Below are 72,089 nucleotides of genomic sequence, written 5' to 3'. Positions count from 1 at the left end.
ATGTTTCGTGTTGTATAGACATACATAGAGAGATATAGCAAAATATAGCAATCAAGTTTGATACAAATCAATTTAAATACAACGAATAATAAATATTTTTTCAGACATGCTTTTCCACCCCAAAACATTTAAAAACCGAAAATAGGGGAGTCGTGAATACTCACAATATGCATTGAGATGATGCAAATGGTGCCTTCAACTACGATGCACTTGTACCACTATCGATTCCTACATGATGTTACATACTAATGATTCTCTAACAGAAAGCTAACAGCCTAACACTAGTATACTACTTGCTACTACAATAGAATTATGTCAATATTGTGTCAAAATTTAATATTCATAAGTTACAAACATTTTTATGAAATAGTGAAGTTTTATAACTCATGTGATTAAGACAATTTTGGATATAAATTTTCTATATTTTTGTAATATCAAATGAAGGTATTTCAACACATTTAAATGTGTTTTAAGCACTGAAAAAGCCAAAATATTATCAAACAGTTTCCAAAAACTCTCAAACTTTGCATTTTGATTCTAAAAACAGTAGAGGTCTTCCATAAATTTTCCTTTGAATTTTTGATATGATTAACTATTTTTCCAAAATTTTAAGCCTTCATAACAATATAATTCAGGAAAAATAGCATCCAAATGATAAAAACTCCCTAACTTTTTATGTTACTACCATTAGACATACTTAAGTTGGGAAAAATATAAAAGTGGATTTATAAACTGTTTAACCCAATTTTATGATTTTCATGCATTTATTCTAATAAAAATTGAAATAAATAGAAAACAGTTTCCAAAATTGTCAAAAGTTTTTTTAATTACTGTTATTAAACATTATTCATCTGGGAAATTATAAAAATGGATTTCTAAAGTATTTAACCTAATTTTATGATATTTGTTCATTTATCCTAATAAAAATTGAAATAAATAGAAAAATGTTTCCAAAATTGCCCAAACGTTTTGTAGCAATGTTATTATACATTTAGACGCTGTGAAAAATAAATAAGATATTTTTCAATTAGTCTTTCTATTTTTCTTTGTTTTATCCTCTTAAATAATCATTAGTTGGAGAATAATTATTAAGCAGTTAAAGTAAATTACCAAAACTTTTTTAAACTTTATTTACAGTGTACACAATCCAGGAAAAATACCAATGGTGATTTTTATACAGTGTAATCCGATTTTGTGGATTTAAGTGTATTTAATCTTAGAAAATAGGGGAAAAATGTTATACTGAATAGAAAAATCATCAATTTTTTTTATAGTTCTAATACATTATCAGGTCTTCTGGTAAATGTTCATGAATTTTGGATGAGTAGAAATATTTTTCCTGTTTTTAGTTTATTATAAATACAAAAATTAGGGAAAAATAGGAATGCATTATGCAAAATTCTGAAAATATTTTTCTTAGTCTTACTGATAGGGTAAGAGCTGCGAAAATTGCTACATACCCTTTTCACATTTTCTAAAGTGGTTTTATGATTTATTGGGGTCATCCATGAATTTACCTAGGATTTATAGACCTCAGATATTATTTTATATGATTTATTGCCCTATTTTATTGCAACAATTATAATAATTCAAGAAAAATGAATTATTTTCTGAAATTTTGTAGAACATCTCAGTTTATTGGTAGAATACAGGGAAAAATCGGATTTGATCAGAAAAGTTAATATAGATATTTATTTGGTAACAAATCCTTTATAAACCTATTTGAAAGTTTTTTAACAACAAACTTTGATCATCAAGCACCTAAGCTTGAAGATCATCACATGCATGTTGGTTTGAAAACCATTCATGAGTTTGCAATGTTCAAAAATCAATTTTGATAGAAAACTTTGGATGCATTTGGTGTCTTTCACACAAAACTTGTAGAAAAAGTGCATTATGTTGATTTTGACTTAGGTTTTGATCCTTGGATTTCACCATTTACAACATGCATGTTGTTTTTGGGTGAAATCCTACCACCATCATCATCAAAACAGTGATTTTGTGCAAATGTTCATGATGTTTCCATAGAATGGAGTAGAAGAAGGAGAAAGTGTAAGAAAAACCTTTAAAACTAAAAAGAAAACTGAAGGAGATTGAAGGATTTTCGAGTTTACCTTTAAGAACAACCCTAGAGTATGAAGATTTGAATGTTGAGAGGTGTTCTTGGCTGGAGAATTTCGTGGGTTTGGAGAGAGAAAGAGAGAGTTTCAGTGTTGTAAGGAGTGGAGTGTGAGAGAGAATGTGAAGTATGGAGAAATGGAGTGTGGAGAGGAATTGATTGAGTGTGTTGGGAAGAGGAAAAAGGGGAGAGAGAGAGAGAGAGAGAGAGAGAGAGAGAGAGAGAAATCTGACTTTTGCATGGAGAGACGGTATCCCTCTCTTAAATTTTACTCCTATAAAACTATAGCTTCATTTTATAAAAATATCAAGTTTTTATAAAATATACACCTTATCCTAATTTTCATTCACAAAACCTTCATTTTTGGCTTAGAAAATAAGGTGAAATACTAATAAATTAAATTTTATTTCTCCTTGGTTATATTTTACTAATTTGAGTTATCTTAAATTGATATTATAATTTCCATACCAAATTTTATGGATTTTTAGGTGTTAAAGTTTATAAATTTGAGATTTTAGGGTTTTTAGGGTCTTGGAGTTTAATACATCTTTTGATATCAAAATAAATTGAATCTTTGAGACTTCAAATTATTTTTGTGTTTCCTAACTCTTATTCAAGTTAGAAATAATGTTTGTAATTTATTTTTATTGATTTATTGGCATTCTATGTAGTGATTCCGAGATTCAAGCGAAATTGAGGAATCAAGTATACTTGTCCTAGTCTTTCAACTTTGACTTAATTTTCTATAAGAATTTGACCTAATTTCTACTTATAGTTCAAGTGAATGATGTGTGTATATGATTCATGAAAAGGTGTTCGAGTCAAAGAGCGACCCGAATATGGATAGTCACGACAGTTAAGTAGTTGTAGAATTCACATATCAATGTGAAATCTAAGTACAGTATCCATTGTTTCTAATTGTTTCCAAGTTTCTATTAGGTTACAACTTAGCTTCTAGTTACTAACTCTAGTATGTGTCGTGTCTATACGTGCAACTAATTTTTTCAATTCTAGAACCGAATCGAATTTTGATGGTTGTCACAGATGGGAACCAAATCCAATGGATACTGCTCGCTAAACAATTGAAGAGTACAATCCCGATGAACCCTTGCGACCCTGAATGTCCTATCATTAGAATCTCCACATCAAGAGAACAATACAACTCCCCTGGAGCTCCAACAAATCTCTTGCTATGCACAAGAGATACAAATGATTGGCTAGCCCCCAAATCGAATAATACCAAGGCAGAGATACTGTTCACGAGGAACGATCCTAAAATAAAACATATAAACATAAGCAACAATATAAATAAAGAGATAAGGAGAACATACATACCATTCACAACGTCGGGAGTTGCATGCGCCTCCTCTGCCATTAGCTAGAATGCCCTGCTCTTTGCCGCTGGCGCATCTACCCAGCCCTGACGGCCGTTAGTAATCCTCAATGTCGTATGAGCGGGTGTTGACACCGGCTCTGCTACAGCCAAACTTGGAAATTGGGACCTCTTGTGGCACCTATGATTGCACTGAAAGCAAATCAGATCGGATACCAGGGTGACGGTGGTGGTAGCAGTACAATCCCTGCTGACATGACCAGTGCGGCCGCACTTGAAACAGCCAGAACCACCCTCCTTGCAAGCTCCCTCGTGCGATCTGCCTTATTTTCTACAGCAGCATCGGCCCTGATGACCCTTCCCCCTCGTATCAACCACCTTCGGCCTCTTACCCGAACTCTCAACACTAGTCACAGAATCAGGTTTCCTTTTCTTCTCCATCTCCAAGTCAATCTCCCTCTCCCTAACCCTCACTATCATGTATTCCAGCGTCTTGCAGCTGGATCGGCACACAGACTACCGGATATCGCTACTTACCATCTCATGGCACTGGGCTTTCTTCATCTCCTTGTCCACCACATACCGTGGAACCAAAAGTCCCCTCTCCCTGAACATAGCGGTGATCTCAGTCACCGTCTCGGTAGTTTGATAGAGATCCTAAAACTCTCGCACCAGCTGCTGCACCTCGATCACTGGTGCAAACTCGGCTCAGAACCTGGTCGAGAAATCACTCCATTTCATCGAATCAATAGCATCACCTCCCACAGCATGCCCTACCTCCTCCCACCAATCACGAGCCCTGTCTTTCAGGAGGTAGGATGCTAGTCTGACCTTTTCCCCCTCGGAACAACTAATGGTACGGAAGGTAATGGAAACATTTGCCAACTACCTGCTGCTCGCAATAGGGTCCCTAGCCCCATGATAGCGTGGCGCTCCACAAGCCTGAAACTCCATGAAGGTCAGAGAGCGCGCCCCACTCAAAGCCATAATCTCAGCATGAAAAGCATTCACTCTCTAATCAAGAAGCTCCAAAATACCCTCCTTGACCGAGCCAAAAATCACAGGAATCTGATCAAGGATACTGCACGAAATCTCAGACGAGATGAACTCCCTCGTCTGGTCATCAAGCTGCCCTTCTCTAGAACCCGAGCCTGATCCATGCCCGACACCGAAACTGCCCACTGGCCTGCCTCGCAATACCATCATACTGACAATAGACCACAAAACTATCAGAATAAGCATCAATGCATATCGCGGAAATTGTAACTACACAATCTCCCAAGCTTCATTAAAACCCTCTTGGAATTGAGTACGGATCCTTTGCTTCCAGTAGTACGGGTCCATACTGAAGGGTTTTGAGCACTCTAACAACCTTATGGTGCACATGCAACCCTAGATGTTTTGGATCTAAGTTTTCTCTAATTATACATGCAATTTGATTTTCCAAAGCATACATCCTAACTAGCATACAATTTGACAATTGAATAATATAACTAGTTAGATAACTTACCTCTTAGTAGGACTTGTAGTTCTTGGTCTTCAAAAGCTTTATCACCTCAAATGTGATGCATCTAATGTGTCACAAACACCGAGTGCAAAAGGAGGCTTGAGAGAATAAGTTACTTAGCACAAAATTGGTTCTCACTCTCCAAGAATGTATGTGCAACCGATTTTAGCTCTAGGGAGTCCCTTTTATAGTGTGACAATTGTTAGGGTTACATCCATGCAAACCCTAATGCACCATGGCCCTTCATATTATTTAGGCTCCATGGGTTAAACCTCCATGGATTATCCATGTTGGTTTAGCCCATCCTAATTTACGATGGATCATTCGCCCACGCTATAAGAATCATTGATTTACCAAATTAGTCCCCGTATATTTAATTAGCCTCTTTTGATCACTAAATTACTTTTTGATCAACACTAATTAAATAATATGATTTCATATTAATATATTATACTTGTAATATATTAATAAATCACAAATAACCTTATTCTCAAAGGTCCATCCTATCAAATTGCATTGGTGAAGGCAACCCAAAAGGACCATGCTACTCTCGGGTCAAGTACATACCAATTATAGTTATGGGCTTAGACACGTAATCCAACAGTCTCCCTCTAGGATAAGTCTAATAACTATAACTGCAAGTACGACTCAAAAACCGACTAGCAATCGTAGCTCTAAAAATCCGTTTTTGAACTCTGACCCAGGACAGTGACACATCTTTTAGATAAGGGATCATATAATCCTCTTTTCTTCAAGATATCAGCCGTACAAATACATGGAACAATGGCATACTTATTATCCAACAGATTGTTTCTCGATTTCCGACTTGTTTGACAGAGAACTTAATTGAACACATCAATTTAGTCCCGACCGGGCCCGACACATAAGTTAAAACAAAATCAACGAGGGGCCCAAGATATCGCTTTTAATCCTCCAAGAATTAAAAGGAACAAATAAACTTCGACATTATATGTTGGTACTAACTATTCGTTAAATCATACACAACAATGTGTTTTATAACATCAAGTTACTGATGCATTTTCACACTATCAATGTACAACCAACTCATAGCGAACAACTCATATATTTTGGTTTGAAGACTTATATGATATTATAGTCTCACGATCACTCATGATAAATTCCATGAAGTGATTCAAGTGAGCGTGGATTTAATCCAATACTCAGACCTGATGAGCACTCATGAATGTTGTAGCAATCTTTTTCTATGTCTAAAATACTCCAGACAATCTACAAGCCAAATTCATGACAGTCTTGCCTCAATACCTACTTCCAAAGTATGATTGAATGTGGATGATTTGAATAACCTAGTTATTCAGGAAGTCAATACAAAAGAATAATTGAATCCAATATGGTCTCATAACTTATGAATATAAATAAAACACCTTTTATTTAATCACCATATTGATTACACATTATTCATTGTATAATGTTTCGATTAATCAACTTAATACTTGAATTAAAACAATAGTTATACCATGCTCCAAGCACGCACACAATGTCTGCCTATGGTCCTTTCTTTGTGAAATAGATCAATTGAACACATCTTCAATGAAATTCATTGCACAGTTCCAAATCCTTACGGTAAATGTAAGAATACCAAATTGTTGTCATTTACTGTAATCTTTTAGATTTTAAACTTATATGCAATGATCCTCTTGTAATGACTTTGCACAAAAGTCACATAGACTTGGCAACAGACGTTACAGAGTATTCCAATGGAAAGTAATTCCATGGAAACGAAATCTCATATTCAAAGTACACTCCTTTAAACATCCTTCTTGCATTAAGTTTTCTAATCTTACACATATTTAAAGAGTAACTTCTACTTATGGAAACATTTCCATACTCCCATTTTGACTATCATTGATGAACAAGAGTTGCCTCTTTTCATGTTATGTTAATATGGTCCTTCCAAAATTTACACTATACTTCCAACTGTCCATGAGCAACCAGTCTTTGGTAAACCTCAGATTGTCCTCGACAATTGATTAACCATTATAGTCATATCCAGTTCTGGTCCTTTTTCCCTCTTAATGCTCTAGGCATTTGTAAAATTTAGAACACATAAATATTATATCATACGTAATCAAACCAATACCCGAAGCATATAGGATACGATACATAATGTCTCACATAAAGACACGATACTTTACCAATCTTTCACTATAATATTTCCACATATAGAATTTCCTTATGTTGAATCATTTCACCATAACATTGACATATGTCCATGAATAAATTCGATTAAAATCTCAATAAGCTTTTAGATTTGAAATGAAGTATGAATTCCTCTCCCTTAATTATAGCAAAACAACTTTTCAAACCCTGCAACTTTGCGAATTGAAACTTTTGTTTTCTATAATTAACATTACTAACTCGCAACACTTAATGTAATAATTGTGCTCCCACTAGCATAAGAATTACATTCTTATTAGCATAACACTTATGCTCCCATTAGCCTTGTCATACACCTTTTCTTGGATAGCTCACATGTGTGTCTAAACAATTTTAGAACTTACAACAATAAGTCTCAAATGTTTAGACCTTTTCCATTTCTCACAATTCGAACTATGAAGAGGGATGCCGTAATCATAATCGAATTTGATAATGCAAATATCACAATTGCTAACTCTTTAAAATCTACTTAGTGAAAACGTTTCCTCACAATCATTTTCATGAACTGGAGAGAAACCTTATGACCCTTAGATTTTTATGGTGTATGTGTTCCTATACATGTGAATTTGTCAAAACCATAATCATAAGACAACGTTAGTGACAAATCCAAACTCATATGGACTGAACTTGTTCAATCTTAATTCCTTGCCACCTGGCGGCACAAGGGCCTTCCATTGCTTCCACGTTGTTATGAAAACAATTAAGAACTCATAGAACTCACATACCAACTGGAATGGGCACAAATATAAGAATATGTCGACAACCTCAAGTCGTGTGCTAGTTATTAACAATAGTTTTACTCTTGATTAATTCTTGAACCTCTTCAAGATCTTTAAGACTCCCACTAACCTCTTGACATATAAGATTCACTTTGTCAAGGAACATTACTTGACAAACAAATATTCAAGAGTTAGTGCGATTTCTTATCAAGACAAATACTTCACACAATTGGTCTTAGTTGGTCTTTGTTTTATCCAAAACATCACAACTTACCAATTTCAAATGTACAAGAGTAAGAAACATTTTACTCTACATTTGATAAGTGTTATAAATGTTTCTTAAGATTATGTCACTCAAGGCTCAATCTTGGAGTGTGACTCTATGATTCGATTTTGGAACGAAGTATGATTCACCTTTTGATTTAACCATTTCAACAATCCACGATTCCTTTTCTTAGCCATATAAATGCACTAAGATGTCCTTAGAGGATCAATTTGTGATATGGTTTCGTAATCACTAAGATAATCATAAAACACGATACTCAAGTACTCTCCCTTCTTTTCAAATTTGGAGAAACTTTTATCTTTCTGCATAATTTGATTCTTCTTATTCGTTCTGCCATACATTGAAACTTTTTCAGAATTAAACTTAATCTTGTAAGTGTAACCATATCTACCAAACTACTAGTAAATCATGACGAATAGTCTTATCGTTCTTTGTGGTGGACCTGACCAGCGCACAACCAAGTGTAACCGATCCCTTAGTCCTTCACTTGACTCACATATACATGTGAACAAGGAATTAGTCTTATTTTGCCAAAGTCGAAGTACTCATTAATCACATAATACAAGTTGCATGATTCCAAGTTTCTATCCAACTGAAACTTAGGTGATGAAAATATTTCCTTATTTGGTAAATTTTGACTCTACGACAAATGAAAGAATCAAATCCATTTTCCAATATTGCTATCAATGGAAATATATAAACAACACTTCTCACAAATGCCATTATAAGGAAACTTAAAATAAAATAAAAGAAAACTTTTCTTTTTATTTATAAAATTACGGAAAAATTATCCTTACAATGCAAATACATATGAAAACTATGTTGTTATGTATTCCTAAGCAATCTATCATAACTCTTAAGCAGCAACTCAAAATTCTGATCATCTAACCATGCGATCGAAACTCATCTCTTCAAGATCAGAATCAGCTTACTCTTCCTTTACGCTTTTTTCTTTTATTTGATTCTACAAAACATCAAAATCTAATTACATTACATCATGTATTAAGAATCTCCAAATAGGAACTTAGTAGAGTTAGATACTAGACTTTACCAGAAATAGAGTCAAACATTTGACTTTACCACCCTTGCGATCCTTCAAGTAAATATGGCAGCTTCGCAACTAGTTCCCCTTCTCTTGGCAATAGAAACATATGGACTCTTTGGGAATGGTACACGGGACTATCTCAAACTTAGCCTTTTTCTTTACCATTCGGTCAAATGACATGACCATGGCCGATCCCTTTCCATTAGGAAGAGAAAGCTTTTCTAGACTTCCAATGTCGCCATTGGCAATGTCTATGGAATTTTGGGTAGTAGATCTTCCAATCAAATTTGCTTTATCAATGCGCCAAATCATTGTTGATTCAACAACAACAAGAAAATTGGTAAGATCGATAAGGGTCGTTTAAAGATCTGTCATATAGTAGTCCGTAAAGAATTCACTATACGACTCAGGGAGTGACTGAAGAACCCAATCAGCAGCCAGCTTCCTCGAGTCACCGACTCCTAACATCCCCAGCGTGTCAATGTGTGAGTTTGTCTCCAAGATATGTGCACACACAGACCTTCTATCTTGGTGTTCGCTAGCCAATAGGGCTTGATTGACCTTGAACTTTTGAAGTCTTTGAACTTGTGGGTTAGGGAGAATTATTGGAGGCGGAGGAAGTGAATTTCCACTACAGCACGAAGAAGGGATTAATCTTTCACCTTGATCATCTTGTGGAACATCATCTTCATAAAGAAAACTTTTTCTGAAAGGATAAGGTAGACCATAGTTGTCAGATCCATACATATATAGGGGAGAAATTCAAGTTTAGTTGATTTAAGTCCTTAATATAACACCCAAAATGAGATATTAAGGCTATGACCCAACACGATATTTTACAATTCAGAAGAGGGATGCCATAATCCAATTGCAAAATATTTGAAGGTAGGTAAATGACGATTTACCAATATTCACCATGAAAAACAAAATTGATTATTAAGTTGTAATTGGATTGAAATTCCTAGATTCTTTTGAGATTCATTGAACTTTTCAGTGGCATGTTTAATTCTCGATTATGCCCTTCAAGTTTGTGACTGCGATATCGAGGATCACAAACAAGGTGGGAATAACCATGAAAATGTGCTTGGTACACTCGATGTCATTTATCACCTAATCAATGTGTCGGTTAACCACACACGCTCCACTAACGACTTGGCAAGGTGCAAAGTGCAATTTAATGGATTAGCATCAATTTCAAATTTTTCCTAAAGTAACTAAGATTGAGAATTTAATAAAACATTTAGTTACTTTAGAATTATCATTATACTTTTAGCGAGAATTAATGTCCTATCGTACCCGTTCGGCTAACGACCCTCTACCAATCAAGGAAGTGGTGGGTGAGAGTGGACACCCATTAAACCACAATTTTATAGGCAGTAACCTTATCCCCCCTATAGATCGGCTTCGTGAATGAGGCCTACTATCACACCCCGAAAACCGAAGGCGGAAACATTTCCGGGGCGGACTCAACGTTGAGTATCAAATCCAATGTACATAGTAAGCAAAGTAAACAACCATTACATTACATATAAAAGTTTACATTTGTTTGAAAGTAAAGTTGTAGAAGTGTGATACATCGTATATATGAACAAAAGTAAGACGAGACTTCAACACACTCCGTCTTCGACAAAAGGGATCATCGGGTACCTGTCTAATGCGAACCTGAGAATACAAGCAGTTTAAAAATCAGCATAAAGCTGGTGAGTTCATAAGCGGTTTGTTTTCTGAAAATTTATAAGTTCCTTTCTGTTTCTAAAAAAGTTTCACCCAAGAAAATCCCATATTTTCTTAAAAGTAATGTTTATCAAATCCAAAATGTAATGTAAAAGATGTATACTAAAAAACATGTTTACCCTTGCGAATTGTAATGTTTAGTTATCTGAATTATTACACGTTTCTGGTTATGTACAAATGTTATCCCAGGAAAATCCCATATTTTCCTAAATGTGCGTGAATTGTTACCAAATATGAAAGTAATGTACAAGTATCTACTATACTTAAAGTGTGTGTGTGGAGTCTCCTGAAAATCTAATTACCCTTAAATGTACATTAGTTTTAACACATATATAAAACTAATAATTATGTGTAAAGTGTTCATAATCTTGATTACGAGTTCCATAACCATACTACAGACTAGATATGACTCGGGCCAGGGCCAGTATCTTTTTATGACTTTCGTCACCCTTGAACCTTTCGGTTCGGCTGTAGCTAGCAGCCAGGTGCGGGATAGTCAGTCCCGTATAGATCTATACACTCAAGTCACGCTCCCTATCTAAGAGACTCTGGTTACGGGTCCGGTCCTCCACTCGCGTATCTCTGTGGAGTGTTCACCGAGGACGTGTCTCCAATCTTAAGATTAATGAAATTAAAACTGAAAGTTATTAATACGGAAAAATCTATTTTTATTAGTCCATTACTCTCGAATGTAGGAGGAGTACTATCAAGGACCTAACTAAAGTTCTAATGTTACCTGTTCTTCACACTCACATCTAGGGGTGTTTGATTAAGAACAATGTAAAAGATCTATGATTTCAACTGTAAAAGTGTGAACAATCAATTGTGAAGTATAAAGTACAAACCTATATAATAAGAATTGAAATCGGTTTGAACAACAACTCTGCAAGTCAAAACAATTTTTTAATATATATGTTTTCAATTCTTAAAAGTGTTCGAATTATGAAATCATTCAAATGAAATAATGAATTTAAGTACAAGATACTCTTGTACTTTTGCTTGTATTCCCCCCTGAAAACTTTGAAAAACCATTGAAAAAGGGTAGGGGTATAAACTCACCAGACGAGAAAACGTGTTGGTTCGGATGCTAAGTGTCGGTTCGGGGCTTGATAACGCACGAGGTTCCTATGTAATATGAAATGATATACAAATATATCTAATTGGATTTTAAATCACTAATTAGATATGATATTACACTCCAATGAGTGAAAACACTTCAAATCAAGTGTTTGGAGTGACCCGGGTGACATTTAAGGACGTGTGGGACTTGGGAAATGAGTTTACTCTTCAAGAGTAAACTCCTTATGGAGTTTTCGGCCCTAAACACTTTAACCGCTTGATTTCACCACCGTGAACTCATGGTTGAGGGTGTTTTCTGGTGCTAAATGGTCCAATAACACTTGGGAAGAATTGGTATAATTTTATCTAAGGCATGGGAAGGAATTAAATCACCAATAACACCACAAAAGGGATTTTATGGCCTTAAACAAGGAGTTTACAGCCATAAGATCCTATACTCCCCTTAAATTGATGATTTCTTGGCCTTAGATCAATAACATGTGATTCAAACAATTTTTACAAGCCTTAGGATGAATTTTGGGCACCATTTGACCTATGATTATGAGTTTACGGCCCTGGAACCTATTCTTGAGGGGTTATGGCCGTAAACTCTCAAATGGAGGGTTTTTATTATGTTTAAGGTCTCCAAACTGATTGTGGTTGGTTCTAGGATTTATTCCAAAGCTAATGGTGTGTTTAAATGGCTTTTAAACACTTGGTTTTGAGTTTACTCTCCATGGATGATGAGTTTACGGCCCAAGCATGTTCTTGGGCAGTAAACTCATTTTTACTCCTCAAAAACCATGTTTAAGGCATTCTAAGTCCAGAATGGTAAGCCATATAGTCGTATCTAAGTCCCAAAGTTAGTTTGGAGGGGTTTAAAGGCATAAAAACCCTCTTATTATGTGTTTACGGCCCAAGCATGCTCTTGGGTTGTAAAATCGTGTTTGAGGTGCAAAATCAAAGTTCAAATTCGGATTTGAAGGCTAAAGAGGTTGAGCAACAAGTTAGGGAAGTTACCTTGAAGATTTGAAGCCTTAAATTGGTGTTTTGGACCTAGTTTTTTGGTTTGAGGAGAGAGGTTAGAGAGAGAGTAATGAGAGAGAGCAAAAGCTTCAAATGGAAGCTTAAACCTCTTTAAATAGTGTTCGAGATTTGGACACGGTGGAATTCTATCCGATACCGACGTTAAACAGGGCTTTTGGTCGCACCGGATTAAGTTGTCGTAATCCGGCGGGAACGACTCTAAAAATTTTCAAATCAATAATTTGGGCCAATTTCATGAGTTCCTAAGGGGTTTAGGCACTCATTAGATTATAATAATCATATAAGTTTGAATAACTTAGCCCAAAAACGAAATCGGAACGAATTGCTAAAAACGGGTCTTACGGACGAAATGGATTTCGGCGATGGATAACTTCGGGTTGTTACATTATCCCCCCGTTAGAGGGAATTTCGTCCTGAAATTCAATGATTTGGATACAGATCATGATGTGAAAAGAGAGATGAGGATGAATTTACTGCTTCGGGTCTTCACGCTCCTAAGTGGAATCGGGTCTCCACTTAACATTCCAGTGAACCCTCACTACTGGGATGCGGTTTTGTTTCGTACGTTCAACCTCTCAATCCATGACCTCAGTTGATTCTTCCATGGAGGTTCGGACTTCCGTTGATTTCGATCTTATTAAAGGGATTACTAGGGTTTCGTCGGGTCGGAACTTCTTATGAACGAAGATGTGGAATACCAGATGGTTGCTGTTGAGTTCTGAAGATAGCTCGGAGAGGGCTACGAAATAGATTCCTAATGAGGATCTAGAAGGGTCTAATGTACCACGAGTTAAGTTTTTCCGCACTTGCCAAGGCGTACTATGTCTTTCAAGAGTAAGACTTCCAACAAGAGGGTACATCTTCATGTGGCAGAGTAGCTAAGGGTCTGATGGTTCTAAAGGAAATTTCTAGGTGGGTCTGCGATTATAGCCGGCGGACCCAAGAATTGACGGGTTTCTATGGGTATCTCCGGTGCCGACTAATTCTTTATCACCTTAGTTTTTGGAAAGGTCTACGAGTACGACTGCTTTGCTTATCAACATGACCAGGAAAAATGGTTTGACCGAAGGGTATCACTACTATCTCGTAGTGATCATATCAAACCCTAGTTGCTGTCTTGGGCACATTATCCTCACTGAGGTTTTGGCTACGAGGTAATTCCAAGGATTAGGTCGATGCGAGACTTGACTACACGTTCCGAAAGAATTCTCAGGAAATCTTCGGAAAAGGCATTGGGGAAAGAGTTGCAGACTTCCCATTTCACAATGATCACACGGACGAGGAATACATGGGAAAACTTTTTAAGCTTTGATGCACGAACATCATGAGAGTTGGGTCGAAGGAAGTTAAGACGGATGGCTTTCTCGAAACCAAAAATAACAGCATGAATGAGGCTCGTTCATTACATGTCAAAGATGGCATCAAAGCATTTCATGAAAAGTTTGCCATTAGATCGAATGGAAAAGAATAATTGTCCGGATTGAGGATACAATCTATGGATATGACGTTAGCGTTCTCCTTCTCACTTGTTAACCATCTCGAAGGTACACGTTTTCGATTACTAACGAAGGACAGAGTTTAGAAAGATGTTTGAATGGATGGTTAGCAATTTTCTTTCGGCACTAGAATCGAAAAGAATCACATGCATAAGATTCATTGAGGGGAAATATACATGTGGCAACGGTGGGATCGGTGGCTGTCTCCTCTCGTCCTATCGCTAGAACTCTTCCGATGTTTCCAGATGTTACTGCCTTGGGGATTTTTGCTTGTAATGCCTGACTTTTCCACATCCATAGCAGGCCTGACCAATGCCCAGTCCGAAAGTTTGACTGGTTGATTGAGTTGATGTCTTACAGTTTTTCGCCGTGTGACCCTTTTTGCCACAACTGTTGCAAAACACCTCTATACATGAGCTGGAAGTGAGGTGATGATAGTTGCACTTGTCACAACTAGGAAGGGTTCCAGCATACCTACTGGCAGGTTTTCGAGCTGAGGATCCAACAATAGAAACAGTTGCAGGGGAAGTGGCAGCGTGAACTACCACCGTTTGCTGCTTCTTCGAAGACTCTTGCGATATCTGACTTTCCTTCTTCTTCCTAATTTTCCTTTTCTCGCCACTCCTCTCTGTCGGCTCAGGAGTGGTAGCTGCTTCCTCAAGGTCATCACTATGATCGATTAAGGTTTGTGCTAAGCGTCTGGCGTTGTCGTATGTATCCGGCCTCGCAGCTAGGACGTTTCCTTTTGTTGGCTGGGTCAGCCCCCAGATGAATATCTCTATCTTCTTACTCTTCGGGGTAACCATTCCCGGACAGAGTATTGCCAAGTCGTAAAACCTAGAAGCGTAAGCGGCAATATCGGAAGCCTTCATCTTCAGGTTCCAAAGTTCGTGTTCTAACTTCTTCATTTCGCCCCGAGGGCAGTACTCAACCAGTAGAAGTTCCTTCATGACTTACCAACCCATGGAGTTGGCTACAGGTAAGGTTAGGGATTTGACTCGGCCGTTCCACCAAGTCAGGGCCTTGTCGATGAAAGTGGAGGCGGCGAACTTCACCTTGTCAAATTCTGAGCATGCGCAAATTTCAAAGATGGATTCGATCTTCTGGAACCATCAGGTGAGAGAAATGACACCTCCAGTGCCATCAAAGGACGTGGGTTTCACGTTCATGAAATCTTTATAGGAACCCTCTTTTCGGTGTCCCTGACTGCTTTCTTGGTTTTGGGTTTGGGTCCCACCTCCCGAACCACCGGAACCACCGGAGTTCCTTTGCGACATGGCAGCTGCCACTGCAGCATTAACAGCTGCCTGGAATACTACAGGGTCAATTTGGGGAGGAGGTGGTGGCGGAGGGTTGTTGGTCTTGGAGCTGGGTCTCCTTCTTAGAGGCATCTTGATCTAAAAAGATCAGGAAAGAGAGGATCATAAGTCCTCTGAATTGAATCAAGAGATATGGAACAGGGGATATCTCATTAAGACAGATATACCGTATTCTATTAAGCGATAAAGCAGGAAAGAGTTATCAAAGCAGATAAACTATCACTAAAGGAGTGATTGAGGAACAACACTGAAATGAGAGTTTCTATAACGGATTTGGCTTGAGAAATACTCCCATAGTATTTCATGATTCGCTGCAGCGACGGCTTGATGTTTGTGGTATTAGGGTAAGTTTTAGGCATGCCGCATACCACAGTCACTCCCAAACACAAGTTGGCTGTGTCTCGAATGAATATAGTTGGCCAGGCTATATTGATCCTAGACACGACTACATAACTGCCCAGGTTTAACTGCAGTACACAACACACATTTACTTATGTTTTGTTCTACTTGTAGTTACGGATCTCGACGGTTCAGTATACTTATATACTTTTGAAAATACTTATATTTTTGAAGAATACTTTTAGTTCAGAGCACTTAGGCCCTTTAATGTTTATAGTCTTATACCATGTAAGGTTTGGTATACTCCGTTCACTATAAAAAAGGGCTCTGATACCAATCTGTCACACCCCGAAAACCCAAGGCGGAAACATTTCCGGGGTGGACTCCACGTTGAGTATCAAATCCAATGTACATAGTAAGCAAAGTAAACAACCATTACATTACATATAAAAGTTTACATTTGTTTGAAAGTAAATTTGTACAAGTGTGATACATCGTATATATGAACAAAAGTAAGACGCGACTTCAACGGACTCCGTCTATGACAAAAGGGATCATCGGGTACCTATCTAATGCGGACCTGAGAGTACAAGCAGTTTAAAAATCAGCATAAAGCTGGTGAGTTCATAAGCGGTTTGTTTTCTGAAAATGTATAAGTTCCTTTCTGTTTCTGAAAAAGTTACACCCAAGAAAATCCCATGTTTTCTTAAAAGTAATGTTTATCGAATCCAAATTCTAATGTAAAAGATGTATACTAAAAAACATGTTTACCCTTGTGAATTGTAATGTTTAGTTATCTGAATTATTACACGTTTCTGGTTATGTACAAATGTTATCCCAGGAAAATCCCATATTTTCCTAAATGTGCGTGAATTATTACCAAATCTGAAAGTATTGTACACGTATCTACTATACTTAAAGTGTGTGTGTGGAGTCTCCTGAAAATCTGATTACCCTTAAATGTACATTACTTTTAACACATATATAAAACTAATAATTATGTGTAAAGTGTTCATAATCTTGATTGCGAGTTCCATAACCATACTACAGACTAGATATGACTCAGGCCAGGGCCAGTATCTTTTTATGACTTTCGTCACCCTTGAACATTTCGTTTCGGCTGTAGCTAGCAGCCAGGTGCGGGATAGTCAGTCCCGTATAGATCTATACACTCATGTCACGCTCCCTAACTAAGAGACTCTGGTTACGGGTGCGGTCCTCCACTCGCGTATCTCTGTGGAGTGTTCACCGAGGACGTGTCTCCAATCTTAAGATTAATGAAATTAAAACTGAAAGTTATTAATACGGAAAAATCTATTTTTATTAGTCCTTTACTCTCGAATCTAGGAGGAGTACTATCAAGGACCTAACTAAAGTTCTAATGTTACCTGTTCTTCACACTCGCATCTAGGGGTGTTTTATTAAGAACAACGTAAAAGATCTATGATTTCAACTGTAAAATTGTGAACAATCAATTGTGAAGTATAAATTATAATACTATATAATAAAAATTGAAATCGGTTTGAAAAACAACTATGCAAGTCAAAACAATTTGTTCATATATATATTATCAATTCTTAAAAGTGTTCGAATTATGAAATCATTCAAATGAAATAATGAATTTAAGTACAAGATACTCTTGTACTTTTGCTTGTATTCCCCCCTGAAAACATTGAAAAACCATTGAAAAAGGGTAGGGGTATAAACTCACCAGACGAGAAAACGTGTTGGTTCGGATGCTAAGTCTCGGTTCGGGGCTTCATAACGCGCGAGGTTCCTATGTAATATGAAATGATATACAAATATATATAATTCGATTTTAAATCACTAATTAGATATGATATTACACTCCAATGAGCGAAAACACTTCAAATCAAGTGTTTGGAGTGACCCGGGTGACATTTAAGGACGTGTGGGACTTGGGAAATGAGTTTACTCTTTAAGAGTAAACTCCTTATGGAGTTTTCGGCCCTAAATACTTTAACCGCATGAGTTCACGGCCGTGAACTCATGGTTGAGGGTTTTATGGTGCTAAATGGTCTAATAACACTTGGGAAGAGTTGGTATAATTTTATCTAAGGCATGGGAAGGAATTAAATCACCAATAACACCACAAAAGGGAGTTTACGGCCTTATAAAAGGAGTTTACGGCCGTAAGCTCCTATACTCCCCTTAAATTGATGATTTAATGGCCTAAGATTAATCACATGTGATTCAAACGATTTTTACAAGCCTTAGGATGAATTTTGGGCACCATTTGACCTATGATTATGAGTTTACGGCCCTGGAACCTATTCTTGAGGGGTTATGGCCGTAAAATCTCAAATGGAGGGTTTTTATTATGTTTAAGGTCTCCAAACTGATTGTGGTTGGTTCTAGGATTTATTCCAAAGCTAATGGTGTGTTTAAATGGCTTTAAAACACTTGGTTTTGAGTTTACTCTCCATGAATGATGAGTTTACGGCCCAAGCATGTTCTTGGGCAGTAAACTCATGTTTACTCCTCAAAAACCATGTTTAAGGCATTCTAAGTCCAGAATGGTAAGCCATATAGTCGTATCTAAGTCCCAAGATTAGTTTGGAGGGGTTTAAAGGCATAAAAACCCGCTTATTATGTGTTTACGGCCCAAACATGCTCCTGGGCCGTAAACTCATGTTTGAGGTGCCAAATCAAAGTTCAAATTCGGATTTGAAGGCTAAAGAGGTTGAACAACAAGTTAGGGAAGTTACCTTGAAGATTTGAAGCCTTAAATTGGTGTTTTGGACCTAGTTCTTTTGTTTGAGGAGAGAGGTTAGAGAGAGTGTAATGAGAGAGAGCAAAAGCTTCAAATGGAAGCTTAAACCTCTTTAAATAGTGTTCGAGATTTGGACACGGTGGAATTCTACCCGATACCGACGTTAAACGGGGCTTTTGGCCGTACCCGATTAAGTTGTCGTAATCCGGCGGGAACGATTCTAAAAATTTTCACATCAATAATTTGGGACAATTTCATGAGTTCCTAAGGGGTTTAGACACTCATTAGATTATAATAATCATATAAGTTTGAATAACTTCGCCTAAAAACGAAATGGGAACGAATTGCTAAAAACGGGTCTTACGGACGAAATGGATTTCGGCGATGGATAACTTCGGGTTGTTACACCTATTAATGATAAGACTGACTTGTCTTATACATATATATAATTATCAAACTTTTAATATTATAATATTATAGGGGTTGAATTTTAAACTTTAAAATTCTAGGGTTTGGAATTAAAGTATTCATAAGTGTGACTTTACAAATTCCAAAACTTGATGGCAAGTTTTCAAACTCTTCAAAAATATTCATTTCGACAACTTATGAGTTTAACGACTTTTAAAAGTGAGGCTTTTCATTTCCATAACTTAAGGACAAGTTATGGGATTCACTAAAGGCATTTAGATCATCATTTTAACTAACAAAAAGAAATTATCCAATAATTTATCTATGATCTAGTTAAACTTATATGTCAAGATAATTCATATCAACAATTTGCAAGAAATTAGCCTAATCATATGAACTAATACAAATCTTGAAAATTTTTACAATTATCCTTTAATTGGATGAGCATGATCACTACTATATCAAGAAAACAGATTTTATGTTTCAAAAAATAGTTTGTGGTAATGATCCTAATCCAATTCTGGCCAAAAACTCGAAATTCTGCAACCAGAGCCATCAACTTGACAAGTGCATGATCCTGACTCGTCGAGTTGCCCTTTTACTTAGTGGATTCATCGAGTCAGCCAGTGGACGCGGCGAGTTTATCAGTCAGAGGCCAGAAAATTGATTTTTTCAACTTTGAAAATTAACAAACAACAAGTATAACAGAAAACATTCCTAGGCTCTGATGCCACTGAAGGGTTTTGAGAGCTATAACAACCTTATGGTGGACATGCAACCATACATGCTTTCAATCTAAGTTTTCTCTAATTATACATGCAATTTGATTTTCCAAAGCATACATCCTAATTAGCATACAATTTGACAATTGAACAATATAACTAGTTAGATAACTTACCTCTTAATAGGAATTGTAATTCTTGGCCTTCAAAAGCTTTAGCACCTCAAATGTGATGCCTCTAACGTGTCACAAACACCAAGTGCAAAAGGAGTCTTGAGAGAATAAGTTACTTAGAACAAAATCGGTTCTCACTCTCCAAGAATGTATGTGCAAACGATTTTAGCTCTAGGGAGTTCCATTTGTAGTGTTACAAGTGATAGGGTTACATCCATACAAACCCTAATGCACCATGACCCTTCGTATTACTTAGGCTCCATGGGTTAAACCTCCATGGACTATCCATGTTGGTTTAGCCCAACCTAATTTACCATGGATCATTGGCCCACACTATAAGAATCATTGATTTACCAAATCAGTCCTCATATATTTAATTAGTCTCTTTTGATCACTAAATTAATTACAAATTAATTCTTGATCAATACTAATTAAATAATATGATTTCATATTAATATATTATACTTGTAATATATTAATAAATCACAAATAACCTTATTCTCGAAAGTCCATCCAATCAAATTGCATTGGTGAAGGCAAACCAAAAGGACCATGCTACTCTCGGGTCAAGTATATACCAATTATAGTTGCGGGCTTAGACACCTAATCCAACACATACTACCTTCCACATCTATCTGTACTTTCCTCAAGAAGTGCCTCCACTCAGCCAAGTTACTTTATAACCAATAGATCTCTCAAAGCTAGCGCTCTTAGCACTAAATCTCAATCTTAGGTTCTCCTAGGGCAGACTCCACACCACTCTCTGCCATCAGTTGCAGATGGAACTCATGCTAACCACCTCTAACTAGCTCATGAATACAATTACATATTACAAGAACTAGATAATTCTTCAAATGAGAGGTCTCTCCATACAACGGTTGGACTCAGACAAGAGCTACGCCATAGAGCTAAACCTAACCTTCTGAAATTATTTAGATTCCATAATATGTAACTTAGCATATCGCTTTTAATCCTCCAATAATTAAAAGGAACAGATAAACTTTGACATTATATATTGGTACTAACTCTTCGTTAAATCATACACAACAATGTGTTTTATAACATCAAGTTACTGATGTGTTTTCACACTATCAATGTACAACCAACTCATAGCGAACAACTCATATATTTTGGTTTGAAGACTTATAAGATATTATAGTCTCACGATCACTCATGATAAATTCCATGAAGTGATTCAAGTGAGCGTGGGTTTAATCCAATACTCAGACCTTATGAGCACTCATGAATGTTGTAGCAATCTTTTTCTATGTCTAAAACACTTCAGACAATCTACAAGCCAAATTCATGACAATCTTGCCTCAATACCTACTTCCAAAGTATGGTTGATTGTGGATGGTTTGAATAACCTAGTTATTTAGGAAGTCAAAACATGGAAAGTGAAACAAAAGAATAATTGAATCCAATATGGTCTCATAACTTATGAATATAAATAAAACACCTTTTATTTAATCACCATATTGATTATACATTATTCATTGTATAATGTTTTGATTAATCAACTTAATACTTGAATTAAAACAATAGTTATACCATGCTCCAAGCATGCACACTATGTCTGTCTATGGTCCTTTCTTTGTGAAATAGATCAATTGAACACATCTTCAATGAAATTCATTGTACAGTTCCAAATCCTTACCGTGAATGTAAGTATACCAAATTCTTGTCATTTACTGTAATCTTCTAGATTTTAAACTTACATGCAATGATCCTCTTGTAATGACTTTGCACAAAATTCACATATACTTGGCAACAGACGTTACAAAGTATTCCAATGGAAAGCAATTCTATGGAAACGAAATCTCATATTCAAAGCACACTCCTTTAAACATCCTTCTTGCATTAAGTTTTCTAGTGTTACACATATTTAAAGAGTAACTTCCATTTATGGAAACATTTCCATATTCCCATTTTGACTATCATTTATGAACAAGAGTTTCCACGTTTCATATTATGTTAATATTGTAACGCCCGTAGATCAGGGCTAGTCAATTTAGAGACGATTAGCATCAAAAATTACTTTTAATAGAAGATTAGTTAGGATGAATAATTTTAACTAAGTTGTAGTATATGTTACAAGGATTTCCATACATATAAAGAACGCCGAAATCCGAGTTATAACGAAGAAGTTATGACATGTCGAAGTTTCGCGACAGAACCGGCACGACACAGCGCGACGTAAAAAGTGAATTTACGTTAGAGTGATATTTAGCCTTAGCAATCTAAATGAAAGTTGTAGAATACGTTAAACCGTGAGCGTGCATAAAAAGAATGCCCAAATCTGACTTCGTATGGGGAAGTTATGATTTTTCGAAGTTTCGACTTAGCGGTATGCAGCCTGAATACTCGATTTGAGACCGAGCGGTTTTTAGCCGAAACAATCTAAATGAGAATCGAAGATCTCTTTAATTGTAGTAAAACGATGAAAAGTTAGGCAAGAACGGACGTCAAACGAAGAAGTTATGAATTTATAACGAAGTTTTACTGTCCCAGACTACTAAAAATAATTAATAAAAATAAAGTCAAAATTTGCCGACGGAGTGTAAATGAAAGTTGTAGAGCGTAGTCTCACCTACGCGTGGATATAAAGAACGTCGAAAACGGAGTTCGTATGAAGAAGATATGAATTTCCGAAGGTTATTAAATAATTAATATTTAAAATTAATTATAAAATCCGGTATTATCCGAAGGGGAGTCATCGGACTCATCCGAAGTACGCCCAGCGTACAACGAAGCGTGACGTCCCTCACACTCGAGTTCTTCAGATGACGCATGCCATGACGATTCGGACGCGTACACCCCGCGTACTCCGAGGCTCCAGCCTCCTATAAATAGGATGCGAGGGCAGCCGGTTCATTTGCTCTTTTTCTCTCTTCTCTCTCCCGTTTTGCATCGTTTTGCATGCTAGAAGTACCCCGAAGCCCCGGTATCATTCCCGAGCCCCGAAGCTCTGCCCGCGAGGAGCTCGGTTTTTGTGAAGATCTTCCAGATCTACCGAAGAATACTACTTCTACAAGCCGTAGTGCTATCCGATCATATTCTAATCAAGTGAGTGTGTAGTTACTTTCTTCTAACACATAAATATGAAGTATTTGCTATGAAATACGTTCTATGTGTTTATATATTATTTGTCTATTTGAGATGGGCGTGGAATTGATGTTTTATACAAGTGTTAAATGATTTAAAATATTTAAGTACTTATATCTACGAAAATGTTGGGTAGAACTTGGGTAGATGGGATAGTAGGTGACTATGGAGTTAGTGCCTATTGTACAAACCTTGGCGACGATGTAACTTCGTGCCTATTTGATGAACCTTGGCGACTATGGAGTTAGCACACGTTGAGTAAACCTTGGCGACTATGGAGTTAGTGCTTGTTAAGTGAACGTTGGCGACTATGGAGTTAGCGCTTGCTAAGTGAACCTTAGTGACTATGGAGTTAGCGCCTGATAACTATGGATTTAGTACTTGATAAATAAACTTTGGCAGCAATGGATTTCGTGCCAATTCCTTAGGAATAAATGAATGAAGGATAGTTGGTTCTTAGGGTAAAACCTTAAGAAAATAACGGGAATTGGTAATTGGGTTGATCGTTTGCTGATTAAACGTAGTAATTATATTATTGTGGGTTGAAAAACCCTATATGCTCACCAGGCTCCCAAGCCTGACCCACTCAGTTTTCTTTTCATTACAGGTAATCGCACAAGGGTATAAGTTGGTGGACTTGACGAGAGATTTTGGATTATAGATCAGTAGTTAAATAACTATTGTAAGGTCTATTTTATATTGTTTATGCTTTTGGTATGTATCGAACATGACATCCCAAGGTTTTATTATTTAATGAAAATACATTCCCTTTGAGAAATGTTTGGATAAATGGTTATCATATTTTTGTTTTTGGGAACAAATTCCGCAACAGTTTTCTTTAAACGATTACTCTGATTTTAAAAACAAAGCATAAACAAATCGGTCTTTTCTGGCCGTGAAATTGGGGATGTCACCTAAATGCACTAAGATGTCCTTAGAGGATCATTGTGATATGGTTTCGTAATCACTAAGATAATCATAAAACACGATACTCAAGTACTCTCCCTTCTTTCCAATTTTGGAGAAACTTTTATCTTTCTGCATAATTTGATTCTTCTTATTCGTTCTGCCATACATTGAAACATTTTCAGAATTACACTTTATCTTGTAAGTGTAACTATATCTACCAAACTATTAGTAAATCATGACGATAGTCTTATCGTTCTTTGTGGTGGACCTGACCAGCGCACAACCAAGTGTAACCGATCCCTTAGTCCTTCACTTGACTCACATATACATGTGAACAAGGAATTAGTCTTATTTTGCCAAAGTCGAAGTACTCATTAATCACATAATACAAGTTGCATGATTCCAAGTTTCTATCCAACTGAAACTTAGGTGATGAAAATATTTCCTTATTTGGTAAATTTTGACTCTACGACAAATGAAAGAATCAAATCCATTTTCCAATATTGCTATCAATGGAAATATATAAACAACACTTCTCACAAATGCCATTATAAGGAAACTTAAAATAAAATAAAAGAAAACTTTTCTTTTTATTTATAAAATTACGGAAAAATTATCCTTACAATGCAAATACATATGAAAACTATGTTGTTATGTATTCCTAAGCAATCTATCATAACTCTTAAGCAGCAACTCAAAATTCTGATCATCTAACCATGCGATCGAAACTCATCTCTTCAAGATCAGAATCAGCTTACTCTTCCTTTACGCTTTTTTCTTTTATTTGATTCTACAAAACATCAAAATCTAATTACATTACATCATGTATTAAGAATCTCCAAATAGGAACTTAGTAGAGTTAGATACTAGACTTTACCAGAAATAGAGTCAAACATTTGACTTTACCACCTTTGCGATCTTTCAAGTAAATATGGCAGCTTCGCAACTAGTTCCCCTTCTCTTGGCAATAGAAACATATGGACTCTTTGGGAATGGTACACGGGACTATCTCAAACTTAGCCTTTTTATTTACCATTCGGTCAAATGACATGACCATGGCCGATCTCTTTCCATTAGGAAGAGAAAGCTTTTCTAGACTTCCAATGTTGCCATTGGCAATGTCCATGGAATTTTGAGTAGTAGATCTTCCAATCAAATTTGCTTTATCAATGCGCCAAATCATTGTTGATTCAACAACAACAAGAAAATTGGTAAGATCGATAAGGGTCGTTTAAAGATCTGTCATATAGTAGTCCGTAAAGAATTCACTATACGACTCAGGGAGTGACTGAAGAACCCAATCAACAGCCAGCTTCCTCGAGTCATCGACTCCTAACATCCCCAGCGTGTCAATGTGTGAGTTTGTCTCCAAGATATGTGCACACACAGACCTTCTATCTTAGTGTTCGCTAGCCAATAGGGCTTGATTGACCTTGAACTTTTCAAGCCTTTGAACTTGTGGGTTAGGGAGAATTATTGGAGGTGGAGGAAGTGAATTTCCACTACAGTACGAAGAAGGGATTAATCTTTCACCTTGATCATCTTGTGGAACATCATATTTATAAAGAAAAATTTTTCTAAAAGGATAAGGTAGACCATAGTTGTCAGATCCAGACATATATAGGGGAGAAATTCAAGTTTAGTTGATTTAAGTCCTTAATATAACACCCAAAATGAAATATTAAGGCCATGACCCAACACGATATTTTACAATTCAGAAGAGGGATGCCGTAATCCAATTGCAAAATATTTGAATGTAGGTAAGTGACGATTTACCAATATTCACGATGAAAAACAAAATTGATTATTAAGTTGTAATTGGATTGAAATTCCAAGATTCTTTTGAGATTCATTGAACTTTTCAGTGGCATGTTTAATTCTCGATTATGCCCTTCAAGTTTGTGATTGCGATATCGAGGATCACAAACAAGGTGGGAATAACCATGAAAATGTGCTTGGTACACTCGATGTCATTTATCACCTAATCAATGTGTCGGTTAACCACACACGCTCCACTAACGACTTGGCAAGGTGCAAAGTGCAATTTAATGGATTAGCATCAATTTCACATTTTTCCTAAAGTAACTAAGATTGGGCATTTAATAAAACATTTAGTTACTTTATAATTATCATTATACTTTTAGCGAGAATTAATGTCCTATCCTACCTGTTCGGCTAACGTCCCTCTACCAATCAAGGAAGCGGTGGGTGAGACTGGACACCCATTAAACCATAATTTTATAGGCAGTAACCTTATCCCCCCCTTATAGATCGGCTTCTTAAATGAGGCCTACTAATGATAAGATTTACTTGTCTTATACATATATATAATTATAAAACTTTTAATATTATAATAGCATAAGGGTTGAATTTTAAACTTTAAAATTCTAGGGTTTGGAATTAAAGTATTCAAATTAAAGTATTCATAAGTGTGAGTTTACAGATTCCAAAACTTGATGGCAAGTTTTGAAACTCTTCAAAAATATTCATTTCCACAACTTATGAGTTTAATGACTTTTAAAAATGAGACTTTTCATTTCCATAACTTAAGGACAAGTTATGGGATTCACAAAAGGCATTTAGATCATCATTTTAACTAACAAAAAAAATTATCCAATAATTTATCTACGATCTAGTTAAACTCATAAGTCAAGATAATTCGTCTCAACAATTTGCAAGAAATTAGCCTAATCATATGAACTAATACAAATCTTGAAAATTTTTACAATTATCCTTTAATTGGATATGCATGATCACTACCATATCAAGAAAACAGATTTTATGTTTCAAAAAATAGTTTGTGGTAATGGTCCTAACCCAATTCTGGCCAAAAACTCGAAATTATGCAACCAGAGCCATCAACTCGACGAGTGCATGATCCTGACTCGTCGAGTTGCCCTTTTACTGAGTGGATTCATTGAGTCAGCCAGTGGACTCGGCGAGTTTATCAGTCAGAGGCCAGAAATTTGATTTTTTCAACTTTGAAAATTAACAAACATCAAGTATAACAGAAAACATTCCTAGGCTCTGATACCACTGAAGGGTTTTGAGAACTATTACAACCTTATGGTGGACATGCAACTCTACATGATTTCGATCTAAGTTTTCTCTAATTATACATGCAATTTGATTTTCCAAAGCATACATCCTAACTAGCATACAATTTGACAATTGAACAATATAACTAGTTAGATAACTTACCTCTTAATAGGACTTGTAGTTCTTGGCCTTCAAAAGCTTTAGCACCTCAAATGTGATGCCTCTAACATGTCACAAACACCAAGTGCAAAAGCAAGCTTGAGAGAATAAGTTACTTAGAACAAAATCGGTTCTCACTCTCCAAGAATGTATGTGCAAACGGTTTTAGCTCTAGGGAGTTCCATTTGTAGTTTTACAAGTGCTAGGATTACATCCATACAAACCCTAATGCACCATGACCCTTCGTATTACTTAGGCTCCATGGATTAAACCTCCATGGACTATCCATGTTGGTTTAGCCCAACCTAATTTACCATGGATCATTGGCCTACACTATAAGAATCATTGATTTACCAAATCAATCCCCATATATTTAATTAGTCTCATTTGATCACTAAATTAATTCCAAGTTAATTCTTGATCAATACTAATTAAATAATATGATTTCATATTAATATAATATACTTGTAATATATTAATAAATCACAAATAACATTATTCTCAAAAGTCCATCCTATCAAATTGCATTGGTGAAGGCAACCCAAAAGGACCATGCTACTCTCGGGTCAAGTATATACCAATTATAGTTGCGGGCTTAGACACCTAATCAAACACATACTACCTTCCACATCTATCTGTACTTTCCTCAAGAAGTGCCTCCACTCAGCCAAGTTACTTTATAACCAATAGATCTCTCAAAGCTAGCGCTCTTAGCACTAAATCTCAATCTTAGGTTCTCCTAGGGCAGACTCCACACCACTCTCTGCCATCAGTTGCAGATGGAAATCATGCTAACCACCTCTAACTAGCTCATGAATACAATTACATATTACAAGAACTAGATAATTCTTCAAATGAGAGGTCTCTCCATACAACGGTTGGACTCAGACAAGAGCTACGCCATAGAGCTAAATCTAACCTTCTGAAATTATTTAGATTCCATAATATGTAACTTAGCATATCGCTTTTAATCCTCCAATAATTAAAAGGAACAGATAAACTTCGACATTATATATTGGTACTAACTCTTCGTTAAATCATACACAACAATGTGTTTTATAACATCAAGTTACTGATGTGTTTTCACACTATCAATGTACAACCAACTCATAGCGAACAACTCATATATTTTGGTTTGAAGACTTATATGATATTATAGTCTCACGATCACTCATGATAAATTCCATGAAGTGATTCAAGTGAGTGTGGGTTTAATCCAATACTAAGACCTTATGAGCACTCACGAATGTTGTAGCAATGTTTTTCTATGTCTAAAACACTTCAGACAATCTACAAGCCAAATTCATGACAGTCTTGCCTCAATACCTACTTCCAAAGTATGATTGACTGTGGATGGTTTGAATAACCTAGTTATTTAGGAAATGAAAACATGCAAAGTGAAACAAAAGAATAGTTGAATCCAATATGGTCTCATAACTTATGAAAATAAATAAAACATCTTTTATTTAATCACCATATTGATTACACATTATTCATTGTATAATGTTTCGATTAATCAACTTAATACTTGAATTAAAAAAATTGTTATACCATGCTCCAAGCATGCACACTATGTCTGCCTATGGTCCTTTCTTTGTGAAATAGATCAATTGAACACATCTTCAATGAAATTCATTGCACAGTTCCAAATCCTTACCGTAAATGTAAGAATTCCAAATTCTTGTCATTTACCGTAATCTGTTAGATTTTAAACTTACATGCAATGATCCTCTTGTAATGAATTTGCACAAAAGTCACATAGAATTGGCAACAGACATTACAAAGTATTCCAACGGAGCTCGTATGCGAACGTTACGGAGTTTTGAAGTCGGCAGGGTGCTGCTGCAAAAGGGGTGATGTGGAACAATCTTGGTCATTGCTTTCTCCCCAAGGCTTGCCACTAGACGGTGACCTATGGCACCAATTTTAGCCATATTTCACCCTATAAATACAACCCCTTCCACCCTCATTTCTTCACATCTCCACCCTTCTCTCTCTAGTCTCTCTCTAAACCTCCCAAAACTATCCTAGCGCTAAAAGAAAGCCCTGGAGTGCTCGACGATTCCAAGACGAAGAGCTTTCGGCTCGGAAGTTCTGCCCCTACAGGGCCCAACTTCTAGCCAAACCCACTCTTAGGTAAGATACGTCTACCCTATTTTAACTATAGTTTTTATTTAAATATAGTATTGTTATTAGGAACTTATAATAAATATTTGGGCTATTATTATGAGTTATATAAGTGTCGTTATAATATCTTTTTAACCACTCGCGGTACGGGGAATTTGGTTTAAAGGGCCGCATTGGGTTGTTGGATTTCAAAAGTGCTATATGCCAAAATGGTCCTGCCCTCCGATGTTTTATGTTTGGCCCCTGTACATAGTGGGTGAAGAGTATTGTTTAACGCTTATATAATAGTAATAATAGCTAGACTATTAATTAGTCTCGGTGAATATTAAACTAAACTCTAGTGGTAATGATACTGTGTTTCGTCGAAAGAAAATAAATTAATAGAAGCGAAGCGTTGTCTGAGTTTAGAATCACCACCTTAACAAGTGAGTGGATAGTTACTTTCATCTTACACATATATGAAATATTTTATATAAACTACGTGCTATGTGTGCATATTATCTGTATACTTGCTATCTATGTTGGATGAACGATTTTATACAAGTTTTAAATGATTTAAACTGAATATGTATTTTATATCTACGAATATATTGGATAAAACATGGGTAGATGAATGATGAGAGATGAAAGATGATATGAGTGCATGTCGTATAAACCCTAGAAGCAATGGACTTCGGTTTGAAGGAATATATAATAAATAATTCTTAGGGTACACCCTTGAGAATAAAGAAGATATTGGGGATGGGTAATTAGGATAATTGTTTGATGATGAAACATAATAATTATATTATTGTGGGTTGGAAATCCTATGTACTCACCAGGTTTCCCAACCTGACCCACTCAGTTCATTTGTATCACAGGTGTCGATATGAAGTTACATTACACTGAGAGATTAAGGAGATATAAATTACTAGTGATAATGAATGTAAGTTTTGTTTATGCTTATGTTTCTGTATTGACGATGACATCCCGATGTTTTAAAATGAATATAATACATTTCTTCGGAAATGCTTTGGTAACGTATTTATCATGATTTTTTGAGAACAAATTCTGCAACATTTTTATTAAAAGAGATACTTTGATTTTTATAAAGCATAAACCAAAATCGGTCATTTCTGGCCGTGAAAATGGTGATGTCACAGGAGTCATCTCCATATTCCCATTTTAACTATCACTTTTGAACAAGAGTTGCCTCCTTTCAGAATATGTCAATATGATCCTTCAAAAGTTAACACTATACTTCGAACTATCCCAGAGTAACCAATCATTGGTAAACATTAGATTGTCCTCGACAATTGTTTAATCATTTTAGTCATATCCAATTCTAGACTTTTCCCCTCTTAATGCCCTGAGCATTTGGAAAAATTTCGAATAGATGAATAGTATAACACACGCAATCAATCCTATATCTGAAGCATATGGGACACGATTCATGATGTCTCACATAAAGACTAGACCAGTCTTTTGCTATAATATTTCTATTTCTATTTTCCCTATTCTCATAATTCAGATCATAAAAAGGGATGTCGTAATCATACTTGAATTTTAGAACGAAAATAATGTTCCCATATATAGAATTTCCTTATGTTGAACGATTCCAACATAACATTCATATATATACTTGACTAAATTTGATTAAAATCTCATTATCTAAGCTTTTAGATTTGAAATGAAGTACAATTTCTTCTCCAATAATTACAACAAAACAACTTTTTCCCAATTGAAACCTTTTGTTTTCTATAATTAACATTGCTAACTTGCAACACTTATTATAATTATCATGCTCCCACAAACATGAGAATTATCAACATAACACTTATGCTCCCACTAGCTTTGACATGTACTCAGAAATCTGTTGGACTTCTAGAAATCAATACTTTATTGACTTTCTTACCAAAGTTTAGACTTCTGATACAAGATGCTTTGATAAAACTTTATCAAAATCATACACCTTTCCTTAGATAGCACACATGTGTGTCTAAACAATTTCAGAACTATGAAAAGGGATGTTGTAATCATAGTCAAAATTGTTTATACCTTTGCCATTCCTCAGAAGTCTATGTTAGTGTGCCAGTATACCACACACACTCCATTAACGACTTTGAGAATGCAAATATCACAATTGCTATATACTTAAAATCTACTTAGTGAAAGCGTTTCCTTACCATCATTTTCATGAATTGGAGAGAAACCTTATGACACATAGATTTTATGGTGTATGTGTTCCTATCCATGTGAATTTTTCAAAACCATAATCACAAGACATGGTTAGTGACAAATCCAAACTCTCATGGATTGAACTTGTGTAGTCTTAACTTCTTGCCACCTGGCAGCACAAGGGACTGCCATTTCTTCCAAGTTGTTATGCAACCAATTGAGAACTCTCAGAACTCATATGCAAAGCCAACTTTAATTGGAATAGGAACAGAAATAGGCAAAATGTCAACACGATAGGTTATAAACCTTACGTCGTGTGCTAGTGATAAACTACAGGTTTTTATTCTTGAATAGATCTTGAAGTTTTTTCAAGATCTTTAAGACTCCCACTGTCCTCTTGACATATAAGACTCTCTTGCCAAATATTCAATAGATAGTGCGGATTCTTTATCAAGACAAACAATTCATACCATTGGCCTTAGTTGGTCTTTGTTTTATGCAAAAAATCACAACTTACCAATTTCAAGTGTACAAGAGTAGGACACATTTTACTCTTACATTTGACAAGTGCTATAAACCTTTCTTTAAGATATGTCACTCAAGTTACAATATTGGAGTATGACTCTAAGAATTGTGTTGGAGTGAAGTATGACTCATCTTTTTGATTTAACTACTTCAACAATTCATGACTCCTCTTCTTAGCCATTAGAATCCACTAAGATGTCTTTAGAGGATGAATTGTGATATGGTCTCCAAATCATTAAGATGATCATAAAACATGATACTAAAGTTCTCTCCCGTCTTTTCAGATTTGAGAAACTTTTATCTTTCTGCTAAATTTTGATTCTTCTCATTCGTTCTGCCATACATCGAAATTTTTCCAATGTTTTACAATTATACTTAAACTTGTAAGTATAACCATATTTACTAAGCTTTAGTAAATCATGACGAATAGTCTTATCGATCTTTTGTGGTGGACATGACCAGTGCCCAAGAATGTGTACTCGATCCCTTTAGTCGTTTACTTGACTCACATATACATGTGAATAAGGAATTAGTGTTAATTTTCCAAAGATGAAAATTCTCATTCATCATACGACTTGCACGATTCCAGCTTTCTATCCAACCTGAAACTTGGGTAACGAGAATCTTTCCTTATTTGGTAAATTTTGACACTACCACAATTGAAGGAATCAAATTCATACTTCCATTATTTCTAAAAACATACAAACATCAGTTTTCCATAAATGTCATTGCAAGGAGATATAAAATAAAATAAAACAAAATTTTATTTATTTATAACTACAGAATAAACTTTTTCCTTACAATGCAACTTTAAATGAAAAACTATGCTATTACATATTTTCTAGCAATCTATCATAACTCCTAAGTAGTAGCTCAAGAATCCGATCTTCGAACCATGCGATGGAATCCATCTTCGCAATCAGATTCAACATACTCTTCCTTTAAGTTTCCTTCCCTTTACTTGATCCTGCCATACATCAAAATGTATTAAGAATCTCCTAATAGGAACTTAATTGAGTTAGATAGTGGACCTACATGAAACAAAGTGAAACTTTTTGACTTGACCTTCTCTCAGATCTTTCAGGTAGTTAGGACAGCTTCGCAACCAATGTCCCTTCCCTTGGCAATAGAAATATATGGACTCTTTTGTAATGGTGCATGGGACTATCTTAGACTTAGCCATTCTCTTTACCATTTGGACAACCAAGTTGACTATGGCCGATCCCTTTCCATTGGGAAGAGAAATCTTTTCTGGATATTCAATGTTACCATTGTCAATGTCCATGGAAGTTTGGGAAGTTGATCTTCTTATTAAATTGCTCTACTAGTGCTCCAAATCATTACTGATTCAGCAGCACCAAGCAAATAGATAAGATCATTAAGGGTCATGTCATAGTCTTTCACATAGTAGTCCCAAAGGACACTCACTATGAGACTTAGAAAGTGATTGAAAAACAAACTTTCTCAAGAGTTTGACACCCAACTCTCCCGGCTTGTCAATATGTGACTTCATCTCCAAGATGTGAGCACACATAGACCTTGCTTGCCAATAGGGCTTGATTGACCTTGAACTATTCAAGAACTTGTGGGTTAGGGAGAATAATTGGAGGAGGTGGAGGGAGTGAAGAATGATTTCTGGGACATCATCTTCATCAGGAAAGCTTGTTCCAAGAGTTTTGGGAAGATCATAATTGTCTGAACCAGACATCTTTTGGGAGATATTCAAGATAGTAGATTTAAAGTCGTTAATATAACACTCAATATGAAATATTAAGGCTAGGACCCAACACAATATTTTATAACTTGGAAGAGGGTTGTCGTAATTCAAGCTATAAAATATTTAAAGGTAGGCGAATGACGATTCACCAATTTCCACCATGAAAAATGAAATAATTTATTAGGTTTTAATTAGATTTGAAACTCCTAGATCTTTTGAGATTCATTGAACTTTACAATGGCATGTTTCAATCTCGATTGTGCCCTCTCAAGTTTTGTGACTGGGATGCCGAGGATCACAAAACAAGGTGTGAATAACCATGCAAATATACTTGGTACCCTTAATATTTACCACTCAATCGATGTGCCGGTTAACCACATGCGCTCCACCGATACTATGATAAACAGTAAGTTACCCTTTGCCTACCTTGTTAAATCAAGCTAGTGTGTCGGTTAACCACACGCACTCCATTAACCAACTTAAGCAAAGTTCTTAGTGTAATTTCATGGGTTAGCATCCAATTCACATTTTCCAAAGTAACTAAGATTGGGAATTCATAATAGTTTAGTTACTTAGTATTTATCATTAATACTTTTAAAGAAGGGAGAATTCTAGTCCTTGTTCTACCCGTTCAAGTAATGACCCTTCACCTGTCAAGGAAGCGGTGGATGAGAGTGGACACCCATTAAACTGTCATTTTATAGGCAGTAACCTTATACCCCCCCCCCCTTATAGACCGGCTTTGTGAATGAGGCCTACTAACGTTAAGGCTGACTTTGTTCTTATATATATATATATATATATATATATATATATATATATATATATATATATATATATAATACTATAAAGTATAAGGGTTGAATTTTAACTTTTAAAATTCTAAGGGCTTAACTTGGAATTTAAGTATTCATGAGGGGAAACTTTACAAATTCCATAATTTATGTGTTTAAAGTATTATTAGTGAAAAACTCTTCAAGTTCCATAACTTGAGGACAAGTTATGGAAGACTTTAAAACGTTTAAAAAAATGAGCCTCTTCATTTTCATAACTTATGGAAATCTTATGAGTTTTAAAAAATCATACATGTAACTTTTCATATAACTTGAGGACAAGTTACAAAAACACATTTTAGGAGTAGCTTTTATATTAATTTGGATTGAAAACATATTATCACATAACTTTTCTATTAATCTAAATCAACTCATAAGAACAAGATAATTCAAATCAAACACTTTTCATGTAATTAGCCTAACCATTAAAGTAATACAAAACATGAATCTATTGAAAACTATCTATGAAATTGGATTAGCATGAACATTACCACATCAAAAACAGGTTTACATGTTCAAAAACAGCTTAGGGTAATGTTCCTAGTCTAATTCCAGCCAAAAACCTCGAATATATGATGTCTGGGGGTCCAAATCGTCTAGTGCATGAACCAAATCGACGAGTTGGATGATTTTACGCATGGACACGGCAAGTTCATCAGTGGACTCGACGAGTCCACTGTCTAGAACAACAGAAAATCGAATTTTTTTTAGCATTTTTCAGCAATTTGCATCAAGTATATTTGAAAACAAGCCTATGCTCTGATACCAGTTAAGGGTTTTGAGCATTCTAACACTCCTATGGTGTACATGCAACCCTAAATACCTTGGATCTGTGTTTTCTCTATTATACATGCAAACTTGAAATTTCCAAGGTATTACCCTAACTAGCATACAATCATTGATACTTGGGTAATATAAACAAGTTAGAAGACATACCTTTTCATGTAGCTTGATTCCATGGAGCTTAAGAGTCTGGTGCCTCAAGTGTGACACCTCAAATGGTTCACACAACATCACCAACAACTTGGAGTAACTTGAGTGAAAAGGTTCCTATGCTCAAATCGGCTAGCCCGCATGTGTACACACACTAGTGCCAATTTCTTGAGCCATAGGGTCCTTATATATGGTGGCTATTAGGGTTACACCATGTAACTCATGTCTTTCCATATTCTTCATGCTCCATGGGTTAAAGCACGATAGAGTATCCATGGGCTTAGCCCAACATGAAGAACTATGGATCATAAGCCCATATATATAAGAATGAATGATTTACACAATGAATCCCCATATATTTAATTAGTCTCCTTTTGATCACAAAATTAAATCCAAATTAATTCTTAATCAATACTAATTAAATAATATGATTTCATATTAATATATTAGATCTTATAATATATTAACACATCATAAATATCCTTTTCTGATAAAAGTCTATCCAAATTGTTCCGATGACATGCAACCCAAATGGACCATGCCAATCGGGTCAAGTACATACAATTATAGTTATGGACTTAGACACTAATCCAACATATTCGAGCATCAAGTAAACAAAATTGAGCATAACCTAATCAATCCATCCTATCACTGACTGATCAGTGCTAGCATGAAAATCTATAAGCTCATAGATCCTTAGCCATACTATAGCATGAAAATCTATAAGCTCATAGATCCTTAGCCATTCGAGCATCAGGTATACAAAGGCATCTCTCCTAGATCCTTAGCCATACTATAGCATGCGATTCAAAATTCACAATTCATATCATATATAAACATGCCTGGGTATTTTGGGATAACTTACTTCAGATCGGATGATTGCACGCACCACACCCTTTTCACTTTTAGAAATCCTTTTTATAAAAATGTTTCCTTTTGAAAATTTTTATTAAGTCCTTAGTTTGAGTTCAAACACACCCGAGAGTGTGCCTGAATCCATCAAACCAAGGCTCTAATACCAACTTGTAACACCCAAAAACATGGTCCCAAAATTTTGTTTTTAATAGTTGATAAAACATAGATTCCAATAACATCCAATCATCTCAAATAAAAACCAATGTATTAATTGACACAGAATCAAAGTAAAACATCAAGTGCGGAATCCAATGGTGTGTGCGATGCAGTCATCCCGAGCTCTTCCCTCTAGAACCAGAAGCACCTGAAACATAAACTGAAAACCGTAAGCACGATGCTTAGTGAGTTCCCTCAAAATACCGCATACCATAGATATCAAACAATAATGAGATATGGGCCCCGCCCACACTCAGAAATGGGCCCTACCCATACTCAGACCAAAATGAGATACAGGCCCTTCCTACACTCATAACGGGACCCGCCCAATAGACATACACATACATGTATCACGTAGACAAAAAGTATAACCACATAATCAAAAAAAGGGTCGGCCTTGGTGCCTTAGACCCGTAGAACCTGGTGAGGAAAATCACCTCGAATGCTAAATGATAACTGTATAAATCCCCGGCCCTAGAAAATGCTCTACTCAACCCCTAAATAGAAACAATCCCTTAGATACTGATCCATATTTCAAAACCCCTTAAAGGTCAAACTTGGCCAAAGTCAAAGTCAAGGCTCCGAATTGACTCAACTCGTTGAGTTATCCCACAACTCGTCGAGTTTCCATTAAGCACAAAATCGCGATACTTCGATCCAACTCGTCGAGTTCCTCCTCTTTCAATAGAATCGGGACAAACCCAACACAACTCACTAAGTTCCCTTAAGAAATCGTCGAGTTCTTCGATCAACCAACCCACTTAATGCATTAAGCCAATATTCTTCAAACTAAAGGCCTGTCTTCCAGATCTAGACTGATAATATGTCTAGAAGGGTAAAGTTTCTAACTTTACTCATTAAGAACTACCCCAAAGGCATTAAGCTCAAGCCCTAATCCTAAAAGGCTTATGCCTTAGTCCAGTAACCACCATATCTTCAAGATAGAGCACATGAACACATATATGGACCTTAAAGGCTAAAAGATTACTTAAAGTCTTCAACTTTACTCACATGCATGGCCAAATGAAACTTAAAAAGGCCAAAGCAAAGGCTTAAAGGATGCATGGTGCTCTTAGGACCATAAAGTTGGCACCTTTATGCCATAAGAGCTCCATAGAACCATAGATCTGAAAGGGTTATCTCAACGGAACGACAAACTCCCATCAAACACTCAATATCGGTTAAACATGAAAAATAATCAAAATAAGGAGATCTAAGCATAAACTAAGCAAGGTTGAGACTTTATACCAGAAATGTGTCAAAAATGAAACAAGGATTTGTGATCTAGCAGCTCCTTCTTGAATCACCAAGCTTCCCTTTCTTCCAATGGCTTCAAACACACACAAAAACAGTCAAAATAGCTCACAAACTCTCAAAAGTACCTTAGGATTTGGAGGTTAGGGTTGAGGACAATGGAAGTTGGAAATGAGGCCAACTTATGGGATTTAAGTCGTTTAAATAGGGTGCAAAACCCCAGAATTAGGGTATCATTTCTTCCACCCAACCCGTCGACTTGAGACCTCCCATCTCGTCGATTTGGTCACTTAAAATACGCGGTCCATAACATTTTAACACGACGAGTTTGGGGCCACCAACGTGTCGAGTAGCTCTATAAAAGTGAATAAATTATAAGATTAAACACATACCAGGAACCAGGCGTTACAGTTTGTATGTGCTCTAGGAAATATGTAACACCGTAATTTTTCAAAACTAAAATTTCATTTAAAATCGCTAAATGCATAAAAAACTTTTTGTAAAAATCTCATTTTTGTTAGATTACAAAACGGAATTCCATATTCAATCAAATAATAATCCAGGATCCTTAAAAACATAACTCTTCCTCTGGTATGTACAATCGATCTGGTGCCCTCCCGTGATCCTGAGAAAACCTGAAACACATAGCACAAAACACTGTAAGCACGAAGCTTAGTGAGTTCCGTAAAATACCACATATAACACATACTAGCCACTCGAGGCTATAACTTTGTGGGCCCTCTGGCCCTAACTCTGTGGACCCTTTGGTCCTAACTCTGTGGACCTTCCGGTCCTAACTCTGTAAACTTTGGAATACCCACAGCATAAATCATAGAGAAATAATGCAGTGAAACACATCGCATAAATAGCATACAAGATACTCTGTCACATAACTCTGGTTACCACTCAAGGTAAGGTATAGTGAGAAGACTCACCTCGGATGTCTCTGCTAATCTCGCACGCATATACACTGATCTAGCCTCTGTCTCAACACTTAAACAATTATCTTAATCAATAACGGCTCTCCAGGCTAGATTAATCCTACCCATGTCCTCTAAGAAGGCTAAAAGACCATTTTACCCTTGAAATGGTCCACATGACCAATTGTTGACCAAACCCTAAATGTCAACAAAAGTCAACTCAAGTCAACAGTCAACTCTGACCAGACTCGTCGAGTACACAAGGTGACTCGGCGAGTCCATGCGTGTCTTCTGACTCTTCCAAGGCCTCACTCACCTCGTCGAGTGAACCTTCCACTCGACGGGGTTCCACTAGATTCATATCGCGGGGCAACCCGACTCGACTCGTCGAGTCTCCCCATGGACTCGGCGAGTTGCTCCCATGTCAACACTTATTTGACCTTCTGAGGTCAGATCTGTTCCTCTAATCCATAGATCTGGCTTACCTACGACCAATAACCATGTAAAGGTCAATGCTTGACATACATGCAAAGCTCAAAAGGCTTTCCTTGGAGAAATGGCTCCAAGAATGGCATCAAAGTATCATTCTCTCAATGAACCAACGTAAAGCATACAAAATAAGGCCCTATGGACCTCTATGGGTCTAGATCTGGGATCTCTCACACAAAGGGACCCTATACTCATCACTACAAGCCATAGGAAGGTGTAGAAAACCCTAAAATCATCAATCTCACTCAAAACAAAAAAGGGAATTCGATTTGATACCTCTACAATGAAGATACGAGCTCAGGAACTCTGATTCAACAACTCCCTTGACCTCCCTTTACTGGAAATGATTTCTTCCTTGCAAAATCACACAAAGAATGCTTAAAATGGCTTTATCTCTCTCACTCTTTGCTCCAACTCTCTAGGGTATCTCTCTCTGGACTGGTAGCCGCACAAGAGGGCTATAAGGTCCTTTAAATAGGTCTCAAACCTAGAAAATTAGGGTTTTCCTTAACAAACTGACTCGGTGAGTCCAGATACCCGACTCGTCGAGTCCCTTCATTAAACAGGTCATCAAGTCGCGATCCTACTCAACGATTTGAGGCATCAACTCGCCGAGTCTCTTCATATCCCATAATAAAATACTCAAATTTCCATGCCTAGTGATACTCAAGTCACGAAATCATCTTTACCTCAAACGAACACTACAATCCAACCGAGGATCGACTCAACCCCGAATTCTAATATCTACTACCCATAGCTCCACGCATCTCGCAGTATCTCCCGCACCCGAGTGCTGACCTATAAAGGCTTAGGACATCCAATGACAACAATGCCCTTCATCCTAGAATTCACCTTAGAATTCTAGAATCTCATCTCGCTCACCCACATACCATTAATGCCAAACTCAACTTGAGAGTTTGGTCCGTCCCAAAGTCGGAACCTCGCAACCCAAAGAAACACTCATCTTATGGCTCAACCTGCACCCTACGTGAATATCACTTTCCAATTCCCTCATGTTGCGACAAACACAACTCAATCAAAAATAATGATTCCCGACATAGACGGAGACCCCAGTCTCGCCCCTGGTTCAACCACCATGCCCCCAAAACTCAACCATTAGGGCTACCCAAGCCTAAACCTTTATTGCGTCACTCTGATCAAAGAGCACTCCCTCATAACTACCTCTTGCTGACTAGAGAATATTACGGCTCTGTACAACATTGCAACCACCTCCCTCAGGCTAGCGAGTACTACGACTCCCCGCAGTGTCAAAACAACCTACCTCTGACTAGTGAGTACTACGGCTCCCCGTGGCATCACAACAACCTACCTCTGACTAGTGAGTACTATGGCTCCCTGTGGCATCACAACAACCTACCTCTGACTAGTGAGTACTACGGCTCCCCGTAGCATCACAACAACCTACCTCTGACTAGTGAGTACTACGGCTCCCCGTAGCATCACAACAACCTTCTTCTGACTAGTGGGTACTACGGCTCCCCGTAGCATCACAACAACATACCTCTGACTAGTGAATACTACTGCTCCCCGTAGCATCACAACAACCTCCCTCTGACTAGTGAGTACTACGGCTCCCCGTAGCATCACAACAACCTCCCTCGAACTAGTGAATACTACGGATCCCTAAAGCATCACCACACCACGTCCACTGACTCATGCTCCGTGGACTAATCATAGACAGATGCCCACACTCACTCAAATCCTACATCCTCATAACTGAAAACAACTGACATAACCAAAACACCTTTTTCCCGCTGCAAACTTCATTCCTAAATGATCCCTCTTGACGACAATGTCTGAAGGCTCTCACTGGAAACACAGATACTCTATGCACTACTTGCATACATGAACACAAGAAATTAATTCGGTAGTCATGGGATTATACTCGGATTCCTCAGAACACTATTACAGAACATTACAATGTCCTGCCTTAACCACTGATCTCCTACTCTCAGCATCATGCAGATACAACAATACATTCCCTCTGAACCTCATAATTAATTTTTCATTTTACCCAACGCGCAACTTCGGTGTATCCAAACACTCCTTTAGAACATAGAGAAATCGCTAACTCTTCAGAACACGCTGATGATCTTCCGAAATTCTTCCCTTTACTGATCAAACCCTTACAAGAAAACATATACCGGCCTGGAAGTTGGCTGCTCGATCATCTTCTATCTACCCCAAAGGGCATACACAATCCATACTTTAACTCAGAAGTTCTCAACTGCACATACCATCCTTACGAGCCTTCCACTTGGAACGGCCCTGGCCACTACCAGGTTCCTGACCATTGGCCACCTTCTGTGGAGACACTCATTCTCTCTCAGACACTTACCACATGCATTATCTCACTCTGCACCTCTCCTCGATCACCAATAACCCTAGTCTCATGAATCCGCACCGCAAGTCTCTAAATCCCACTTCCTAACCACTCTTTTAACAAATCTCTGCTCCCTTCAATAAGATACCCAGTTCTTCCTCACTTGGGGTCCGAACCATCACCAATTGGCACACAAACCATCCATCCCACAGACTGTTTCCAATATCGACATCGCACCTACTCTTGGAAGGTGCTACGCAACGCCCGACGACCTCCATTAAAGAGATCAAGCAACCTCAAATACTCTAAATCTCCGATGAGCTCCTCAGGAACTTTCCATCACGACTGTCTCTAGTTGTTCCAGTCTCAAACCATCCCAATACCGAACACCTCAACCGTCCAGTAATATCCTTGACTCTTAGACTGGATCAATAAATCATCACACTCTTCGGCCTCTACTTCCCAACCAACGTTCCAACACATGGTTCATCACAAGAACAGGGACTCCATTCCCATACTCCATACCCATCTTAGACAGAAGAACCACCGCCTGATATACTCGTCTGGATTACCCGCTGATACCGATACCATACACCCTACTATACTCAAATAGGGTGCAACATGGTCATTGACCATCTCAGTCCCATCCGACTACATAATCATGATATATCCTTTCCTCGCGGCCGATATGCTACCAAATACTCTGGCGAAAGGTCGTCATCAATGTCAACCCGCAAGGTTTACTTCTAAACCCAAAACTGAAACCTTACACCTATCATGTTTCCCGCAAGAAACATAAATAGCACCATTCAGGTCACAGAAGGTGACATCGCCTCGATTAGTAGATTGCTCAGCTTAGGCCGCAATCCCCCCATAAGCCATCTCTACTTATCCTCGAGTCTTGCAACTATATATGACATTTCACCAAAATACTTTGAAATTCTCTCGACCTCCATCACAAGGGACGCCTCTTCGGACTCAATCATGGCCCTCAGGCCTAATACCCCATCGCGTCCAATCTCCTCCTAATCAATCATGACCGGATAACCAGAGAACCACGAGCATCATTTTCTACGACCCATGGTACTCAGCCCACGATGTCACTTCTCAATCCGCTATGATGCATGGTATTCGAACCATGACATCACTCCTCAATCTGCTACGATGTATGGTACCCGAACCATGACATCACTCCTCAATCTGCTATGATGTATGGTACCCGAACCATGACATCACTCCTCAATCTGCTACAATGTATGGTACTCGAACCATAATATCACTCCCCAATCTGCTACGATGTATGGTACTCGAACCATAACATCACTCCTTAGTCTGCTACGATGTATGGTACTCGAACCATAACATCACTCCTCAATCTTCTACAATGTATGGTACCCAAACCATGACATCACTCCTCAATCTGCTACGATGTATGGTACTCGAACCATAACATCACTCCTCAGTCTGCTACGATGTATGGTACTCGAACCATAACATCACTCCTCAATCTGCTACGATGTATGGTACTCGAACCATAACATCATTCCTCAAGCTGCTACGATGTATGGTACTTGAACCATAACATCACTCCTCAATCTGCTATGATGTATGGTACTCGAACCATAACATCACTCCTCAATCTGCTACTTAGAACCTTCAGAATGCTCCCTGTATCGAGTATGGGTCCTCTGTTTTCGGTAGTACGGGCCCATACTACCTGCCACATCTACCCATACTTTCCACACTGACCATCCCAGAGCTCCTAAGTAGTTGCTTAACCTTCTCGTTCACCAATTCTGTCACACGTGCTCGGTCGTCAGCGAAATGCTATACTCTGCCAGCACACTCATCTTGATAAGGTTACTACCTAGGCTTTTCCTTCGTTCTACCACTTCTCCGCCATCAGCTGCTGAAGAGCTCCTAATGATGCCAGCCATCTACCTCCTGAATATCGTTATATTCACTTAGTAGCTGACTCCCATCATCGAGAGCTCCACAAAGCACGAAGCAAGCAGCATTCAGGCATCGAAGCATCTCCTTCAGCATGTAAAACCTCCTTAGGTTATTATCCACTCGCTTTCCTCATACTCGAAGGATATCACCGAACTCTAACATCTTCGCCCCACATGGCCTCTGGCTACCCTTTCGGCAGACTCCTCATATGCTCATCTAGATACCTCTTCTAGATTACTCCTCTACTCAAATCCCCTAAAGGATTCATGCTGAATACTCTCACTCATCTCATACTCAAAAGCACATCACGTACAACAGCAACTCCTAGGCTAAGGCATCACAAATCAGGCCACTCTAGTCTTAAGATATGAAATACCTAGCTTGTCTCTAGCATGCATAATATCTCATAAAATGTATCATAAATATCTCATAACACAAAAGTAAGGGTATTTTGGGAAATCACTGTTCGGGCTCTGGCTGATTGTACACACTGCTCTTTCTCATTTTCTCTTTGAACTCTTATTCGCTTTAGAAAAATCATTTCTTTGAAATTTTTTCTCAATTCCTCAGTTTGAGTCCAGATTTACCCGAAGGTGCATCCGAATCCCTCAAACCTAGGCTCTAATACCAACTTGTAACACCGTAATTTTTCAAAAATAGAACTTCATTTAAAATCGCTAAATTCATAAAACACTTTTTCTAAAAATCTCATTTTTCTTAGATTACAAAACGGAATTCCATATTCAATCAAATAATAATCCAGGATCCTCAAAAACATAACACTTCCTCTGGTGTGTACAATCGATCTGGTGCCCTCCCGTGATCCTGAGAAAACCTGAAACACATAGCACAAAACACTGTAAGCACGAAGCTTAGTGAGTTCCGTAAAATACCACATATAACACATACTAGCCACTCGAGGCTATAACTTTGTGGTCCCTCTGGCCCTAACTCTGTGGACCCTTTGGTCCTAACTCTGTGGACCTTCCGGTCCTAACTATGTAAACTTTGGAATACCCACAGCATAAATCATAGAGAAATAATGCAGTGCAACACATCGCATAAATAGCATACAAGATACTCTGTCACATAACTCTGGTTACCACTCATGGTAAGGTATAGTGAGAAGACTCACCTCGGATGTCTCTGCTAATCTCGCACGCATATACACTGATCTAGCCTCTGCCTCAACACTTAAACAATTATCTTAATCAATAACGACTCTCCAGGCTAGATTAATCCTACCCATGTCCTCTAAGAAGGCTAAAAGACCATTTTACCCTTCAAATGGTCCACATGACCAATTGTTGACCAAACCCTAAATGTCAACAAAAGTCAACTCAAGTCAACGGTCAACTCTGACCAGACTCGTCGAGTACACAAGGTGACTCGGCGAGTCCATGATTGTCTTCTGACTCTTCCAAGGCCTCACTCGACTCGTCGAGTGAACCTTCCACTCGACGGGTTTCCACTAGATTCGTATCGCGGGGCAACCCGACTCGACACGTCGAGTCTCCCCATGGACTCGACGAGTTGCTCCCATGTCAACACTCATTTGACCTTCTGAGGTCAAATCTGTTCCTCTAATCCATAGATCTGGCTTCCTACAACCAATAACCATGTAAAGGTCGAGGCTTGACATACATGCAATGCTCACAAGGCTTTCCTTGGAGAAATGGCTCCAAGAATGGCATCAAAGTATCATTCTCTCAATGAACCAACATAAAGCATACAAAATAAGGCCCTATGGACCTCTATGGGTCTAGATCTGGGATCTCTCACACAAAGGGACCCTATACTCATCACTACAAACTATAGGAAGGTGTAGAAAACCCTAAAATCACCAATATCACTCAAAACAGAAAAGGGAATTCGATTTGATACCTCTACAATGAAGATACGAGCTCAGGAACTCTGATTCAACAACTCCCTTGACCTCGCTTTGCTGGAAATGACTTCTCCCTTGCAAAATCACACCAAGAATGCTTAAAATGGCTTTATCTCTCTCACTCTTCGCTCCAGCTCTCTAGGGTATCTCTCTCTGAACCGGTAGCCGCACAAGAGGGCTATAAGGTCCTTTAAATAGTTCTCAAACCCAGACAATTAGGGTTTTGCTTAACAGCACTGACTCGGCGAGTCCAGATACCCGACTCGTCGTGTCCCTTCATTAAACAGGTCATCAAGTCGCGATCCTACTGGACGAGTTGAGGCATCAACTCGCCGAGTCTCTTCATATCCAATAATAAAATACTCAAATTTCCATGCCTGGATATCCGGATGTTACAAAATAATTTGTATGTTTATATATTTATATATTTGTATGCTCTCCAGACTTGAGTTTGTATTATAAGTTTGCCAATATATTACTATTGTATAAGTGTTGAAATCAGAGGTATGAAAGCATAATATTGTATAAGCTTTGTAATCAGAGGTTCAATTATATAAGTACTTTATAAGATTTGTAATCTAAGGCTCAATAGTATAAGTACTATGTAAGCTTTGTAAGCAGAGGTTCGACTATATAAGTATTGTATAAGATTTGTAGTCAGAGGTTCAAAATGAAATGATATTTATGATAAAATAGAAAGAATGTGAAAAGATTTGTTTAAATGAAATGAAAAGAAATGATAAGATAAGATATGAAATGATATTTATGATGTGTATAAAATGAGTTTTTCTTGAAAATATTTAAAAAAATTTATGGTCTAAAACTATGTTATGCAAAGATGAAATGTTTTAATGAAAATGTGGTAAATGTTTTAGGTCACAAACCCACATAGCTCATGAGACATTATTGTCTTACGCATCTATGTTAATGCCATGTATCTCAGGTTTTAGTTTAGGAGAGAGAATGATAGTTGAAAGCTAGAATTCGAGAGATACAGAATAGAGTAGAACTTCTTAACTTCCTTAATGGTGACACCCGATGTTGGTAAATGTTTTTTTTTGTGGGATCAGTTTTTGTTAAATGTGGGTTAACACCCGAAAAGATTTTAAAACCATAGTATTTTATAGTTTAAAAACTTTGGGTTGTTACAGTTTGGTATCAGAGTCATAGTTTAAGCAAATTAGGATTGGATCATTCCACTCGCAGGCTTAGACTTTGGTTATGGAAAGTGTGAATGAGTCATAGGATTGATATGCCTTAAGTTAGGTAGAATCTTATGTAAAAATTTCTTAAAGAAATTGGCATGCTAGATGTTTATGAAACTCTACAAAAGTTAGATGGACTTGTAGAATATTCATTGAGTTTTGCTATAATGAATAATGGAATTAAGACTAGTGCACGAACAATCTAAACGAGTGGATCAGAACCTTTTAGTGGCAAAGTCAAGGTCATTTATGTATGATGTGGATATAATAATATAGGGCCCGTACTATTATACAAACATGATACATACACGACCTTGGTGTAAACGTGGAGGGGTTTTGCGAAATGTGGTAAGAATTAGGGTGAGTTAGGCTTTAAATGAACACGTGTCCTGTGTTAAATAAGAGTCAAGAAGGAGTTTAATACATGTTTATGGATAATGAAAATGTTGAAAACTTTGACTTTTCTGTTGAAGTCAAACAGCTAGTATGAAAACGAGAAATTAATTTAGCTACATTTGCTATATGGTTGAAATTGAGTTTATACCCTTTTAGTATCATTGGTAATGAGTTAAAAACACCAAGGAATGAATTGAATTGAGCTATTTATATTGTTAACAAACATTTAGCTCAAAGGGGACATGGTTGACTTTTAGAAAAAGTCTAAAATGGGATAAGAATTGGGACTCCAAATTCTTGACTTAAAAATTATTTGGAGTTGGTAATTGGGGACGAGCTTATGTTACAACATAAGATTGATAACTTTAAGTTACAAGTAAGTTTATTTAGAAAGGAATGGAATGGAATCATGATTTCTATCCTTAGATGAAAGATAAAGATTTGATGTGATTTTTGACACGGGAAGGCGAGCTAATAGCTATGTTGACAAAAGGGTGATATGGTGATGAAAGCGAGATAGTACAAGAAAGTGTGACTGAGATAACTTGGGAAGGAGCATGATAATTCTGACTCAATGAGATCTTTTGGGATCCTAAGGAGTTGTCAACCAAATGACAACAGTATCAGGTGTCGAGTGTGATGGCAGATGTGGAAAAAATGTGTCCTTGCAAAAACAAGACACTAGAAAAAGAAGAGAAATGGATCATTGACCTAATGCACTAGATTGCTGAGTGAATTCACTACAAGGAAAGGAGGACAGTTTGAAATACCTGAAGGTATTTCTTGAGACTGAAAGAAGACTAACAAGATGAATACCACCTCGAATTGTCAAAATAATGGAAACTAAAGGTGATGATGATGAATCTATGATAGTACCTTACCCTAACGTACTAGACTAACGTGATAAACAATTTAACATGAAGAACTTTCTAAGCCCTACTTACAGAAGAAATAAGACTCCAATGTCTGATAGCTTAATGATGAAGGATCAACATATGGAAGGTGTTATGTGATCGATAAAGTAGGAAGACAATTTCACATGATAGAGTATAGAAGAATGAAAAGTAATCATCGAGGGTCTTATAGTACTAACTAGGTGTGGATAAGAATGAACACTTGAAGTTTGTAAAAAGCACTCTCAAGAAGATGATGACGAACAAAGGAAATTTTTAAAATTTCCACATACGAGTCAAAGAGACAAACTACTACAATGTAAGGATCATAGGGTGAATTGGACCTTAAAAGCAATGCCCTCATTTCTTTTAAGGGGTAGGTGGTAAGAAGGATAGAAAGTGTGCTGATGCAATATACAAGAGCTCACAACACTCTTTAGGATGAGTAAGAACAACATGTAATACTTGGATTTGTGAGTAACATAAATGAACCAAGGATACAAGACTCAGAACTTCCAAGTTGTGCAACCCAATGACGCAGACCAAGCACACCCAAGTATAACTGGGTACTAGACTTGAGTATTGCTGCTAATCTGGATTTGATAACCAGAAAAAGGGTGGGCGACTTGTGATAATGATATCTCTTGTTATGATTTCATATAGAGGATATAACTTTGACTAAGATAATTATGGTTCAGTTGACTGTGACTAAAGGACAGAGAAATCAATTGATATAAATGTTGGTTATATACCCATAAGGAAGGTGCAAGAAATACAAATTTGTAAAGTATGATGCATGAGAAGTTAAACTGATAAAGTGTTGAATGGATGAGCTGAGTACTCGAACAACAATGTTGAGGGACACAAGAATTATGAAACTGTGATGGAATATTTATGCAATCAATGGGAAAGATAAAGGTGGAACTCAATGTCCATAAGGAGTAAATGTGAGGCAACAATTTTCTGTGAAGAAACAAATGGAACAACTTTCTACATAATGGAGATCATCTTGTGATTTAACCTTAAAAGAAATGCCCTCATTTCTTTTAAGGGGTAGACAGTTGGTAAGAAACAAGTTACAAGTGATGAGATCATTCAGACCCAACAAGATTTTGAAAGTTCAGTAGAAAATAATGCTATGTGCTTTAGAGCTTCTTAACATAGTGTGTTCAGTTTTGTAGACCTAAGAAATACATTAACTCATGAGATGAGATTTTGGTTTGGCACGTAAGTTAAAGTGCATGAAAGGAGATGGGAACATGGTTAAGGAAGTATACATGGAATTGATGTGTATGGTACTCATTGGTAAAATGTTATTAGAAAAGGAAAGGTATACAAGATTGGATTATCTTGTTGATAACACTGAAGGGAATCATCATTAGTATAAATTGACTTGCACACCTTATTGAGAGTAAAGTGTTATTCTTATGACTTTAAAGTAAGACCTTCGGGAAGGAAAGGTAGAAGTATTAGTAGGGGTAAAAATGATAAAAAAAAAATCAAATAGAAGTTTAAAGGTAAACTTAAATTGGTATATGTGATGCGCTATAGTGTAAATATCATGTTTTAAACTGAAGTGCATAATTCAGTGCAAAGAACGAAGAATGATAAGTATCAAAATGAGAGATCAGGGAGAATGATTGGAACCTAAGTAAGGAGATAGACAATGTTAGATAACATTATTGCATGAAGTTGTTAAAAGTTCACAAAGAGACGTAAGGGTAAAAGTGTCCAAGAGGATTGATAACCCCTAATTATGTATTATTAAATTTTAGGTGGACTACAATAATGACAAATGACCAAACTGATGTGATCATAAAGAAACTTGAAAAGTGACAAGATGATATTATAATGAGATGGCTTACAATTTGATTCTGAGGACGAAATCCTTTTAAGGGGTAAATAATTGTAACATCCTAAAATTTAAGAGTAGGTTCTTGAATTAATAAAGTAAATAAGTGAAAAATGATTTATATAATCATTAAGGAATAATAATATCATTATTTGATATGAAGTTTATAAAGTTAGAATTGCAAATAATAATATTTCAAAATTTAAAGGGCCAAAAGTGTCAAATTGGCAAACTGAGTTGACCAAAGGGCTGGCTCAATTACTGGAATGGACTAAGAAAATTACATAATGGATGAAAAAAACTTGTTATGTCAAAAACTATGTTAAAATAACAAATATTGAGGTTTGGTGACTTTTGGCCAAAATGGGCAAACTAGAGGGATCAAATATGAAAATTAGGGAAATAAGATGCAAGCCTTATTCATCCACTCTTGCAGAACGTGTTTTGCATCTTATAAGATTTACAAATGGCGATTTCTATCTACTTTCCACCTAGGGTTTTATTTCAAGTGAAGAACTAAGCAATTAAGCAAGGGAAAGAAGGAATCAAGGCTTGCAAGGTAGAATGTCTTCATCCATAACCTAGAAAATTGAATTTATGAAGTGGGTTTAACCCTAATGTCCAAATTAGCTTATTCAAATGATTAGTATTTGGTTTTCTATCCTCCCTTGAGTATTTTTGATGATCTTAACCTCAATCCAATCATCCCGTTGATGGATTTGAAGATTTGGGTGAAAACCCTCATGAACCCTAGAAATCTAATCTAAGGATATTGTAATTGATGGTGGAGATGGATTGGATTCCATGACCTAGATGAAGTTCGGCAACAATAAACCTAATGGGAATGATCAAACTCATCCATGATGGTAGAATCATGTATAAGCTTGAACTGAAATGAATTTGGGGACAATATTAAGAAATCAATAGAATCCTTTGTAGTTGAGCATTTGATGAGTAAAGGAAGTTCATAATCATGAATGGATACCCTTATAATAAATTGGATTCAAAACATAAGGTGATACTTGATTCCTTTTGATGGATACATGGAATTATTGGCCATAAGGGCATTGTTTGAAATCTCATGATAACCACATAATGATTGACATCTAAGAAGTGAATGACATTCATGAACATGTATTGACACTCTATAGATGATATTGGAACACAAACATGAAGGGATAGTAGTAAGGTTCAAACTCTAGTGATTGTTTTGGCTAAGAGGGTAATTTGGGAACATGGAATGGAATTGCGGATTCCATTGTCCAATTAGATATTTACAATGATTTTGGTTATGGTTTTATGTACTTAACAACATTCCTTTGGGTGTTCCATAAGTTGGTAACAAGCTTTGTAAACTTTGGAATGCGCAAGTGAACAAGGGACAGGTTAGTCTTGATTATGGAATTTGAGGATTTCTATGATCTTAAAGGTTCCAATGAGCACTTAATGGATTAATTGGATTGTTTTAAAATGATAAAATGCCTCCTAATCATGTGTGAGAACCTAAAAAAATGGTACAAAGTGAATGGGAAAAGGTTCTTCATGAACTATGCAAAGTAGGGTGCTATATTGGAATGCCCTAATCACTTTCAGGTAATTTTTTCGTAGCTTTTTCATACATAATCACATTTACGTGCGGTTTTCACCTATGTTCATATTTTTTCATAAGGAATGAGATTGAAAAATAAAATTTAGTAACGGAACCTTTGAGGGTTATTTTGATCATTTTAATGAATTATGTACATTTTATATAGGTTTGTTTGAGATTGTTTCTCTAAGGAAAGGAACTAGAAGAAGACTAGCTAGCTTACGTGTGATTGAGGTGAGTACGTGTTGGCATTTTTCTTACTTTACGGTACATGGAAAAATGATTTTATGACAATGAAATTCAATGTTTTTATATATGAAATGTTTTGAAAATAAAGTGTTAAATGTTTTTGGAAATAATATTTTAAAATAATGCCTTGATGGCAAGAATATTTAAGAGCAATGAGAATTTTTGAAAGAAAGAATGTTTTAAGAGCAAAGAATGTCTTTGAAAGAAAGAATGTTTTGGTAACATGTTTGAAATGTTTGAAGTATAGATATCTTGATTTTGAAATGAGTATTGTGATGCTAAATTATGAAATGTGCAAAGCATGGAAAGTAATGATAACAAAACGAAAGTAATGACAAGAATTGGAAAGTAAAGAAAGAATGAAAGTTGCTCGGGCCATGATGCCTCGTAAGAGGTCTAGATGAATCTACTAGGGTGGCACCTCCCCTTCGTGAAGTAGATGTCGTAGTTAGCACTATGCCTTGGTGGATTAATTTGTTCTTTCCACCTTGATCTAGACTTGGGGGTACCCTAAGTATCAAAATTGGCAATAGCTTAATACCAAAATTAGCCCTTGATGAAAGAGAAAGAAATGTTGAAAGATGTATTTTGGAATGAAATGAAAAGAAATGAAATGATGAGATATGAAATGATATTTATGATGTGTATGAAATAAGTTTTCCATGAAAATGTTTTATGGTCTAAAACTATGTTATGCAAAGATGAAATATTTTTGATGAAAATGTGATAAAATTTTTTGGTCACAAACCCACATAGCTCATGAAACCTTCTTATCTTACATATCTCTTTTAACTCCATGTATCTCAAGTTTCAGTTTAGGAGATAGGATGATAGATGAAACTTAGAAGTCAACAGATAGAGAATGGAGTGAAACTTCTTAACTTCCTTATTTTTTGTATTGATGTAATTCTCTTTTGCTTGTTATGGTTTGTATGGTGCTTAATGGTAACACCCGATGTTTGTAAATGTTTTTTGGACCAGTTTTTGTTATATGTGGATTAACATTTTAAAGTTTGAAATTTTTTGGGTGTTACACTTTTCTCTAATTGATTACATATTTACCGATACTAACCCTAAAAGAAATACGAAAACCAAAATGTAGTGTTCTATCTCTCAGCACAACTTGGATGTAATTATTGGAGGTAAAATGAGTGGCTGGTTTTTTCTAAAGCCAACAATGACAGTCAATAATTTGTCCAATTTCTCAGGCTTCTAATAATCTTTGACACGTGAACACTTCATGGATTATGGTTAGTTCAAGGTATTGTATATCCTTTCTTCATCTCCTTCTTCATCTGTAGTGATTGAAAGAACAAATCCTACTTTTTCACATTTATTTTTGATTGTTTTGAGATGATTTCAGGTATTTGATGAATTCTTTCAACTCGAAGCCTCTAACTCTTTTATCGGACAATTCTACTCAAGTAAAAATAGAAATTGATTCTTTTATTGCAACCGAGATTCGGTATTCAGTTTAATAAACTTAATTTTAATTTTACAGTTGTTATTTTTTGTTGCAAGTCCTCATATGTTAGAGAGATTATTCTTAATTTATTATCTATTTTGGATGGGTGGAAGTGGACAAACACATAAACCCACGTATTATTTTCTTTATCCCCTTTGTTTTGTTAATTCGATTTACCTCCTGAGTGGGAGTTAATGAGTGAGGTTCATGGATTTCATTATTTTATGATTCCTTAAGTATCAAGTGTTTTTTTGTTTTCTTCAATAGATGAATATTGTGCATTACTACAACATGATTGTACATTTTTTTACCATATTTTGGTTAGTTAATGGTAAAAAAGTTTGAACATATCATATTTATTCTTTCAAGTAAGTTATTTTGTTTTACCCTTAAGCTAAATGAGTTAATTCTGTGAGAATGACATTCTTTCCTCGTCATTGGGTGTTATTCTCATCTTCAAGTATTTCATTCTTTAATAATAAATTACAACTAGTGTAGTCTTCTATTTTCATAAGTTGTAGAGAGTATTATATTCTGGTAGAATCACATAAGAATGATTATACCATAATTGTATTTCCGGTATAATCACATAAGAATGTTACATCTAACAAAGTTGGAATTCAAAATTCTATCATTCTTTAAAACCCTAAAAATATACCACTGCATGTAAAATTAGATAAATTCGTAAATCTTGAAGAAATCTCAAATCATCAGAAATAAGATATACATGGGACGTTTCTTTTCAATGGGTGATGTTGGAAACTGAATAATTCATCAGATGGTACTCAAAAGTGATGATGATGCAGCAAAATCGGTGGCTAGAACAAGGTGAGTGGGGGTTTTAGGGGTGTCTAATTTCATAGTGATTTCATTTCCTTCTTTAGATAGAGAGACATAAGTGAGTGGTGGTGGTGGTGGCTGATGTTAGATTTACGGGTTTTAGAGAGTGGTGTGTGGTGGATTTAGGGCTTTTAGAGAGAAATATGTGAATGGCGGTGGTGATAGCTAGGTTGATTAACCGTCGATGATTGGAACATATGGTGATGATGGGTGTAGTGGCATAAGTTGGAGGTACGTAGAAGAAAAGAGGAAAAATGGTGGTAACCGATGGCTTTCTTGAAAGATTTTGTGAGAGGGAGCGTGTGTTACTGATATGTATTTTTAATGCACTTGTTGATTCTTTATAATTCCTAGTTTATTGCATCTAAAACACACCTTACAAGAAGAGAATCTGATCGAGTATACTATAGTTTTCCTAAGAAAGGGTGTCGAACTCATGGGGAACGATAGTGAATGAATATTAGAATTTCTAGTTATAGGTTATCCTAAATAAAAGAAAGCAATAAAGTGGGGGTTGATTATTAAAACTCAATGAATAACGAAACTAACTATATAAACTAACTGGAAATGAACCACTTCAGGTACTTTGGTTTAGTTTGGATTACTTATCAAAATCATGGGTAACTTCGTTAATAGTGCAATGAATCTACTAATTGGTTACCGAATTCTAAGGTGACTAGTTATCTGATCGGATTTCCAAGTACTATATTTAATGAACAACTAACACAATGATCATGCAATTAGTAAACACATAATTAATTTAATATATTCGGATTATAAATGATATGATCTACTGTGTGACATCCCCATTTTCACGGCCAGAAAAGACCGATTTTGTTTATGACTTACAAAAATCAAAGTACCTCTTTTAATAAAAAATGTTGTGGAATTTGTTCGCAATAAAACAAGATAAATACATTATCAAATCATTTCCGAAGAAAAGTATTTTAATTCATTTTAAAACATTTGGGATGTCATCGTCAATACAGAAACATAAGCATAAACAGAACTTACATACATTATCACTAGTGATTTATATCTCCATAATCTCTCGGTGTAATGTAACTTCATATCGATACTTGTGATACAAATAAACTGAGTGAGTTAGGTTGGGAAACCTGGTGAGTACATAGGATTTTCAACCAACAATAATATAATTATTATGTTTAAACAATCAAGTAATCAACCCAATTACCCATCCCCATTATCTTCTTTACTGTTAACGATCTACCCTAAGAATCAGCTATTCCTCGTTCATTCCTTCCTAAGGATCATCCTAAGGAATTGGCACGAAGTCCTTCGTTGCCATGGTTTACACAACGGGCACTAAGTCTACATAGTCGCCAGGGTTTAGGCATCAAGTTTGCATGATCGCCAAGGTTTACACAACGGGCACTAAGTCTACATAGTCGCCAGGGTTTCGGCATCAAGTCTGCGTGATCGCCAAGGTTTAGGCACCAAGTCGGCATGGTCGCCAAGGTTTAGAGTACACCGGGTGAACACATCGTTCACAACACCTACAGGTTGCGAGTCTGCTAGTGTTCCACTGAACTGTCTAGAATAGTCTGTGGTTGTCATCCATACTCTGCTGAATGATGGAGCCTTCATTTGGGGAAAGGCTTCTCACATCGTCCACCTCTCACCCTCACCTCCAGGTCTATAACACCTCTCAACTCATCATCAAACTCATATTCAATCTATTACATCTATCCTTGTTTTACCCCAACATTATCGTCAATATAAAATACATATACAATTTAAATCATTTAAAATATGTATATAATCGTTCATCCAGCATAGATAGCAAGTATTCAGATAATATGCACACATACCATGTAATTTATATAAAATACTTCATATCTATGTGTAAGATGAAAGTAACTATGCACTCACCCGATAAGGTGGTGACTCGGCACTCGGACAACACTTCGTTATCTCAAAACAATTTCCTCCGATAAAACCGTGTATCATTACCACTAGGGTTTAGTTTAACATTCACCGAGACTAATTAATAGTCTAGCTATTATTACTATTATATAAGTGTTAAACAACACTATATAACTCATAATAATAGCTCAAACAATAATTACAAGGCCCTAATAAAATTATTGTAATTAAATAAAAGCTATATTAAAATTTTCATAGGCATAGCTCACTTACAGCGGGGTTTAAAGAAAACCGGGCTTTGCTCGGAGTAGCGTTTCCGAACCGAAAGACCCTTCTTCTCGGAGCCATCAGGCACTCTGGGGCTTCCGCCTCGTGTTAGGGAGTTACCCTAGGCTTTAGGGGGGTTTGGGGGGGGGGGGGGTATTAGAGAGAGTATGGAGAGAGGAAAGAAAGAGTATGGTGTGAGAAATGAAGGAGGGGTGCGTCTCTATTTATAGGCTGAATTGAGGTCACTCACCTCGTGAGTTTTTAGTGTTCACCTCGTGAGCTTGCTTAGGCTCCAAGGCAAAGCCTGGTGCTGACATGTGGCATCGCACATAGGGTGGAAATCAACCGATTTTCAAAAATCCATAACTTTTGCATACGAGCTCCGTTTTCAACGTTCTTTATATCTGCGTGTAGGTAAAAATAAGATCTAGAACTTTCATTTAGACTCCGTCAGCTAATTCTTGACCGATCTGAAATTTAACAGTCGGAGGAGATTATATTGTTAAGTAACTGCGAAAAATTCGTAATTCTTTCATACGGACTCTGTTTTCATTTGTCTTTTTACCGTTGCGTTCCTACTAATGAGATCTTAAATTCTTATTTAGGTTGCATAGGCCAAAAACCGCTCAAACTAAAATTCAAGTTTCGAGTCGTGCATTGCGAAGCCAAATCTTAGAAAATTCATAACTTCCTCATACGAAGTTAGATTTGGGCGTTCTTTTTTTGTATGTTCTCGGTTTAACGTTTACCACAATGTTTGTTCAGATCACTAAGGCTAAAATTCGCTCTACTGTAAATTCACTATTTACGCTTCCCGGTGTTGTGCCGGTTCCATCGCGAAACTTTGACGGGTCATAACTTCTTCGTTATAACTCGGATTTCGGTGTTCTTTATATGTACGGAAACCTTGTGACATATTCTACAACTTGGTTCAGATTATTTATTTGAAATAATCTTTTGTTAAAAAGTCGTTTTCAAACCCTATTATCTCTTAATTGACTAGTCCGGATCCACGGGCATTACAGTTATCTCTCCCTTAGGATGATTACGTCCCAGGATCATCAACGAAACAGGGCTTGTATAATGACTCCCTACGTTAACTCTTCATCCTAGGTAATAATCGTAACTTCTATGTTCCTTCGAGTCTATCTGTTAGACTTATTGACTGCAAGCAGTACTCGATCGTGCACTTGTTCTCTATCTCAAGTTAGAATCCAAATTATGACCTATCATCATGTGATGCTCGTTTAGACTCAGGTCTCTTAGAGCCAAATTCCATAATGGAATATACATTTCTTCATGCTCTAATGCGTTACAATCACATCTCAACATATAGCACATTTAGCTATCAACTCCATTAACAATGAGCGTGATACTTCTATTGATCTCTTCGATTATCTTTCACTTCAATCTTCTGGCTTAAGTCAGATGCTACGTCGAACTTGGTTCTCTGAACCACGTAACATACTTATCGTACTCAGACTCAATTCGATATGACCACTAGGGTCGGAATAACAACAATCTTCTTAGTCATTACTGAAACGATAGTAACGACATATTTGAATAAAATGGTATCAACTACTAGCTTCTTGGTAACCTTGTGACTTTCCCTGATCCAAGTGTGAGTGATGTGCTTCCGGTAGTATATGCATCTACTACCTTTTCACACCTACTCATGCTCGTCTCAAGTATTTTCTCGTAGTTTTTCCAAGTCACCATACAAGAAAATCACATAAGAGTTTAACACATCAGATAACAAAACGAAGGATTTATTATTTCTTGAAACTATTACATAGGTGTTCAAGTTCACACTAGACTATGCCTCTAATAGGCTACATCATATGATTCTATCCCCTTGGTTACTTCGTAACTTGATCCTCGGGTATGACTTCCTCATTCTTGATTCCTCGCATGGTTTTCTGCTTCGTCAAGGATCATGTGGAATGCCCTTGGCCTTGGTGGTGTGTTTGGCCTTGCTGCCTCGTTTTTCTTTGGGCAGTCCCTAGAAATATGCCCTTCTTTGTTACATCCATAGCACACCTTCTTGTTGGACGTACACTTGCTGGCATAATTCCATGTCATTCCATATTTGTAGCAAGTCACCCCCTCGCTACATTTCCCGAAGTGCTTCTTTTTACACTTCTCGCACCACTTGGCTTCACCTCCTCCTCCTTCTTCAGTCTTTGAGAATTTCCTTTCTTTGTTGGATTTTGAAGATCCTTCATGCTTCCTTTTTTCTCATGGCTTGTCTTTTTCTAGACCCCTTTCTCTTATCTGGGTCTCTACATTCTTAGCTGCTCTAACAGCTGTTTTCAAGGTAGTTTCCATTTTCACCATTGGGCGGAAGTCTGTGGGTTGTCTATTAGGAAAACTATCAATCTTGGAGAGTTCAGTAGGAACCAAGTAGGGAAATAGCTTTATCCTCTCGGTGAATGCGGTGGCATACTCATCAACACTCATCTTCCCTTTCTTCAGGTTCTGAAACTCGTTGTTTAGGTCTATCAGATCTATCTCTGAGCAATAATGCATTTTCAACTGTTCGAACAACTCTTCTCATGACATCGTTAGGGCTTCTCCTCGTGGCATCGTATTTGCCAATAGCTTAGACTCCAGTTTTCAGTTGTCTTACTGCGAAGACAGTCTTCTGTTTCTCGCTATAGTTGCAGCTCTCAAACACCATCTCCATCTCGGAGATCCAATCAATAATCTCAACCGACTTCGGGCTTCCAGAAAGACTTGGTGGCTTGGCACCCAATAAATTATTATACATTCTCCCATCCTTGTCGTTTCCCTTTTTCTGGCCATTCCTTCGTTCTCCTTGAGTCCCAACTTGACTCATTTGGCGGCTATAGTTCCTCTCCTCCGATTGCTCGAGAATCAGCTCCGGTTGCTCAACGGGTATGGTAGGTTCGTCCCTATTCAACATCCGCCTCATTACTTCCCTTTGTTCAGCTAACATAGCCCGAATCATGGCTTGTACTCCAACCATGGTGATTGGCTCGGGTACATCTTCTACTACAACAAGTATTTGCTGAATCACCGGGGGGTTGATTCCTATTCCCATTTCCATTCCTAGCTCCACTGCGGGTTCTTGCCATTTTGATCTATAAACCGAATAAGGTGAATCTAAATCTTAATTTAGGATTGATGTTTTAAATCATCCTTATCACTCTGAAACGTTTATATGCTAGTTCTAATATCATATTCGTACGTTTAGAATCCTAAACACATAAGGTTTCCAGATCGGGTCGGCAACGGACCATAGATCCGATCAAACGATAGCATAACAAATCATTTAGCACGTAAAAGCAATTTAGGCATCATTCTTAAAATAAGCTAGTGTTTGTGTCGATTCAGGTGTATTACCTAAATCTATTAGACACACTACTCACAATCATTTCTTAGCATTCTAAGTTTAAGTCTAGAAATAAATCCATATTCCTAGTTCGCTTAAACTAATGCTCTGATACCAACTTTGACATCCCCATTTTTACGGCCAGAAAAGACCGATTTTGTTTATGACTTACAAAAATCAGAGTACCTCTTTTAATAAAAATGTTGTGGAATTTGTTCCCAATAAAACATGATAAATACATTATCAAATCATTTCCGAAGAAAAGTATTTTAATTCATTTTAAAACATTTGGGATGTCATCGTCAATACAGAAACATAAGCCTAAACAGAACTTTCATACATTATCACTAGTGATTTATATCTCCATAATCTCTCGGTGTAATGTAACTTCATATCGATACTTGTGATACAAATAAACTGAGTGAGTCAGGTTGGGAAACCTGGTGAGTACATAGGGTTTTCAACCCACAATAATATAATTATTATGTTTAAACAATCAAGTAATCAACCCAATTATCCATCCCCATTATCTTCTTTACTCTTAACGATCTACCCTAAGAATCAGCTATTCCTCGTTCATTCCTTCCTAAGGATCATCCTAAGGAATTGGCACGAAGTCCTTCGTTGCCATGGTTTACACAACGGGCACTAAGTCTACATAGTCGCCAGGGTTTAGGCATCAAGTCTACATGATCGCCAAGGTTTACACAACGGGCACTAAGTCTACATAGTCGCCAGGGTTTCGGCATCAAGTCTGCGTGATCGCCAAGGTTTAGGCACCAAGTCGGCATGGTCGCCAAGGTTTAGAGTACACCGGGTGAACACATCGTTCACAACACCTACAGGTTGCGAGCCTGCTAGTGTTCCACTGAACTGTCTAGAATAGTCTGTGGTTGTCATCCATACTCTGCTGAATGATGGAGCCTTCATTTGGGGAAAGGCTTCTCACATCGTCCACCTCTCACCCTCACCTCGTGGTCTATAACACCTCTCAACTCATCATCCAACTCATATTCCATCTATTACATCTATCCATGTTTTACCCCAACATTATCGTCGATATAAAATATATATACAATTTAAATCATTTAAAATATGTATATAATCATTCATCCAGCATAGACAGGAAGTATTAGATAATATGCATACATAGCACGTAATTTATATAAAATACTTCATATCTATGTGTAAGATGAAAGTAACTAGGCACTCACCCGATATTGTGGTGACTCGGCACTCGGACAACACTTCGTTATCTCAAAATAATTTCCTCCGACAAAACCTAGTATCATTACCACTGGGGTTTAGTTTAATATTCACCGAGACTAATTAATAGTCTAGCTATTATCACTATTATATAAGCGTTAAACAACACTATATAACTCATAATAATAGCTCAAACAATAATTATGAGGCCCTAATAAAATTACTATAATTAAATAAAAACTATATTAAAAATTTCATAGGCGTAGCTCACTTACAGCGGGTTTTAAAGAAAATCGGGCTTTGCTCGGAGCAACGTTTCCGAGCCGTCGGGCACTCCGGGGCTTCCACCTCGTACTAGGGAGTTACCAAGGCTTTAGGGGGTTTGGGGGTATTCGAGAGAGTATGGAGAGAGGAAAGAAAGAGTATGGTGTGAGAAATGAAGGAGGGGTGCATCTCTATTTATAGGCTGAATTGGGGTCACTCACCTCGTGAGTTTTTAGTGTTCACCTCGTGAGCTTGCTTAGGCTCCAAGGCAAAGCCTGGTGCTGACACGTGGCATCGCACACAGGGTGGAAATCAACCGATTTTCAAAAATCCATAACTTTCGCATACGAGCTCCGTTTTCGACGTTCTTTATATCCACGCGTAGCTAAAAATAAGATCTACAATTTTCATTTAGACTATGTCAGCTAATTCTCGATCGATCTTAAATTTCACAGTAAGAGGAGATTATATTGTTAAGTGACCGCGAAAAATTCGTAATTCCTGCATACGGACTCCGTTTTCATCTTTCTTTTCACCGTTGAGTTCCTACTAATTAGATCTTAAGTTATCATTTAGGTCGCGTAGGCCAAAAACCGCTTGAACTAAAATTCGAGTTTCGGGTCGTGCACTCAAAGCTAAATCTTAGAAAATTCATAACTTCCTCATACGAAGTCAGATTTGGGCGTTCTTTTTTTTGTATGTTCTCGGTTTAATTTTTACTACAACTTTTGTTCAGATCACCAAGGCTAAAAGTCGCTATATCTTAAATTAACTATTTACGCTTCCCATTGATGTGTCGGTTCCGTTGCGAAACTTCGACGGGTCATAACTTCTTCGTTATAACTCGGATTTTGGCGTTCTTTATATGTACGGAAACCTTGTGATAAATTCTACAACTTGGTTAATATTATTTATTTGAAATAATCTTTTGTCGAAAAGTCATTTTCGACCCCTATTATCTCTTAATTGACTAGCCCGGATCCACGGGCGTTACATACTGATTTCTCATTAATGGTCATGACAATTAATCAAAGCGTAGCATGGATATCTAAGCTCTCTAACACAGCCAAATTCAAATATTAACATTACCTAACCCTAGGATTTGATCAATATCTACTCTGAACAGTTCAATAATCATAAACTAATTAAGATTCAAGTTAATGTAATTAGATTGATCCTCTTAAATACACATAACACAACAATAGGCAATAAAAAATCATATAAATAAAATCCAAAATCAATTAAATAACCACATAAAATCGAGTTTTATATACTCCAAATAAAAGCAACAAGTTTTAACACCTGAATGCAGAAAGTAAAAACAGTAGGAACATAGTTTGAATACTAATCATGATCATAAAAGCAAACCAAATGATTCCCGACATGAATCATCTCATGAATCCTTCAAATCTGTGCTCCATATCAGGTTAACGGCCCTCCGGCCGTCTTCTACACCCTCAAAATCGCAGCAAGGGGGTTTATTTTCATAGGGAACGACTTAGGTTTGAAGATATATCATTGGTGGCAATTTTTGGATCTATTTATAGCTTATAACTTGTCACGGTGTGGTGGTTGACCGCCACCACGTCGTGGTCCTCGTCGAAATCTCGTATTCTCCAAATCAACTCAACGATCGCAAAGATTTCATCTACCACGTTGTGGTGATTGGGAATCAGCATTTTCTTAAAACATGAAAATCGTCAGAAATTGTGTATAGTTTTCATAACATTTTGAATCTTGTCATTCAGAGTTACGAGTCATGAGATATGGCCAAACCACTGACGAGGGGTCAAGCTATCCAACAATATCCTTTTTGAGTGTTTTTAGCTCATTTCTCCTCATTTTGCATTGCAGCTCTCATTTTAACTGTAGTTGAACATTTCAAAGCATAGTAAGTATCTTTATTTCTAAAGAGCATAAAAACATAGTATGAAATAATAAGAAAACGTCATAAATATATACATAAAATAGACGTTATCAAACTTCCCCACACTAGCCTTTTGCTTGCCCCTAAGCATAACTGATATTATTATCATATCAAAACTCTAACTACCAACATCGCACAAGAAAATTCATTTTGAGCCTCTCCATTACTCCAAGACCGTAATGCATGTATTTGTGTCGATTATTTCCTAAGAACAGAAAAACATGTATTAGCTCATTGCTCACTTCTTTTGACCAAACGCGCATTTTATGCATCCCTCCAATCCATCCCTAAAAAAAATTCTTAACCTTAGGGTATTTTTGGTTAAACCTCATGCATACATATGGAAAAATAACCTAGAAAATAAGTAATACAATAAATAACTTGGCAAATTTCTCCTTATTCTTGATTCTTTGATAATTTGGAGCTTTTCTTCACGATATTTCTTGACCTTCATAGCTTTGTAGACTCTTATTTCCAACTTTTGCAACTTTTTTTTCTTTTCTATTTCTTTTCTTTTTTTTTTTCTTTTTCAACTTTTTTACTTTTTTGTTCATTTTCTCACTTTTTTCCCTCAAAACTAAAAAACCTAAAAAAAAACATATGCTTAAGCATGGGAACTTAACTTCAACCTTTATTGGTTAGAGGTATTAGTCCAAGGTGCAATGACTACATAAGCTCTCTTGGATGCATTTCTGGTACACGATGCTAAACATATTGTGGCCGTCTAACTAAGCAAGGTCGTGTTTTTGTTTCATGCATTCACTGGGATAGGGAAGCCATGAATAAACTATAACATATATTGGCTCAAATAAACATTGAAACTTGCATCAGATCGTCCCACACAACGCTAGCAACCTAGATCTCAATAAACTTGTATTTTTATATTTGACCCCCTACCCTACACTTATTTGATGCAATGTCCCCATTGCATACTTAAACAAATAAAGAACATAAAAATAAAGAGGGAGAAAAAGCAACAGACTCCCACGGGGTAGTAGTGGCGAGATCGAATAAGGCTACTAAAATTTTCTCCTCAAATTGTTGGAAGACTAGAAACCAGAATGCTACTTCTGAATGTGCCAGAAAATAAAAGCAAGAATCACCGACTTCTGAAATTTGGTGCATAAGATTGCAAAATAACGCAATGTACAGTGACCATGACATCGGAAATGTCGACCACTTCGTGTCGTCGAGTGAGGAAAAATCAGAATCACGAATAAAAGCTTGGCCACGATGTGGGAAAGTGTTGACCATGTCGTGGTATCTATGGTGGCAATCTCCACTCGCGATGAAAAACTCCCCCATAGCATAGGAAAGTGTCAACCATGTCATGGCAGCTGGAACGATACTTTTGCTTCGCGTTGAAATAAAACTCCATGGCATGGGAACAACTCATCCATGCCATAGAAAATCGATGAAATCAAAATTGCCACTCTTAGAATAATAATCCCTCCTAATATCAACGTACACCCCACACTTATTAAAATTTGTGGCTATTATCAACTTCAAACTCTCACAGCCTTTCCTCTCGTGACAAAATAACATTCAGACCTGGCGGCTAAACTTATTGAAGGCATTTGAAGAGCAAAAATTTTGCAAAGATCCAAAACATCAAGAATGTCAACATGGAAAACAAAACAAAACAAAATAAAAACTCACTAAAATAACTAAAAATTATCAAACCAAAATAACTAAAAAGGATATCACGATCACTCATCTTCGTCGCAATCAAACTACAATTGTTGATTGAATCCCTTGCATGCAAGAAGTGGTTTGGGAAAACAAAAACTTTCAGGACATGTCAGACTATTTCCTTTGTTTTCTTTGCACCATTAACTAATAAGTAGAACAAGAGTTGACCCAACTAGTCAAGAGTAGCAAGAGTTCGGTCTTCCACTTAACCACCTCGATACACCTTGCTATACTACGCCTCGAGGATTGAGTTGGACAAATCACCAAATTTGTAGGCTAAATAAGTCAATAATTCCCTAATAGCACGCAATCTCGAAACCCATGCAAAAAGTAAAACCAATCAAAGCGTATGATCAACAATTCATGCACAAAACAACAAAAAACCTTCCCGAAAAGTTTCATGATATCGACGAAAATAATAATAATAATAATAATAATAATAATAATAATAATAATAATAATAATAATAATAATAATAATAATAATAATAAAACTAAACTAAAAATTAAAAACAAATAACGAATAATAACCAAATCAATTGAAAATTGTTACCCGGCAAGAAATTAAAAATAAAATAAAATAACTAAAAACAATAACGAATAATCAAACAAACTCAATTAATTGAAAATCTTTACCCGAAAACGGCGCCAATAACTTGATATTTATTTTTAATGCACTAGTTTTTTATTTATAAGTCCTAGTCTATTACATCTAAACCACACCTTACAGGCAGTGAACCTGATCGAGTATAGTGTAGTTTTCATAAACAAGGGTGTCGACCTCAAGGGGAATAGTAGTGAATTAATATTAGAATTTTGATTATAGGTTATTGTAACGCCCGTAGATCTGGGCTAGTCAATTTAGAGACGATAAACATCAAAAATGACTTTTTGATGGAAGATTATTTAGAAGGATTAATCTTAACTAAGTTTTAGTATATGTCACAAGGTTTCCGTGCATATAAAGAACGCCGAAATCCGAGTTATAACGAAGAAGTTATGACCTGTCGAAGTTTCGCGACAGAACCGGCACGACACAGCGCGATGTAAATAGTGAATTTACGTTAGAGCGATATTTATCCAAAACAATCTAAATGAGAATTGAAGATCTCATCGATAGTAGTGCAACGACGGAAAGACGGACGAAAACGGACCTCATACGAAGGAGTTATGAGTTTATAACGGAGTTTTTCTTTCCCGGCCTACTAAAAATAATATACAAGTAATATAATTATAATATATTAAAAATAAAGTCAAAATTAGCCAATTGAGTCTAAACGAGAGTTGTAGAGCATAATCTCACCTTCGCGTTGATATAACGTCGAAAACGGAGTTCGTATGCGAAAGTTATGAATTTCTGAAGTTCGGGGCGCGAAACCACAAAACTGTCAGATACCACGACGTGACAAGTCTTCTGACACCTCCGGGAGTCCCCCAGATGCAACTTGAGATGACGCATGCAGTGACGACCAAGCCCACGACGTGGAAAAAGGTGCCACGACGTGGCAAGGGCCAATTTTGCCCTATAAATAGATTTGAAGGGCCAACCGTTTAGGGTTGCTATTTTCTCTTCTCTTTCTCCCGTTTTACCTCAATTTACGTGCAAGAAATATCTCGAAGCCCCGGTATCAACTCCGAGACCCGAAGCGAGTCCTGAAGCCCCGAAGATCCCGAGAAGAAAAGAGTTTTCGAGCCGAAGCTCTGCTCGCGAGAAACCCGGTGTGTGAAGATATCTCAGTTTCACCGAAGAATACTACTCTTAGAGCTGTAGTGCTATCCGATCATCTCCTTATCAAGTGAGTGTGTGGTCACTTTCTTCTAACACATAAATATTAAGTATTTCCTACGAAATACGTGCTATGTGTATAATATAAAGTTGTTTATATGTGTGAGTGTATATTCCCCTTCATAACACGATTTTAATACAAGTATTGTGTGAATGTATTAAGTATATGTTTTAGATGAGTATGTGATCACTTTCTTCTAACATACATATATTAAGTATTTGCTATGAAATACGTGCTATGTGTTTATATATTGTTGTTTATTTGAGATGAGTGTGGAATGGATGTTTTATATAGGTGTTAAATGAGTTAATCTGTATATATATTTTATATCTACAAATATGTTGGGTAGAACATGGGTAGATGAATTAGATGATGTGTGATGATAATTAGGTGATGAGAAATAGGTGATGATAATTAGGTGATGAGAAATAGGTGATGATAGAAAGGTGATGATAATTAGGTGATGATAGAAAGGTGATGATAATTAGGTGATGATAAATAGGTGATGATAAATAGGTGATGTGAGATGAGAGGAGATACCATAACCTTGACCGGCGATGTGGCAATTTGGCGATGTAGTCATTTACCAGAGTATAGATGGCGACCACAGACTATTATAGATGACCCCGTGGAAACACCAGCAGGCTCATAACCTGTAGGTGATGAATTACGAGTTCAGGCGATGTTGTAACTACGTATTCATGCGACGATACTCTAACCCTTACAATGAATTATGAGTCCAGGCGATGTTGTGACTACGTATTCATGCGATGATAGTCTAACTCTTACTATGAGTTACGAGTCCAGGCGATGTTGTGACTGCGTATTCATGCTTTAGGAACGAATATATATAAAGGAAATGCGATGTAAGAAGATGAGAGGTAAATACGATGTAGGAGATAACCCTTAGGATAAATCCTTAGGGAAGGTACTTAAGAATAAACGAAGAAAATGGGGATCGGTAATTGGGTTGATTGTTTAATGATTGAATATAATAATTATATTATTGTGGGTTGAAAACCCTATATGCTCACAAGGCTCCCAAGCCTGACCCACTCAGTTTTCTTTGCATTACAGGTAATGGCACAAAGGTATAAGTTGGTGGACTTGACGAGAGAATTTGGATTATAGATCAGTAGTTATAAATAACTGTTGTAAGGTCTATTTTATATTGTTTATGCTTTTGGTCTGTATCGGAACATGACATCCCGAGGTTTTATTATTTAATGAAAATACATTCTCTTTGAGAAATGTTTTGATAAATGGTTATCATTTTTTGTTTTTCGGACAAATTCTGCAACCATTTTCTTTAAACGATTACTCTGATTTTTAAATAAAGCATAAACAAACCGATCTTTTCTGGCCGTGAAATTTGGGGATGTCACAGTTATTCTAAATAAAAGAAAGCAATAGGTGGGGTATTATTAAAACTCAAGTAATAACTAAACTAACCAGATACACTAACTGGAAACAAATCACTTTAGGTACTTTAGTTTAGTTTGTATTACTTAATAAAATCATGGTTAACTTAGTTGATGGTATAATGAATCTATTAGTTGTTTACCAAATTCTAGTGTGAGTAATTATCTTCATCGTATTTCCTTCTACTAATAATTAATAAACACCTAACACAGTGATCATGCAATTAGTGAACACATAATTAGTTTAATATATTCAGATTATTAATGATATGATTTATCATCAATGGTCATGAGAATTAATCAAAGCATAGCATGGATATCTAAGCTCTCTAACACAGCCAAAGTCACATATTAACATTACCTAACCCTAGGATTTGATCAATATCTACTCCGAACAGTTCAATGATCATAAAGTAATTAAGATTCAAGTTAATGTAATTAGATTGATCCTCTTAAATACACATAACACAACAACAGTCAATAAAAACTCATAAATTTAAGATGATAGGTGATGATCAATCAACCACAATTAATAATCAAACTAATAAAATTGAAAATCTTTGAAATCAACAAATAAAATCGAGTTTTATCTACTCCAAACAAAACCAATATGTTTTAACACCTGAATTCAAAATGTTAAAACAATAGGAACACACTTGGAATACTAATCGAGATCAGTAAAGCAAACCATATGATTCCCGACATGAATCTGCTCTCGAATCCTTCAGATCTTAGCTCCATATCAGCTTAACGGCCCTTCGGCCGCCTTCTAAACCCTCAAAATAGCAGGTAAGGGGTTTATTTTCAAAGGGAATGAATTAGTTTTGAAGATATATCATTAGGGGAAATTTTCGGCTCTATTTATAGCTTATAACTGGTCACCATGTGGTGGTTGACTGCCACCACGTCATGGTTCTTGTCGAAATCTCGTATTCTCCAAGTCAGCTCAACGATTGCAAGGATTTCATTTACCACGTGGTGATAGGGAATCATAATTTTCTGAAAACACAAAAGTCGTCCAAAATTGTGTCTAGTTTTCATAACATTTTGAATCTTGTCAATCGGAGTTACGAGTCATGAGATATGGCCGAAACACTAAGGAGGGGTCAAGTTGTCCAACAACTTCCTTTTTGTGTCTTTTTAGCTTCTTTCTTCTCTTTTTGCATTCCAGCTCCCATTTTAGCTGTAGTTGAATATTTCAATGCATATTAAGTATCTTTTAGTTCTAAATAAGATAAAAAAATTAAAATAAAATAACAATAATACATCATAAATATATGCATAAAATAGACATTTTCAGTTACAAATTAAATTTTGAAAGGGTTTTTCTACAGTAAAGTTCCAATATTTTGGGAAAAGTTTAAAATAAGTCCGAATTTTTTTGATAAAAAATCCCAATAAACTGGATAAACCTATTACTTTAATCATATTCATCAAGTAACCTCGTTTATCCAGTTCCAAATGTCCATTTGGACTGGACATGCTAAGGTGGATGGTGAGTCACTAAAGGATTTATAAATATAAAGGATATATGAAGAAACGTTTCATTCGTGCCCTAAAATTAGACCATACACAGATCGAAGCAGGAGGAGGAACAATAGATATCATCTTCATCCTTTGTAGGAAGCTGAGGATCAAATCGAGGAGTGATAAATCGTTTAAGAAGAAGGTGTTATTATGGTAATCCAGTTAGAAGATGGACTTCATGGACTGTGTTTGTAACATCCCAAAATTTAAGACAAAAAATTTCATTTTAATTAAGTAGTTATAAAACAATTAGTATAAAAACATCCATCGTGTCATCCCATATCACAACCAGAATGTCACTCATTAAAACAAGTCATAATAAAACATCATCAGAGTATAAATCCCAAAGATCTCGTTGCAGAAATCATGGTGTAATGCGCTGCAATCATGTTGAATCCTTTCCTTTTGAAGAAAGAGTAACTGAAACCAAAACTAAAAATCGTAAGCACAAAGATTAGTGAGTTCCCCCATTATACCATATACCATATAATAACATACTGCCTAGCATATCAGGGTGCTGGCCTAACCCTTTGGTCTCTTTCAACCGGTAACCGCCTAGCATATCAGGGTGCTGGTCTACCCATTCGGTCTCTTTCAACCAGTAACTACCCAGAATATATGGGTGCTGGCCTACCCCTTCGGTCTCTTTCAACCGGTAACGGGGAATATTTCACCTCTATCACTACCACATATCATCCTAGTATATAAACACATAAGTCACATACTGCCTAGCATATCTGGGTGCTGGCCTACCCCTTCGGTCCTTTCAACCAGCTGTGCAGACTATTTCACCCCTTACCACTGCCACGTAATAATATAGCATACAAGTACATATATCTCAACAGATAGTGTCATATCAGACAATTATCACAATGACAATCATATCTACTGTAAACAACTACTAGTGGGCCGACATTGGTGCCTTCAACCCACTTATACCGGGAAGGTAACTCACCTCAAATGTTGCACAGTAGTTGAACAGTTCTCGGCTCTGTTATCAACCCCACTCAAACTCCTACACATAAAATATTTCCATTAATTACCCTTTAATACTAGTAACCGCTTAAGGGTCAACTTTGGTCAAATTCAAAGCCAAAGTCAACACCCTGATAAAAGTTGTAATACCGTAAATTTAAAAACAAATTTTCTTTTAAAAACATATAATTCTCAATACATATTTCACAAAAACATCATCTATTAAAATCACAAAACATAGCGCCATGTTTAATAAAATGGTAATCCAGGATCCTCCTAACTCTTTCTCTAGTGTGTACAATCAAGCCGGTGTCGTCCTGCGATCCTGAGAAGAAGACCTGAAACATATAACACATAACACGGTAAGCACGAAGCTTAGCAAGTTCCCCAAAATACCACATTCAACACATATTAGCCACTCGAGGCTATAACTCTATTTGACCCTCTGTTTAATGTGTCTCAGTGGGACCCTCCAGTCCCACTGTGGACCCTCTGGTCCTAACTCTGTGGACCTCCCGGTCCTAACTCTGTAAACGTTGAAACATACATAGCATAAATCACATAGAAATACTGTAGTGGACCACATCATATAAATAGCATACAAAATACTCTGTCACATAACTCCAATTACCACTCTAGGTAAAGTATAGTGAGAAGACTCACCTCGGATGAAGAACAGCTCCTATAATCTCTGCTGCTACGCACCGGACTCTAACTATGTGCCAAACCTACAATAAATCTCAATTAGGAGCTAAGTCCAACCTCTCACTTATTGGGTCTAAAGATAGACCACCTAACAGCCCATTAATTCCCTAAGCCCATTAGGCCCACCAAAGCCCAATAATAAATGGGCCCTCACACGGCCCAATTCCTAACCAAAAACCCAAGTCCAAACCAAAGGCCCAAAGCACATACATACACTTCTCTAGTCCAAGACTCTATTACATGAGGTCCAAACTCCCGGCCCAACACAATGCTTATTCCAAAAACCCCCAAAAGGAGTTACGCAAATCGTACCCCCTGGTACGCTCAGCGTACCCAGACACTCAAGAAATTGATCGGGGACCTCAACCTAGTACGCGGGGCGTACTGGAATTACGCGGCGCGTACCTTCAGACTTGCTTAATCCATTTTGTGGGTCTTAAACCGTTACGACCTTAGCTCAACTCTTGGAGCTGGACTTCCTAACATCTCTTAATCCATAAAGTGAACAACTTTAAGCCTTTGCATGGCTGATAAGGTCACAACACATAAAATCTCTTACTTTCTTAACCCAAAATGCTCATAACTCATGCATGGGTAGATTCATACGATCAAGGCCTTATTTTTATGGTTCTCCACCACTAGAAACACTTAAAAGGATAGGTTATTAAGCTCTGGAGTGCATCAACTCATAAAGCCTCAAGCTTGGGACCAAAAACCCTAAAATGGACCCTAATATGCACAAAACAAAAAGAGAGGGAAAGCTTGGAGCTTTATACCTTCAAATGGTACTCTAGCCCCAAGAAAGCTCAGATCCACAGCTTGTTCTTCAACCTCACTCCCTTCCATGCTCCTTCTTAACTCCCAAAATCCCACAAGAACACAAACAAGCTCATCGTGGCCACCACAAGCTCAAGAACGGATATAAGGGTT

The sequence above is a fragment of the Lactuca sativa genome, chromosome 2, assembly GCF_002870075.4.
Source record: "Lactuca sativa cultivar Salinas chromosome 2, Lsat_Salinas_v11, whole genome shotgun sequence".
Classification (NCBI taxonomy): domain Eukaryota; kingdom Viridiplantae; phylum Streptophyta; class Magnoliopsida; order Asterales; family Asteraceae; genus Lactuca; species Lactuca sativa.
This window is presented reverse-complemented; position numbering follows the sequence as displayed.